Source organism: Ornithorhynchus anatinus, chromosome 6 (genome assembly GCF_004115215.2).
Source record: "Ornithorhynchus anatinus isolate Pmale09 chromosome 6, mOrnAna1.pri.v4, whole genome shotgun sequence".
NCBI classification, from domain to species: Eukaryota; Metazoa; Chordata; class Mammalia; order Monotremata; family Ornithorhynchidae; genus Ornithorhynchus; species Ornithorhynchus anatinus.
Genome location: NC_041733.1, coordinates 14,762,811 through 14,813,865, shown reverse-complemented (window position 1 = coordinate 14,813,865; position 51,055 = coordinate 14,762,811). Strand labels below are relative to the sequence as shown.

General features: G+C 45.8%; 2 protein-coding genes and 1 long non-coding RNA gene across 7 annotated transcripts; 2 read left to right on the top strand and 1 right to left on the bottom strand.

Annotated features, from left to right (window-relative positions):
* The first annotated feature begins 11,153 nt into the window (after window positions 1-11,153).
* Window positions 11,154-17,919, top strand: LOC120638456. Its single transcript, XR_005660128.1, has 4 exons — window positions 11,154-11,683; window positions 13,361-14,046; window positions 15,810-15,851; window positions 17,631-17,919. It is a non-coding gene; the product is annotated as an uncharacterized LOC120638456 (long non-coding RNA).
* Window positions 15,935-23,179, bottom strand: CETN2 (centrin 2). Of its 2 annotated transcripts, none has more exons than XM_029067391.1 (5): window positions 23,155-23,179; window positions 19,510-19,668; window positions 19,108-19,236; window positions 17,494-17,631; window positions 15,935-17,038 (listed from the first exon to the last, which is right to left on the bottom strand). In XM_029067391.1, exons 1-5 carry the CDS (start codon window positions 23,155-23,157, stop codon window positions 16,949-16,951), a joined length of 519 nt encoding a protein of 172 aa, XP_028923224.1. In that variant the 5' UTR covers window positions 23,158-23,179; the 3' UTR covers window positions 15,935-16,948. The 2 variants fall into 2 exon arrangements, with proteins under 2 accessions (XP_028923224.1, XP_028923225.1); XM_029067392.2 differs by lacking the exon at window positions 23,155-23,179 and adding an exon at window positions 22,957-23,059.
* Window positions 23,180-23,438: 259 nt separating this feature from the next.
* On the top strand, window positions 23,439-48,321 carry NSDHL (NAD(P) dependent steroid dehydrogenase-like). Of its 4 annotated transcripts, XM_029068005.2 has the most exons (10): window positions 23,445-23,560; window positions 29,231-29,279; window positions 29,983-30,033; window positions 33,412-33,582; window positions 39,372-39,530; window positions 40,452-40,598; window positions 42,348-42,476; window positions 43,701-43,843; window positions 45,319-45,421; window positions 47,182-48,321. In XM_029068005.2, the coding sequence occupies exons 2-10, from the start codon at window positions 29,259-29,261 to the stop codon at window positions 47,512-47,514; spliced, it is 1,257 nt and encodes a 418-aa protein (XP_028923838.1). In that variant the 5' UTR covers window positions 23,445-23,560; window positions 29,231-29,258; the 3' UTR covers window positions 47,515-48,321. The 4 variants fall into 4 exon arrangements, with proteins under 4 accessions (XP_028923839.1, XP_028923841.1, XP_028923838.1 ...); XM_029068006.1 differs by lacking the exon at window positions 29,231-29,279 and having other exon boundaries at window positions 23,439-23,560; XM_029068007.2 differs by lacking the exons at window positions 23,445-23,560; window positions 29,231-29,279 and adding an exon at window positions 28,674-28,725.
* The last annotated feature ends 2,734 nt before the right edge of the window (window positions 48,322-51,055 follow it).

Here is a 51,055-nt window from a genome sequence, read left to right as displayed (position 1 = left end):
CTGAATTTTGGTTCCCTTAGTTTGCGTGGATTAATCGGGTGATTTTCCAGTAGTTCGAGGTTGCGGCTGGGGTGACCCTGGGTTAAGGAAAACCCTCGTTGTAGTTTTTGCTCTTTAAACAACAACATGTACATGCCTACGATTACTGCTTCCAACACGACACTGGAAGACGATCCCCTCCTTCCCTAGCAGCATTCTACCCAAAACGCATCTTGGAAATACACGTTAGGGGAGAGCTGGCTGCTGTCTCCCCTCTCAGGATCGCACCTGGAGACTTTCCGGGACTCTACCAGTCTCGGCTGTGGGGGAGACGGTCAAGCAGAGGCAGTAGCTGGCAAGTGGAAGGCAGTCTCGCTGTAAATCAAAACCACCTGTGCTGAGGAGCAGCAGCACAGGAGAGAGTCGAAGGTGTAGACTCGGGTGCAGAAAAAGGCAATGGAAAGCCACTTCCGTAATCATTCATTATTATTATCACTATCATTATTATCATTTACCGAGAAAAACTCTATGGATAGACTACCAGAGCAATTGCAGGTGAAGGTGTGACGTTCTGGGAGAGATGCGTCCACGGAGTCGCCATGAGTCGGAAAGGACTGGACAACGTAGGACAGGGCAAGACAAAACTGCTCTCTGGTTACTTTTTATTTTTTAGGGGTATTGGTTAAGTGGTTACTATGTGCCAGACGCCGTACTAAGCCCTGGAGTAGATTCAAGATAGGCTGGTTAGATACAGTCCATATCCCACATCCGGTTCACAGTCTTAATCCCCATTTTACAGATGAGGGAACCGAGGTACCTAGAAGTTAAGTGACTTGTCCAAGCTCACACAGCAGACAAGTGATGGAGCCAGGATTAAAAAAAAAAATGATACTTGTTCAGCGCTTTCTATGTGTCAAGTCCTGTTCTAAGCACTGGGGCGGATACAAGCACTGGGATAGAGAAGCAGCGTGGCTTAGTGGAAAGAGCCTGGGCTTGGGAGTCCGAGGTCATGAGTTCGAATCTCAGCTCTGCCACTTGTCAGCTGTGTGACTGTGGGCAAGTCACTTAACTTCTCTGTGACTCCGTTCCCTCATCTGTAAAATGGGGATTAACTGTGAGCCTCACTTGGGACGACCTGATTACCCTGTAACCACCCCAGCGCTTAGAACAGTGCTCTGCACATAGTAAGTGCTTAACAAATACCAACATTATTATTATATGTTATTCAGATTAGAACCCAGGTTCTTCTGACTCCCAGGCCTGTGCTCTATCTACTAGATCACACTGCTTCTCACTAAGGCACTCTGCTTCTCGTTTCCTAGACCTCGATGCCCATTTGAAAACTCTGCAGGGTTTTTCATTGGATTTAAACATTAAAAGGGGAGGGAAATGGACTAATCAGAGGATTCACCTAAGAAGCAATTTAAAATATTCCATTGAAGAAAAGAAAAGAATGAATAATGAACTTGATTCCCCCACATTTTGAAGGCTGAGGAAATCCATCTCTGTGGCATGGGCTAAGCAGATTCATTCAATAGTATTTATTGAGCGCTTACTATGTGCAGAGCACTGTACTAAGCGCTGGGAATGCACAATTCGGCAACAGATAGAGACAGTCCCTGCCCAATGAAGGGCTCACGGTCTAATCGATGGCTAGAACCCAGACATCACCACTTTAACCTGGCTAACTCCTCTACCCTACCGAGCCTGTTTGCCCCCTCAGTGTCTGAGAAGTTGGGTGGATAATAGTAATAATAATAACAATAATTATGGTACTTGTTAAGCATTTACCATGTACCAAGAATTGTTCTAAGCGCTGGGGTAGATACAAGTCGATCAGGTTGGACACAGTCCCTGTCCTACAGGGAGCTCACACTCTCAATCCCCATTTTACAGACGAGGTAACTGAGACCCAGAGAAGTGAAGTGACCGGCCCAAGGTCACGCAGCAGACGTGTGGAGGAGCCAGGATTAGAAATCAGGTCCTTCTGACTTCCAGGTCCGTGCTCGATCCGTTAGGCCACGCTGCTTCTCAGCGAACCCATCCAAATGCAGAAAACAGGTGGGGCACCTAGAAGGCTTTTCTTCTAGGACTAATACCGGATGTTTTCAGGTTGAGGAATTGCATTCCTGATACGAGTTGTCATTTTCAACGTTTGAATCGTTTAGAAAAATCTCTTGAAAGCCTGCCTGGAGAAGAGAGGAATTGAAAGCAGTCATCCTGCCCTGGCCCTTGAGAAATAGTCTATATAACTATCTTTAATTTCCCCAGGGACCTTCTGGGTAAACACATGCTTCGGTGAGGCTCGGGCCTGGAAGATAACACAATCAATCCAGGCTGCGGTGATTGCTAATTATAGCAGGCCAGTGATGCAGGATGTAGAAATATGAGGGTTGGGATGGAATGAAGTAAATTTTAACGTCGTAAGAGGGAGAGACCCTGGCTCTGGACAAAGCTCTTTGCCCTCCTAACCAACATCCATCTTGCGGTATGGGTAGGTACAGAAAAAAAAGAGAGGCGGAGAAGTCTCCTATGGCCTTTTTTGACAAAACCCTTGGGTCGAACGAGGCTCAAAGATGACTCTTTCTGTGAACTCCGACCACGTTATTTGGGGACATCCTCCGAGATAATCCAGCAAAATTTAGCACGATCCATCTGTGTCAAGTTCCCTGGTAGGGTAATGGGTGGAATGCTGGATTTGATTTTGAAAAAGGGAGAATTTTGGAAACGCATGGGTTCTGCTTTGACTTTCTCCATGACCTTAGGCAAATCACTCAACCGCTCTTTGTCTGTGATTTTCCACCTAGATAATGGCTCTTTACCTACCTCTCAGGGATGTTTTGAGGACAAGATAATGCAGTCTTTATGGGATGTGGAAGAAAAGCTGTAAAAACAAGATGATGATGATGACAGTAATATTTATGGTACTTGTTAAGCTCTTAAAATGTGCCAAGCTCTGTTCTAAGTGCTGGGGTAGATACAAGTTAATCATATAATCTTATTCCCCGTTACAGATGAGGTAACTGAGGCCCAGAGAAGCTAAGTGATTTGCCCAAGGTCATACAGCCATCAAGTGGAAGAGCCGGGATTAGAACCCAGGTCCTTCTGACTCCCAGGCCCATGTTCTATCCACTGGGCCATGCTGTGATGATAGCAGTAATTTATTTAAGGAGACAAAAATCAGTAAAATGTTTAAAACATTCACTGATGGATCAGATTAGTTAACTTGGTCAACTGAAAGTGAATGAGGAGATCAAAACCCAGCCCTGAATGACTCTACTGACTAAATTCTGCCATTGATCGAGTGGAAAGAATGCTGCTCTGGGAACCAGAAGATCTGGTTTCTAGTCCTGCTTTTGCTTGCAGCTGGCTACTCTGGGTGGAGATCATACAAAGCTGCACAGCCTAATGGATAGAACCCAGGCCTGCTAGTCAGAAAGGACCTGCGTTCTAATTCCGGCTCTGTCACTTCTCTGCTGTGCTACCTTGGGCACATCACTTCACTTCTCTAGGCCTCAGTTCCCTCATCTGTAAAATGGGGATTAAGACTGTGAGCCTCACGTGGGACAGGGACTGTGTCCGACCTGATTCCTTCGTATCTACCCCATTGCTCGGAAGAGTGCTTGACACACAGCAAGCGCTTAACGGATATCATTATTACTAGTAGTAGTATCATGATTACTTCACACGGGGTGACGTCCCTATTTGCCAACTCTCTCTTTGCACTCTGTGCCTCAGGGGGATGAGAGATTGGGCAAACCGTGATAATCAATTCCACCGTGCAAGTTCTCCATCCTGAAGTGTCAGGATCAACCTATCGACTCAACAATCGAATGTTTTGAAGGCTTACGGTACACAGAGCACTTGTGAGAGTACAATATGATAGGGTTGGTAGACACGTTTCCCGCCCACAGAGAGCTTACAGTCTAGAGAATGGTCGCTTTACCCTTTGTTCCTGAAAGGGCAGCTCCATCCATCCACTCCAGTGGCACTGAGCTTTTCCCACATCAGCGGTTAGAGATTTTAGTAATTTAACACTCTCAACCTTAATTGATTTATTTCCTCATCTCATCATTTAACCTCAAAAACTTAAAATCGATTTGCATGACAGTTCACGCTCAAATGATTTCAAATCAATAAAATCCCTGGTCGTACCCAGCCCTTATTCATAAGAAATGCGTGAAGTCTGTGACACTTGCATAGCAGGCTATCCATCTACTACAACATTATATGGCCTCAAATCCTACCGTAATTTATACAGCCCTGGGATCTTGTAAAAGGCACCTGATGCAGGCTTCTCATTCAAGTATTAAAGAATCCTCAAGATGTGACTGAGAGAAGGACGGAATCGCTTTAGGATTCATTAGCCATATTCCTTCCTCTCCCCAAAATATTAGCTTAAAAATACCTCTGCAGAATGATCAGTTAAAGAAATCTGTAGGCTCGCAAAATATTTCCCGGCTACAGAATTTTTACCAGAGCTTTCCATCTAGTCAGAGCCACACAGATAATGCATCTAATACATCTATGGCTTTCCCCTACTCCCTATTCCCTCTCCCTTCTATGTTGCCCTTGAATTCGAATTAATATCCTTCATTTACCCCACTCTAAGCCCCACAGCACTTCAGTTCATATCCAAAATGTATTTTAATGTCTGTCTCTCCTTCTAGACTGTTAGCTCCTCGTGGACAGGAAGATGTGCACTAATTATGTTGTATTGTACTCTCCTACGTACTAATACAGTGCTGTGCACATAGTAAATGCTCAGAAATACCACTGATGATGACTCTACTCTCCCAGATGCTCGGAACAGAGTTCTGCACACTGGAAGCACTCAGTAAATAATGATTGGTCTAATGACAAGAGGCAGAAGTACGGGCCGAGGAGTCAGAAGGACCGGCATTCTAATCCCCGCTCTGTCACTTGTCTGTTTTGTTACCTTGCGCAAGTCACTTCTGAGGTTTTGTTTTATCACGTCTTTAAAACACCTCCTTTCAATTTCAGCTTTTCATAGAGTATCTGCTTGAGTAGCCTGTCGTTGTTAATTCTTTTCATATTTCCCACCCATCATAGCTGTGTTAAGGTGAGCCTACCTTCAATGCTAGGAAAATGACTGCATTCCAGAATTTCATGGTTCATGATCTTGTAAAAACAATAATAATAATAATAATAGCATTTGTTAAGCACTTACTAAATGCTAGACGCCGTACTAAGTACAAGATAACCTGGCTGGACACAGCCCCTGCCCCCTTGGGGGCTCACAGTCTTAGTTGAAGGGAGGAGGATTTTATCCCCGTTTTACAAATCTGGTAACTGAGGCACAAAGTGGTTAACTTCTACTTCACTTAATGTCACTTCTCTGGGCCTCAGTTACCTCCTCTGTAAAATGGGGATTGAGACTGATAACCCCAAGGACTGTGTCCACCCCAATTTGCTTGTATCCACCCCAGCGCTTAGTACAGTGCCTGGCCCACAGTAAGTGCTTAATATCACAATTATCATTATTATTATTATTTTTATTAAGTGGGCCATTTTTGTCTCTGTATTTCTAGGGCCTGTAAAGGGAGAAGCAATGTTGCTTGGTGGAAAGAGCCCAGGATTAGGAGTCCGGCGATCTGGGTTCTAATCCCAGCTCCATTATTTGCCTGCTATGTAACCTAGGGCAAGTCACTTTAATTATCTGTTCCTCAGAAAATGGAGGTAAGATGCTCGATTTCCTTTCCCTTGAGATTGTGAACCCCATATGGGAGAAGGATTGGGTCTGATCTGCTTACTGTGCATCTGCCCCAGTGCTTGGTACAGAGAAAGCACAACGCATAGCACAATTATTACTATTATCAGAAGCAATCAACCGACTTGTCACAACTAACCACATTTTGCTAACCGATTCTACTTTGTCCAAGAAAACAGATTCAGTAACCCAACGATTTTTTTTTTTTCATTTTCCGCTACCATCCATAGGTGGCATTCACAAGGCTCATAAATGCCTTCGTGGGAAGCTGATTGAAAGTGAAATGGCAATTTGTCTTTTCGACAGGTTTTCTCTTCCCAGAATGCGGGCTGCTTCTACTGCCCATTCTTGGATAAAGAATGTAGACTGGGCAAATGTGCTTCAGTTGATGAAAAACACTGATTCAGTGCTGATGTGTAAAAATGGCATTTAATGAGCACGATCATTTGTATGGTGTCGTATACCAGCCTGCCATCTGTTCAGCGAGGTTATATTGCTCTAGGTTCCCGGGGCACATTTCATCCGACACGCTTATGGTAATTTCTAGGCAACGAGAGGCCGGTATGAGATTTCATTTTGCAGGGAAGCACAGAAGCATATTCGTATTGTATTTCTTCAAGGGGGTAGTTTTCTTTATTAGTTTCTAGGGCCTCATTATGTGCAGTGTGCGAGGAACTCCGAAGACAGAGCATTACTTCCTTTGGCTAGAAACCTTTGGCCACTGATTTGGAAAAGCCAGTGAGTCTGTAGGGACTCAGCTCTCACAAGTATCATTACTATCATCAGCGTCATCATCATTATTGTTAGAATAATAATGTATTAAGTGCTTACTGTATGTCAAGCAATCACCCCGAAACACTGGGGTAAATCCGAGATCATCAATTCAGACACAGTCCCTGTGCCCCATGGGATTCTCAGGCTAAGCCGGAGGGAGAAAGTGAGGCTCAGAGAAGATAAAGTGACTTGCCCAAAGTCACATAGGTGACAAGCGGCGGAGTCGGGATTAGAACTCATGACCTTTGACTCCCAAGCTCTGTCCACTGAGCTACGCTGTGTTGTATTCTCCCAAGTACTTAGTACACTGCCCTGCGCACAGTAAACCCACAGTAAACATGATGGATTGATTGATTGACCATTGTTATCCAAGCTCAGGAGGCCACCAAATTGATGCAGGCTGGGGAGTCGGAGGTTACGGGTTCGAATCCCGGCTCTGCCCCTTGTCAGCTGTGTGACTGTGGGCAAGTCGCTTCACTTCTCTGGGCCTCAGTGACCTCATCTGCAAAATGGGGATTAACTGTGAGCTTCTCGTGGGACGACCTGATGACCCTGCATCTCCCCCAGCGCTTAGAACAGTGCTCTGCACATAGTAAGCGCTTAACAAATACCAACATTATTATCCAGTCTTCCACCCTCTTCCCTTTCAAGGTGTGTGGAATCACCTGTGGCTTGGAGCCAATTGAAAGAAGACTCCACCCCCTGGGGGGGTGTAGACCTGAACTTTGGTGGGGAGAGAAGAGGAAAACCTAGCTCTTTTACTAAAGGATGAGAAGGAGATTGGAGGTTTTAACTCCTGTCCTGAGAAACCTAAGGCCTAATTCACTGCAGATGGTGAGTTATTGCTCTCTATCCAAGCTGCATTTGGGATAAAAAAAAAAAAGAATGTTAATGTAGGTTAAGTTGGTTATAGATATCACTGTAAACCCAGGTTTTAAAGGAACTCTCCAGCAGCTCAGATTTCCGTCCTCATGGCTGCCTAATTAAGACTGATTTCTTGATGGGTGGTGTAATAATGTCGGTATTTGTTAAGCGCTTACTATGTGCAGAGCTCTGTTCTAAGTGCCGGGGTAGATATAGGGTAATCAGGTTGTCCCACGTGAGGCTCACAGTCTTAATCCCCCTTTTACAGATGAGGGAACTGAGGCACAGAGAAGTCAAGTGACTTGCCTAAGGTCACACAGCTGACAAGTGGCAGAGCTGGGATTCGAACCCATGACCTCTGACTCCAAAGCCCGTGCTCTTTCCACTGAGCCACGCTGCACCACCATATAATTATATTCTGAACCTCTCCTTCAGTATCCTAGGTTGATTTCTCTCTATGTTCAGAATTAAATCCTGTTGGTTCCTCTTTCCCGACTGTGGGTGCTGCTTTGTCACCGTATGTGGAGCTAAGGAAGCTTTCTTAATGAAATCCCAGGTGAAATTTTCAGCTCCTTACCTTTTTAATTTTTTTATGATATTTGTGAAGCGCTTACTGTGTGTCAGGCATTGTACTACCTTGCCTTTGATCCTCCTCAACACAAGATGGCTGGGATTGGTTCTGATTTATGGTTACAGAGCAGTGCGTCCCCAAATTCTGTCCAGAGAAAACCCACACCTTCCTCTGGATTCGGATAAATGTCTGGCTTAGAGTGGACCATCTAGTCACCTTCCGCTGAAGCGAAAAGACCCGTCTTCACGTGCACCTGAGAATGCAGGTCCTGATCCAAAGACCGAAACCTAGGAATCCCTGTCACTTATCGTTCGGTTCCTTTAGTTTTCTTTTTATTTCTCTATTACTCATGTTCCCTTGTGGGTTTGTAAATTTTATTTTAAAAGTGCTTTCTCTAAATTGGAGACTTGCTCTACCCAAAAATGTCGTAGACATTCACAGCGGGTTCACTGGCCAGTGGGGGGAAAGTTCTTTTTAAAGCAGCAGTACAGTTTAGCTGCCCAATAAATAAATCTATTTCATGTCAATTTTTCCACCCTTGCATTTGGATTGGTACCCTTTATTCACCCCTCCCTCAGCCCCACAGCCCTTATGTGGTCTAGGGAGAAGAGAAGCAGAACGTGCTAGTGGAAAGAGCCCGGGCCGGGGGGTCAGAAGGACCTGGGTTCTAATCCCAACTCTGCCACTTGTCTGCCGTGTGACTTTAGGTAAGTCTCTTCACTTCTCTATGCCTCAGTTACCTCATCTGTAAAATGGGGATTAAGATTCTGAACCCCATGTGGGATTGTGTCCAACCTGATTAGCTTGAAGAGTGCCTGGCACATCGTAAGCGCTTAACTTAATAATTTCATTATTTAGGGAAGTGAAGTGCCTCGCCCAAAGTCACACGGCAGAAAAGGGCAGAACTGGGATTAGAACCCATGGCCTTCTGACTCCCAGGCCCGTGCTCTAACCCCTACACCCCATCATTTATATTAATGTCTGTCTCCCCATCTAGACTGTAAGCTCACTGTGGGCAGGAAATGTGTCTACCGATTCTATTCTACTGTACTCTCCCGAACACTTAGTACAGTGCTCTGTGCACAGTGAGCGCTTAATAAATATTACTGTATGATTAGTGCAGGTTTTGGGCCTCTTCTGGAAGACACTGTGAGACCATAAGATGGGAAGTAGCGTGGCTCAGTGGAAAGAGCCCGGGCTTGGGAGTCAGAGGTCATGGATTCTAATCCCCGGCTCTGCCACTTGGCAGCTGTGTGACTGTGGGCAAGTCACTTCACTTCCCTGGGCCTCAGTTACCTCATCTGTAAAATGGGGATTAAGACTGCGAGCCTCGTGTGGGACAACCTGATTCCCCTGTATGTCCCCCAGCGCTTAGAACAGTGCTCTGCCCATAGTAAGCGCTTTACAAATACCAACATTATTATTATTATTATTACTGTTGTACTAGGTTAAACTGAGCACCCACTTATTGCAGTGCACTGTACTGGGATTGACTGGGACCACTTTGATCCGGTACATTTATGGTCAGGTCACTTCATCAGATACATTTAATGAGTGCTTTCTGTGTACAGAACACTGTACTAAGAGCTTAAGAGAGTAAAATATAACAGAGTAGGCGGATACGTTCCCTGCCCACAGTGAGCTTCAGGATTTATCACTTTAGGTCTAGGCCACACTTCCGACTGATTTCGAAAAACTGTCTTTTGGATAGTCTGTATTTTGGATAGTCTCTCTTTTACATCGCTATAGCAGTAGTGTTTACCGCGTGCCCAATGAGTATACTGCACTAACTGAATAAAATGCTGAAGTTATGAGAAAGGGCATAAATAAGTGCAAAAGTACTAGAGTTGACTGCCATTCATTTTAAGACACTGTAAACTAAAGGGTTTGTTGTTGGTTTTTTTTTTTGGAGTCTATCCAAAAGACAGGGTTTAGAAAGAGCCAGGGCTTGGGAGTCAGAGGTCATGGGTTCGAATGCTGGCTCCACCACTTATCAGCTCTGTGACTGTGGGCGAGTCACTTCACTTCTCTGGGCCTCAGTTACCTCATCTGTAAAATGGGGATTTACTGTGAGCCCCACATGGGACAACTTGATTACCCTGTATCTACCCCAGCGCTTAGAACAGTGCTCTGCACATAGTAAGCGCTTAACAAATACCAACATTATTATTAGAAATCAATTGGCGGTGTGGCCTAGACGTAAGACGATAAACCCTGAAGGTCGTTGTGGACAGGGAATGTATGTACCAATTCTATTATATTGTACTCTCTCAAGTTCTTAGTACAGTGCCCTGCACACAGTATGATTATTATTAAGTGCCGTCAAGTTGTTTCTAATTTATAGCGACTCTATGAATACATTTTCCCCTGAACGTCCTGTCCTCTGCCATAATCTGCCACCTTTCTAAGTGTTCTTCTGTTATCGCTGTTACGGAAAGAGCGTGGGCTTTGGAGTCAGAGGTCATGAGTTCGAATGCCAGCTCTGCCACTTGTCAGCTGTGTGACTGTGGGCAAGTCACTTCACTTCTCTGGGCCTCAGTTACCCCATCTGTAAAATGGGGATTAAGACTGTGAGCCCCATGTGGGACAACCTGATTCCCCCGTGTCTCCCCCAGCGCTTAGAACAGTGCTCTGCACATAGTAAGCGCTTAACAGATACCAACATTATTATGGTCTCCATCCACTAGCTGCTGGTCTGCCTCTTCCATGTTTTCCCTGGACTTTTCCTAGAATTAGTGTCTTCTCCAGAGAATTAGTCCTCCTGCTTATGTGTTCAAGATATTCATTCATTCAATAGTATTTATTGAGTGCCTACTATGTGCAGAGCACCGTACTAAGCGCTTGGAATGTACAATTCAGCCACAGATAGAGACAATCCCTGCTCACAGCCTAAATGGGGGAGACAGCAGAGCAGAACAAAACAAAAACAAGATTATGCTCACCTAAGTCTAGTTACTTGGCCTTCCAAAGACTACTTTGGTTTAATTGGCTCTGAAATCCATTTGTTTGTTTTTCGGCCAATCCGTGGCATTTGCAAAAGCCTTCTCCAATACCCCATTTCAAAGGAATCGATGTTCTTTCTATCCTGTTTTTTAACCGCCCGGCTTTCGGATCCACGCATCGTCACCGGCAACGCCATAGCGTTGACTCTTTGTATTTTTGTGGCAATTATTACATCAGCACATTCTGCACACAGTAAGCGCTCATTAATTGTGATCGACGGATTGACTGACCTGACCGTAAATGTATCAGGTCAAAATGGCCCATCGATCCCAGTTGTCCGTCTTCTAAGAGGGCGACATTGTGCTCAGAGGAAGAGAGTGATGGAAGCTTCTCTTAACATCCATCCATATAATGCCTATCCATTGCTTCTCCCCTCTACATTCCTAACTTCCCTCTTCGAACCCATCGTGTAAGGACTGCTCTTCCAAATCCTTTTAGAAGCAGCCACTGTTTGGAAACTGCCCAGCTTCCAGTGATGGTATATTCCGTGCCTATCGATCACTGAGTGAATAAGTGTTTCCTTTGGCTCAGAAGCAACCATCTTCAAGCTCTCAGGGGGAGTCCCCTGGTCCCGGTGGTGTGAGATTTGCTGAACCACAAATCTGGTGATTGAGGTTTACAAGATCATGAAGAGCAGGGGGGCGAGATAAGCACGCTTTAATACATTCATGTTTGTTCTTATGTCATCTTCCCTGGGTCTCCAATAGTTTAAACTAAAGGGAATTATTGCTCATTTTGACATCTGATCCTTTCAAAGTTTGGTAAGTGTACCGAGAGCCAGGTGCCTCCTGAAGTCAATCAATTAATCAATTTTATAATAATGTTGGTATGTAAGCGCTTACGATGTGCAGAGCGCTGTTCTAAGCGCTGGGGTAGATACAGGGTGATCGGGCTGTCCCACGTGGGGCTCACAGTTTTAATCCCCATTTTTACAGATGAGGCAACTGAGGCACAGAGAAGTGAAGTGACTTGCCCACAGTCACACAGCCGACAAGTGGCAGAGCAGGGATTCGAACCCATGATCTCTGACTCCCAAGCCCGGGCTCTTTCCACTGAGCCACGTCACTTCACTTCTCTGGGCCTCAGTTCCCTCATCTGTAAAATGGGGATCAAGACTGTGAGCCCCACGTGGGACAACCTGATTCCCCTGTGTCTACCCCAGCGCTTAGAACAGTGCTCTGCACATAGGAAGCGCTTAACAAATACCAACATTATTATTATTATTATTGAGCTCTTACTATGTGCAGAGTACTGTACTAAGCACTCTGGAGAGTATAATACATCTGAGTCGATAGACTCATTCCCTGCCCACAAGGAGCTTACAGTCTAAAATAAAGTCACCATACTGGCTAGTAATCAAGCACGGAGTCTCCCGTTGCCTCTCCCTTCCGCGTCACCTGGATTTGCTCCCTCAAGACTGTAAGATCATTGTGGGCAGAGAATGTGTCTGTTTATTGTTGAATTTTCCTCTCCCGAGTGCTTAGTACAGCGCTTTGCACACAGTAAGAACTCAGTAAATAATTGGAGAAACCGAACCCTGATTTAGGGGAGGAGTTTGCACAGGGACCCCGATTCTTTCGATTTTTGCAAAGTTTGGCCCTAATTTTGAAAAAAATAGTTCAGTGGGGAAGACATTGTGTTACATTGGGTAAAACTCTAAAAAGCCATACCCCATGGGTAACAAGGTGAGTGGTTTGTTCTTTTCTCTTCCAACTAAATTTTTCCTGAAAAAAACAAGTACACTGCGGTATGGTATGAAAGCTACCTGCTGGCTATTGTCCAACGTCATCCGTGAAATGTTTCACTATCGGCGGTTTTTACTGAGTGCCTACCATCTGCTGGGTGTTTTAGGTGTATTATAGGTTGAAGGTATATAGGAAGCCAATATAGTTGAAGCCAATATAGTGTTATTTTCAATAGAAAAGCAGTTCTAGCAGTTTTTAAAATGCAACATTGAAAATCGCCTGGGCTCTTGTTTACTGTGAGAGCTGGGTAGTTGTGCTTAATAATGGCAGCTCCTTATCTACCCCCCCATAGGTATGGTTTTGACAGCTTAAGAACACTGAAGGTGGAGGATAATCAATATTTATTGAGCACTTACTCTGTGGAGAGCACTGTGTTAAGCGCGTGGGACAATATAAAAATATAAACAAGCTGGTAGACATGTTCCCTGCCCAGGACCTTACAGTCTAGAGGGGGAGACGGATATTAATATAAATAAATGACAGATATGTACCTAAGTGCCTTGGGGGTGAGGGAGGGGTGGATAAAGGAAGCCAATCTGAGTGCAAGGGTGACGCAGAAGGGAGTGGGAGAAGAGGAAATGAAGACTTGGTCGGGAAAGGCCTCTTGGAGATGTGCCTTTAGTGAGGCTTTGAGGGCTACCGCCTGTTATTTAAAAAAAAAAAACCAAAACCCTACCTCCCTTGCCATTTCAGGAAATCCACCGTCCGCCCCAGACAGTCCGATACAAGAACAAAGGCTCGCTGTTTTCAAGGTCATCTACGAAAGCTCTTTTTGCCCCAGAGGTGTGTCAGACATATCCATCCCCTATGAGGCGATGGCTACTCACTGAAGTCAGAAGAGTCTCTTGATTTTTTTGGCAGCTTGTCAAAACCCAGACCGCCACAGAGCACTGGAGGAAGAAACATGAACTGGAACCAGAGGAAATGGCTTCCTATCTGGCAAGTGGTTTAAAGCGCAGATGCTCAGCGAACGGGCTTTCAACCGAAGAGGACGACACAGATGAGAAGGCAGAATAAATGGAAAAGAACAACGGGGCTAGCAAAGACAAATGCATTATAACCCGAGGCTCCGGTCTTTTTGCCCGGAGCACTGAAGAGCTTAACTACCTTAGAGATGACTATTTAATATTGGCTTTAAAGTTAATACTACCTTGGCATCTATTTCATATCAATTTGCCTCCGGTGCTCTTTCCAAAGTGCCTTTAAAAAAGACACACGCTAGACATTTTCTGCATGGCACTGAAAACTCACTGGCATATTCACAGTGGAAAAGAACTCAAACACCACATTGGTTCCCGTCTTTTAATGTGCCCAGAATCTTGGTCTCTATTGAATTCGAAGTGAAGGGCAAACATGGGATGGCTTAGCCAAGAGGGAAGGTAGGATTACTAATTGCCCTCATTCCTGCATTTTACAATTTAGTGTACGGGGGAAGCCGGCATCAGAGCAAAACAACTTCCCCATTTTACCCCATGAAAATCAAAGTTGGACAATATCCCTCAGTCAAATGTCGTCAAACAGAATATAAGTCCAAAAAATGCTACTTGTAAAGTGTTTTCATAAGTGAGTCTTTGAAAGCCCCCTCGAGACTGAGTAAAGCACAGCATCTTACATTTTGGAGACAGTGTTTAGAGGGCTTCCTCAATTGGGAACACTTTACTTATTAGTGTATATACTCTCAATGAATAATATGTAAAAAAATCAGCACTGATGCGACATAATCTGCTCTATATAGCTACTTAGGGGCTTTTGCCAAAGCGAAACAGATGTAGTTGCACATTTTGAGGCAATTAGTAAAATACCTGTATGTTAACGAGGCATGGCCTAGGGGCAAGAGCACTGGCTTGGGCATATTGACGGAGGGGAATTGTCCAACTTTGATTTTCACGGGGTAAAATGGGAAGTTCTTTTGACCTGGCTTGGGCATCAGAGGAGCGTGGGTTCCAATGCCAACTCCGCCGCTTGGCTCTGTGACCTTGAGCAAGTCACTTCTCTGTGCCTCAGTTACCTCATCTGTAAAATGGGGATTAAGACTGGGAGCCCCATGTGGGACTTGGACTGGGTCCAACCTGATTACCTTGTATCTACCCCAGCGCTTAAAAGCGTCTGGCCTACAGTAAATTCTTAACAAATGCCTTTATTATTAATGTATCACCAGCAGCAATCCTCAAGTCTGTTTTAGGGCCGACTCCCTCTCTTGCGTGACTTTCTATTGTTTACACTCAGATAATCCCTACAAGGTTTCTGAATAGCCCATGGATTCCATGGGTGCCAACTGGGACCAGGCTGGATTGATCCAAATCCCAACCTAGTTGGCTCAGACCGTGCCAAGGAGCCTACTGGACTATCTCCTGGACTCCTGGAGAAGCAGCGTGGCTCAGTGGAAGGAGCCTGGGCTTTGGAGTCAGAGGTCATGAGTTCGACTCCCGGCTCTGCCACCTGTCAGCTGTGTGACTGGGGGCAAGTCACTTCACTTCTCTGGGCCTCAGTTCCCTCATCTGGAAAATGGGGATTAAAGGTGTGTGAGCCCCACGTGGGACAACCTGATTCCCCTGTGTCTACCCCAGCGCTTAGAACAGTGCTCGGCACATAGTAAGCGCTTAACAAATACCAACATTATTATTATTATTACTATTTCTAGCCACTTCCATCTTGGCATTCTCAATCAATGGAATTTACTGAGCGCTTACTATGTGCAGGGCACTGTACAAAGTGCTTGGGAGAGTACAACCGAATCAGCAGCCATGTTCCCTGCCCATAATGAGCTTACAGTCTAGAGGAGCGCAATCACTCCTGATCATTACTAGGTGATTCCAGGTTAGGTGGACACTAGCAGTGACCAAAGCCAGGCCGGGTCGGAGAAGCCGGAGGGCTGGTAGGCCCGTTCCCGGTGTTCCCGCCCATTCGAGGCTTCCCGGGAGAGCTGAAGCTCCTTACGGGTAGGAAATGGGGCACTTTTTGGTTCTGCATTTCCCAAACACTTAGTCCAAGCCACTGCGACAAGTGGGAGCTTGATATATTCTACTTCTCCTGTCCAGGGCGCATTCAGTCAACCTTGCAAAAAGTCACTTTCCCCACACAAGTAACCTGGGTCGAGACGGAATGCTGAATTCATTTTTCTCTCCCTCTGTTTACCTTCCAGAAGGAACGGGGAGGGAGGAAGCTGGTAAAATAATTCAGACTGGTAAGTTTTTTAAGCTTATTTTCAAGATGTGTTGAGTATATAGTAGAATTCAGTGCTGAAGAGCTAATCACCAGAGACCAATCTCTAAAACAGTGAAGGCTTTATTCAAGCACACAAAATAAATAGCACCTACACATATTCAAACCACATGGGGAGATCAGTGCAGAAGCCTAAAATAGAGAAAGGAACACTCTTTGGGATGAACCACACACTTGGAAAAAAATATCATGCACCGACAACCTAAATGTGCTCCAAACTCGGAGGGAAATGGAGGAAAAGTGACATAGGAGGAAAAGTAAAATGACTGTTGCTGCCCTATCGCGTGTCTAATAATCATAATAGCTGGGACCTCTAGAAGGGAAACTGATTTTTTTTTTTTATGCAAAGAACTTGAAAATATTTCCTTATATTTTTTATAAAAATGAGTGGGTTTTCCAGATCCAGCGGAAGTCCTAGTTGGCAAACTCAATACTTTGCACTTTTATTTTTGGTTTCCTTCAGAAAAGTGTTCAGAGTGAATAAAAATCACTAGGTAGATCGGTCTGGCAACCTCCGGGCAGGTTAGTATTCCCCTGCCACGTGAAAGACCTGAGTTGGGAAAGGACTTCCGAACTTCCTATGTTGGTAGGAGTTCGCTCGGAACCCCTGAAGCTATGCTGCTCCTTGAAAAATGCCTGTGGCGCTTCCTTCCCTCTCCAAGAAGCAGACCGGTTTTCGGTGCCCTGTGAGCGGGTAGTGCCCACTCACGCTATCCTTCAGGGAGACTAAGGACGTAAGGCAATGCAAGGCAACAGGGTGCGGACTACGGCTTTAAAACGCCTTTTCATCCCCGGTAAGCTTTAGGTCCCTTTTTTGAGCATGAAAACAATCGATATTTTTACTGAGAACGATCACCTTAAAAACCAGTTAGAAATTCTACAGTCCAATTGACCATTTAGGAATAGATAGCTAAGCAGATCAGTGGGAAAGAGTGGCCCCTGCCATACTCTTGCTTCAGGATCCCAGACTCAAAAGGGCAAGAAGTCAGCTTTACCCACCCAACCTATTTACAAGAAAAGAAAAAACGAACAAACAAAAAAAAACCAACAAGGCTGGTCTCAGTAGAGGCTGGTCTTTTTCATGATCCGCAGGAATTCTTGCTCATTTACTTCCCCGTCGCCATCCCGATCCGCTTCGTCGATCATTTCCTGCACGACGGTGAAGAGGATGAAAAGGAGCAGGTTAGGTTTTATCACCAACTTAATGATAAAAGAACATACAGGAAACTAGGTGTTTAGTCTTGCAACTTTCACACTGGGAACAAAAAGGTATTAAGATTGTGTGGTTAAAAAAATGCACTGTTCCCAAGCTGGTCTCGCTCCTGCTTAGACGGTGAGCCCCATGTGGGACAGGGGCTCTTTCTGCTGTACCCCAGCATTTAGTACAGTGTTTGCCACAAGTGCTTAACAAGTATCACTACTCCTCTTCTCTGAAAGAGGTATTTTACAAGACAAACACAGTTCACTACAGATCAAAATTTGGGATATAGGAATTCCAGTCTGGACTCAACCTCTTTTTTGTGTCAAAAAAAATAGAATATGAAATTAACCTTCTGTTTGATAATACCCAGCTGTGTAAATAGGTGAAAAGATGCATTACAAACCTGCAACTCCTCATCGGTGAGATTTTCTCCCAATTCTTTGGCCACACGTTTTAGGTTTTTGAATGATATTTTTCCAGTTTCGTCATCATCAAAGAGCCGGAAAGCTTTCAAGATCTCTTCTTTTGTATCTTTTTCAGCCTCAAGAAAAATACAACCGTACCAGATGTATCAAAGGGGAAATTTCAGTGCCGTACCTCTAAATGACGGCCTTATTATAAAATGATGTGCAGCATTCCTCTCAAGGCTATATGTGCAAAAGAACCAGTAACAATCATTGTTCTCCCAGATTATGAAAGGAAAAGCAAGTACCACGATGTATAAATCAGCGGAGAAACTAGGGAAGGTTTCAGAACTCGTAGTGCAGAATTCAAACGTACAAACTGAAGACGACTCAAGCATGCAGAATTCAAACCTACAAACTCTGAAGACTACTCAAGCTTAGTCTGTTAACTGTAAGGATCAGTACTAGATTCAACTTTGCCCCTATTTGGGGTAAAAAAATGTTATTTCCTGAGCACTTGCTGGGTGCTAGGAACTCTATTAAGGTCTTGGTAGAGTCCCGTGTTCCTTGCCCTATAGGAGTTTATTTAATGAGGGAGACACACAACAATTAGATCATGAAAGAAGGAGGAAGAACAAGGATAAAGTAGGAAGCAATTCACACATGTTCTCTCCCAAGTGCTTGGTCCAGGGCTTTGCACATAGTAAGTGCTCATTAAATACCAGTTTATTGAAACAGCTGAGAGTTACAGACGGACAGAAACGGTATAAGCAAGGGGCCAGAGTGGGCAGAGCGTAGAAGGAGAACACAGATGACCTAGGGAAGAGCCAAGAGCTGTGTGACTGTGGGCAAGTCACTTCACTTCTCTGTGCCTCGGCTCCCTCATCCGTAAAATGGGGATTAAGACTGTGAGCCTCATGTGGGACAATCTGATGACGCTGTATTTACCCCAGCTCTTAGAACAGTGCTCTGCACATAGTAAGCGCTTAACCAATACCAACATTATTATTATTAAGCTAGGAAATAGCAGATGAGAAGTGGCAAAATGTAGGCTAGAGACTCCGGGCACCAGTGGTAGGAAATTTCAAGCGCTTAGTTCAATGCTCTGCACGTAGCACTCAAATACTACTAATTGATGCATAAGGAGGTGGATCACCAGGCTAAATCATCGGACCTGGGTTCCAATCCCGGCTCCACCACTTGTCTGCTGTGTGGGCAAGTCACTTCACTTTTCTGGGCCTCGGTTACCTCATCTGTAAAATGGGGTTTAAAACTGGGAAGCCCCAGGTGGGACAGGGACTGTGTCCAACCTGATTAGCTTCTATCTAGCCCACACTTAGAAAGTGCCTGGCTTAAGAAATACCATAAAAACGAAAAGTTCTCGATTGAAACACTGCTCAATTGGGCAGAGCCTAATGAAGATATTGGTCCTGTAAAGAAAATCCCCAAGAATGAATATTCAAAAAAATCAAGGGATTCCACCTGCCTCCTTCCCCCTCTGCCCCTCCAGTGGCCACGGGGCATGTCCTGGCTTGCGGCCCCTGGCCGACGTGTTCCTGATGGGCGAGGTGCTGTTGAGCCACCATTCTGTTGACCGTCTTTAGCCGACTTACCATTTTCTGAGTCATCACGGCCAAAAAGTCGTTGAAGCTGATCTTCCCGGTCCCTTCCTTGTCGATGTCTGTTATCATTTTCTTAATTTCTTCTTTCTTGGGTTCAAAGCCAAGTGCCCTCATGGCCACCTAGGTTGTGAACACATCTACATCTCAGTGAGTTGAAGTTTAAAGGACAAAACTCCTAGTGAGTCATGAGGGAGCTTGTCAAAATTATCATAAAGGATGAGGGAGGTTAACGGAATACCGTTTTTCTCCATTTGGAATCATAACATCAAACTGTACTTGTACTCTCAAATCATAACTTATCAAAGGATTATTTAATAGAGGTAACTCTATCCTTTTGGTTCTCAGATTTTTTTTTCCTTAAATTAACCTATAATTGACATTTCAAGAACCTGCCTTCAATTCTTTAACGTCGATTGTCCCGGTTCCATCTGTATCAAACAGATCAAATGCCTCTCGAATCTCCTGCTTCTGATCTTCAGTGAGTTCAGGCTTAGGACACATCTTCTTCCTCTGGGCAGCTGATCCCAAGGATGATTTCTTGTAGTTGGAAGCCTTTGAAAGAATCACAGAGGAATAAAAATCACATCAGGTGACAGCCAAAAAATAAAAACAGAACTCCTTACCGGAGTCAACTTTATATTTAAAAGAAGAGGTAATTGTGTTCCGAGGAACCTATTAACATCCCAAGTGTCCTCCTCTTCCGAGTTTAAACTCCACCTTCCTGAAAAACCCTCATTCACAATTTAGAAAAGCAGAGGTCCTGGAACAGATTTGAATCTTGACCAATATTGTGCCTCAGTTACCTCATCTGTAAAAATGGGGATTAACTGTGAGCCTCAAGTGGAACAACCTGATGACCCTGTATCTCCCCCAGCGCTTAGAACAGTGCTCTGCACATAGTAAGCGCTTAACAAATACCAACTTTATATAATAATTCCCAAAAAATATTCTGTATGCAATTTAACTCCCCTCTGAGTTAAACTCACTCATATCTATTTGCCTAACAAAATGCCCCCGTTTAAACGTATTTTACAACTATGCAAAAAAAAAGGGTTTTTAAACTATAGGAAAATCTTCAAACGTGCCCAGATCATAGAAATAGTGGAAAGATCTCAGGATTGGGAGTGAGGAATTCCTTTTTTATTTCTTTTCCTGTGGTACCTGTTAAGTGCTTACTATGTGCCAGGCACTGTTCTAAGTACTGGAATAAATATAAGAAAATCAGGTTGGACAGAGTTCCTGTCCCACATGGGGCTCACAGTCTAAGAGTTCTACGCCTGCTGTGTAACCTTGGGTAAGTCAGTTAACTTCTCTCTGCCTCAGTTTCTTCATCGGAAAAATGGGGGTTAAATACCTGTTCTTCCTTTCCCATGGACTGGGAATCCCATTTGGAGGAGGGGCCCGTGTCTGACCTGATTTCAACCTGTACCTACCCAAGCATTCGGTACAGTGCTTGGTACGTAGTACGTGCTTAACAAACACCACCCAGAGTGGCACGGGCTCACCCAGATTTACCAATCTAAACCGAGATGTAGGTCGGTAACTTTTTGGGCCTTGAACGTGTTAATTTGCATTTACTTATCCTAAAATCAGTAGCCTACTGGTTTACTCAAATTAAAAGTTCCAAAAACGGCAGCTGAAGCCGAAAACTTAACAACACAACTACAGCTACTTCTAAACCTGCTGGGATTTCTGGTCATCTCTGATTTCCTGGAGTGTCTGGAGATTTTGAGAATTAACATTTGCATTTTGCCCATATCATGCACACAAAAGACAAACGCTCCGGATGGGAAAATGTTCGTATGCTATTTTTTTTTTCCAGGCCCTCCTGTTCAGACTGTTTTTCTAGCTATAAAAAATAGATCGTTGCGAACCAATTAAAGCGTGCAAAGAGACCAGAGTGTTGTTGCCTGTTGCTAGGTCTGGAGGAAGAGAGCTAAACTCCGTGATCCCTCGAAGCCTCTCAGCATGGCAACCGACAGGAACACGGAGGAGGCCCAGATGGGTTTGGCTAAGTTTACTGGGCGCAGAGCACTGTACTAAGCGCTTAGGCATCTACGCTCCAGTAGAGTTGGTATAAACACTCCCTGCCCTCCAGTTAACCATTTAGCGGAGGGAAGGCCGATATTAAAATAAATTACAGGCAGGAGAGGCAACCGAATACACGGAAACGTATATTAAGGGCTGTGGGGGTGCGGGACGGGGTCCCTGAAGCCCCCACGAGGACCTGGGAGTCCTAAGGACCTGGGTTCTAATCCTGGCTCCGCCCCTTCTCTGCTGTGTGATCTTGGGCAAGTCACTTCACTGTGCTTCAGTTCCCACATCTGTAAAATGGGGATTGAGACTACGAGCCCCATGTGGGACAGAGATGGTGTCCAAACCTATCCGCTGGTATTCACCCCAGTGCTTAGTTCAGTGCCTGGCACACATTAGGCTCTTAACAAATACCACAATAATCACTATTATCGCCCAGGAAGGCGATAATTATTGACTATTATTGACCAGGAAGGCAGCCCTTGGGGGAAGGAGAGGCTCCTCCTTTAGCCTGGGGAACGGGGGACTGAATAATTGTGGTATTGCGCAGCATCTGAGAAGCAGTGTGGCTCAGTGGCCAGAGCACGGGCCTGGGAGTCAGAAGGTAACGGGTTCTAATCCCAACTCTGCCATGCCTGCTATGTGACACTGGGCAAGTCACTTCACTGGACCTCAGTTCCCTCACCTGTAAAATGGGGATTAAGGGTGTGAGCCCTATGGGGGACGGGGACTGTAATAATAATAATAATAATGTTGGTATTTATTAAGCCCTTACTATGTGCAAGGCACTGTTCTAAGCACTGGGGTAGATACAGGGTAATCTGGTTGTCCCACGTGAGGCTCACAGTCATAATCCCCATTTTCCAGATGAGGTAACTGAGGCACAGAGAAGTGACTTGCCCACAGTCACACAGCCGACAAGTGGCCGAGCGGCATTTGCACCCATGACCTCGGACTCCCAAGCCCGGGCTCTTCCACTGAGCCATGCTCCTTCTCTATCAACCTACCTTATCTCTGTAAAATGGGGATTAAATAAACTGTGGTATTTGTTAAGCGCTTACTATGTGCAAAGCACTGTTCTAAGCTTTGCTGGGGGATACAAGGTGATCAGGTTGTCCCACGTGGGGCTCACGGTTTTTTAATCCCCATTTGACAGATGAGGTCACTGAGGCCCAGAGAAGTGAAGCGACTTGCCCCCAGTCACCCAGCTGACAAGTGACAGAGCCTGGATCCGCACTCATGACCTCCCAAGCCCGCGCTCTTTCCACTGAGCCACGCTGCTGCGAGCCTCATGGGGGACAACCTGATGACCCTGTGTCTACCCTGTGTCTTTCTGGGTGGAAAGCGCCCGGGCTTTGGAGTCAGAGGTCATGGGTTCGAATCCCAGCTCTGCCCCTTGTCAGCTGCGGGACGGTGGGCGAGTCATTTCACTGGGCCTCAGTTCCCTCATCTGGAAAATGGGGATGAAGACTGGGAGCCCCACGTGGGACCACCTGATTCCCCTGGGTCTCCCCCAGCGCTTAGAACAGTGCTCTGCACAGAGTAAGCCCTTAACAAACACCAACATCATTATTATTATTATTATTAAATACCAACAACAACAAAAAACTGGCAGGGGCGGGATTCGATGATGATGTAGGTATTTGTTAAGCGCTTACTCTGTGCAGAGCACTGTTCGAACCCCCGCCCCCTGCCTCCCCAGCCCGGCCTCTTCCCCCTGAGCCCCGTGGCTTCTGCGGGCCTCGGTGGGCTCATCTGTGAAATGGGGGTGAGGCCCGGGAGCCCCAAGGGGGACCAGCTCATCACCTTCGATGGCCCCCAACGCTTCCAACGGGGCTTGGTCGGTTCTTAAGAAATACCAATCTTATGAGGATGAAGCGAAAGGGAAGGGCGCCTGGCCTGAGGGGGGGGAAACTGAGGCTCAGGCTGGGGCCTTGGGGGGGGGGGGGGAGGCCGGACCGGATCAAACCGGCTGGGCGCAGCGGCCCGCGCATGCGCACTCACCATCCCTTCACCTCTCCAGGCCCAACTGGCGGCTCCGGGCGGGGGGGCGGGGCCGCCTCCCCACCGCCTCCGCTCGCGCCCCCGCCCCCCTCACGTCTTCCCCGCTCCCCATTGGCCGTCCGCGCGGCCTCCGAGCTTCCCATTGGCTGCGCGGAATGGGCCGGCCAATCGCGAGCGAGCGGCGGCGGGAGAGGAGGACCGCCCGCCCATTGGCTCCACCGGCCGAGGGGCGGCCGGTCCCCGCCGGGGATTGGCGGGGCGGGAGGAGGGTCGGCCAATGGGCGCGGCCGGAGGAGCTGGGGCCACGGTCAGGCCACGGGGCCGCTTGGAGGCGCGGGGCTCGGCCGGGGCTGCAGCCCGGGAGCTGACCATTGCACCAGCTGGCCGCCTGTGCTTGCAGCGCCCGGTAAGGCTGCCTCCCCGCGCACCGTTGCCATCGGGGGGGGGGGGAAGGAGGGACGGCCGTGCATTCAGCCGCATTTACTGAGCTCCTTACAGTGTGCAGAACACTGTGCTGAGCGCTTGGGAGTCAGAGGTCATGGAAGAGGGGCGGCCGTGCATTCAGTCGCATTTACCGAACTCCTTACTGTGTGCAGAGCACTGTGCTGGGCGCTTGGGAGACCTAGCGGCTTGGGGGTCAGAGGTCAAGAAAGGGGGACGGCCGTGCATTCAGCCGCATTTACTGAGCTCCTTACTGTGTGCAGAGCACTGTGCTGGGCGCTTGGGAGACCTAGCGGCTTGGGGGTCAGAGGTCATGAAAGGGGGACGGCCGTGCATTCAACCGCATTTACCAAACTCCGTACTGTGTGCAGAGCACTGTGCTGAGCGCCTGGGAGACTTGGTGGCCGGAGCACGGGCTTGGGAGTCAGAGGTCATGGGTCAGGTCCCGGCCCAGCGCTTGCCAGCTGTGTGACTTTGGTCTTATCAGCAATAATAATAATAATGAGATGAGCCACTTAATAATAGTGATGATGGGATTGTCTCTATCTGTTGCCCAATTGTCCATTCCAAGCGCTCAGTACAGTGCTCTGCACATAGTAAGCGCTCAATAAATACGACTGAATGAATAGCAAGCACTTAACAAACATCATTCATTCAATGGTATTTACTGAGCGCTTACTATGTGCAGAGCACTGTACTAAGCGCTTGGAAGGGACAAATAGGCAACAGAGACGGTCCCTGCCCATGGACGGGTTTATAGTCTAATCAGTTTGCTATGTGCGAAGTATTGTTCTCAGCGCTGGGGAGGATACAAGGTGATCAGGTCGTCCCACGTGAGGCTCACAGTCTTCATCCCCATTTTACAGATGAGGGAACTGAGGCACAGAGAAGTTTAGAAGCAGCGTGGCTCAGTGGAAAGAGCTCGGGCTTTGGAGTCAGGGGTCATGGGTTCAAATCCTGGCTCGGCCCCCTGTCAGCTGTGTGACTGTGGGCAAGTCACTTAACTTCTCGGTGCCTCAGTTACCTCATCTGTAAAATGGGAATTAAGACCGTGAGCCCCACGGGGGACAACCTGATTATCCTGTATCTAGCCCGGCGCTTAGAACAGTGCTCGGCACATAGTAAGCGCTTAACAAATACCAACATTATTATTTATTATTAAGTGACGTGCCCACAGTCACACAGCTGACGAGTGGCGGAGCCGGGATTCGAACCCATGACCTCTGGTTAAGACTGTGAGCCCCACGTGGGACAACCAGATCACCTTGTATCCTCTCCAGCGCTTAGCACCTAGTAAGCGCTTAACCGATGCCATCGTGGTTCATTATTCCAATGCCGGCTCTGCCACTTGCCTGCTGCGTGATCTTGCGCAAGTCGCTTCGTTTCTCAATAATGGTATTTGTTAAGCGCTTAACTATGTGCCAGGCACTTTACTAAGCGCTGGCGTGAATAGAAGCAGATCGGGTTGGACGCGGTCCCTGTCTCCGGTGGAGCTCCCAGTTTCAATCCCCATTTTACAGATGAGGGAACTGAGGCCAAAAGAATAATAATAATGGTATTTGTTAAGCGCTTACTATGTGCCAAGCCCTCTTTTAAGCAATGGGGTAGGTACAAGGTGATCAGGTTGTCCCATTGGGGGGCTCACGGTCTTAATCCCCATTTTACAGATGAGGTAAACGAGGCACAGAGAATTTAAGTGACTGGCCCAAAGACACACGGCTGACAAGTGGTAGATCCGAGGTTAGAACCCACGACCTCTGACTCCCAAGCCCACGCACTTGCCACTAAGCCACGCTTCGTCTCCAGAGCACAGGCCTGAGAGTCAGAAGGTCATGGATTCTAATCCCGGCTCTGCCACGTGTCTGCTGTAAGCCTGTCAGTGGGCAGGGACTGTCTCTGTTGCCGATTTGTACATTCCAAGTGCTTAGTACAATGCTCTGCACATAGTAAGCGCTCGATAAATACTATTGAATGAATGAATGCTGTGTGACCTTGGGCAAGCCACTTAACTTCTCCGTGCCTCATCTGTAAAATGGGGATTAAGATGGAGAGCCCTACGTGGGACACCCTGATTAGCTGGTATCTACCCTAGCGCTTAGAACAATGCTTGGCGTGTAATAAGCTCTCGACAAATAGCATTATTATTAAGAATCAATAGCGACATTCCCTGCCTACAGTGAGCTAACAGTTTAGAGAAACAGCATGGTCTAGTAGATAGAGCACAGACCCGGGAGTCAGAAGGTCATGGGTTCTAATTTCGGCTCCCCCACTTGTCTGCTGTGGGACCTTGGGCAAGTTACTTCTCTGGGCCTCAGTTCCCCCCGTCTGTAAAATGGGGGTTAAGACTGTGAGCACTATGTGGGACAGGGACTGTGTCCAACCTGATTATCTATCCCAGTTCTTAGAACAGCGCCCGGCACGTACTGAGGGCCTAATAAATACCATAATTATTATTATAATTAGATGGGAGAGACAGGCATCAATATGGATAAATCAAATAACAGACAGGGACATAAGTGCTGGGGGGAAGGGGAGAGCAAAGGGAGCAAGTCAGGGTGACACGGAATGGGAGATGAAGAAAAATGGGGGGTGGGGGGAATGTAGTAGGACCATAGTTGTGAAAGGAAAAAGCAGCAGAACTTTAGTTGTGAAGATGTTATACAGTTTTTAGTTAACACTGTGTGGCTAGATACAGGTGTGGGTCAGGGACCCGGTCTGTTAATTCTTCCCAGGTGCTCAGTTCAGAGCTCAGCACACCACAGAAGTGCTCAGTCAATACTACTGAGTTAGTGATTGATAAGAGATGAGGCCCACTGTCTGGCCCACATTGGCAGGAGGTAGTTCACACCTAGGTGGGGAAGGAAGGGGACACTAGAGGGTCCTAGATGTGAAGGGAAAGATTAGTTGTGATGTTTATTAAGTCCCCACTCTGGGCCAAGCAGTGGAGTAGATTAGAAACAAAACAGACGCGGGGCAGATCCAATTCCGCACAGGGGCCGCAATCTAGGTGGTGAAGGGAGTAAATAGGAGGGCCGGAGGTGTTTTTCAATAGTATTTATTTTATTTAGTATTTATTGAGCGCTTATCATGTGCCGAGCCCTGTACTAAGCGCTTGGAATGTACAAATCGGCAACAGAGACAGTCCCTGCCCTTTGACGGGCTCACGGTCTAATCGGGGGAGACGGACAGAGAAGAACAATGGCGATAAATAGAATCGAGGGGAGGAACATCTCATTAAAACAATAACAAATAAATAGAATCAAGGCGATGTACATCTCATTAACAAATAGGGTAATGAAAATATATACCGTTGAGCGGACGAGTACAGTGCCGAGGGGATGGGAAGGGAGAGGGGGAGGAGCAGAGGGAAATGGGGGGAGAAGAGGGTTTAGCTGCGGAGAGGTGAAGGGGGGCCGTAGAGGGAGAAGGGGAGCTCAGTGTGGGAAGGCCTCTCGGAGGAGGTGAGCTTTAAGTAGGGTTTTGAAGAGGGGAAGAGAATCAGTTTGGCGGAGGTGAGGAGGGAGGGCGTTCCGGGACCGCGGGAGGACGTGGCCCGGGGGGTCGATGGCGGGATAGACGAGAACGGTGGTTTTGTGGGGTTGAGGAGGTCTGCCTGATCCAGCTGGGCTAAGAGCGTATCCTCTAGTGAGCCAAGACGGGGGAATTGGACTTCGTATATGTTGGAAGGAGGGGCACCAGGTGTGGGGTAAATGATGGGGAAAATGGCCTAGTAATAATAATAATTGTGGCATTTAAGTGCTCACTGTATGCTAACTGTACTAAGTGCTTGGGAGAGTACAGTTCAACAATAAAAAGACCTATTCCCCTCCCACAACGAGCTGTTTGCATATTTGTTTCAAGCAGTTTAGCATAGTGGATAGAACAGAGGCCTGGGAGTCAGAGGGTTGCGAGTTCTAGTCCCAGCTCCACCACTTGTCTGCTGTGTGACTTTGGGCAAGTCACTTCACTTCTCTGGCCTCAGTTTCCTCCTCTGTAAAATGGAGATTGAGATCGGGAGCCCCACATGGGACAGGGGCTGGGTCCAACCCGATTTGCTTGCTTCACCCTAGCGCTCAGTACAGTGCCTGGCACTCAGTAAGTGCTTAACAAATACCAGAATTATAATTATTATTATTAGAGGAAAACAGGGTTTAGTTGGGGAAGGTCTCGTGGAGGAGATGTGCTTTTAATCAGGCAGTTCTCTCTTGTTATATGACAAGGCTGGAGAATGTAGGAGGGCCACGGGGTGGGCGGCAGGGAGAAGCAGGGTGCTCGTTAGCACCATCTTTACCCTGGTCGTCATCTTTCCCTCCCACACTATTCCCCTGGATCCAGTTCTCTTCCCCACACACAAACAGCTCATACCGTGAACTCCTCGTATTTTAAGACTTCCCTGATCCTCAGCTAATAAGCATTGGCAATGCGTTGTTATCGCTTCATTGGCTATGAAATGGGCCTCTGAATGACACGGTCCTGAGCTTGAGGGGATTGTTTCATTGTAGTTCCAAATCACTTTACTGTATCGTGCCCCTTGGATGTCGGGCAAAAAAAGAAAGCCCTGTTTCAGTGCAGCTTTGCTAATTTGAGCAGAAATGTCAATACTTTGTGCATTCACAAATGGGGGCCTTGTTTGCTGCTTTTGTGCAGATTATAAAATAATCTGCCAATGGATCTCTGTATTCCTTGTCTGGTCTTGGAATGAAACATCCCACGTAAACAATATTCTACTTTTTTGTACTCTTTAGCAATAGAAATCAGCGTTGTACTTCTCTGTATGAGAGTGCCTCAGAAACTGGTGAAAACAAAGACAATAATGCCTTTGTTTTTATTATAACACTTTTATTCCCCAAGTCCTCTCACATTACTGACCTCGTTTTTGGCCTCAACAAATCCCGTGAGGTAGATAGGAAAGTATCATCTCCATTTTGCGGATGAGGCAACTGAGGTACAGAGAGGTTAAGTGACCTGTCCAAGGTCACACAGCAGGCCAGCGGCAGAGCTCAGACTCACACTTGGCTTCTTTGGCTTCCAGACTGTCACTCTTCTGCTACACCAACCACACTGCCTCCCTGTATGAGAAGAGATCGGCAGAAAACGCAGAAGCCACCTTAGTACAGTGCTCTCCACACAGTAAGCACTCAATAAATCCAACTGACTGTCATTCTAACACGTGACCCCAGTCGAAGAGATTCGTATATAATTTGCTCCTGGGCGTTGCTTACTGAGGGAAACTTTCGGGCGGAAGAAAAAACAGTGCAGAGTTTTTTTGGATAGAGCTTTAGAGCCAACATCCGGCTTTAGAAGTTGGGGTAACCCAGAGAGGTTCGGGACCCAGGTTTCCAAGGAGTCAAGAGCTACCTGGACCCAGAGGTCTGTAGACAACAAGGAAATGCCCTCCAAATGGCCTGAAGAAGGCACCAAACTTGAGAACAGTAGAAGAGAGAATTAGATGACATATAAACAAAAATAGGGAAGAGTTCAAACCGACGGGTAAGGAGTTTGAAAGAAAACTGGTGTCGGTGCCTGGCAAATATTTTGCAGATTCCAACTAATTTAATTTTAATTGCTGATTTTGTTTTTCCTCCTAGTATGATGTCCGAATGCTGAAAAAAAGCCCTTAATTTTGTTTTTACAGGACACCACCGCAGTGATTCCTCAAAGAAATGCACCAGCCACGCAAATCAGTATGTGCAGGAAAATGATAAAACTCACTTCTTTCAGCCTCCTTTCCAGCTGCACTGACTACTAAAGCTGCATATTCTTTTACAGGAGTTTCTCCATAACATTGATAAATCCAAATGATGTAGGGCCCAGAGTATGGCACTGGGTGGGGTGAAATCTGACCTGTCAGGGATTTTTTTCTCCCTTTTAAAGCTTGATTCTTTTTCCATCTCAATCCTTCAACAACTTGTTGAGAAGAAGTCTGATATTTTTCTTCACCTCGGACATTGAAGCTTATCTGGTCCCTTATATTCCTTGGTTCATAAGCCTTAGCTCCAATCTGCTACTGTTAACATTTTTAAAAGAGAGATTGGGGGCATTGCAAGGTAAAGCTCTGTTCATATTTAAAGGAGGAAAAGAGTAGCAATTTGACCTCCTTCCATTTTTATTATTTCTCGATTAAGTATCTTCCAAAGCCGGCCATTGATCTGGCCTCCATCCCTCCCATCGCCACCCTCTGCAGGGTCAGGGTGATGTTCATGGAGAGTTACTGTGAATGGAGTAGATACCAACAAGGAATTAAGGAAAGGGAATCCATAATCCAGCCTGGTAAATGAAAACTAGACCAAGGATTGTTGGTTGAGTGCCCTGGGATGTTGTTCTTCAGGTTAAAATCCACAAAACATTGGAAATCTTGAAAGAGGATATGTCATTTTGTTTCTACAGGAGCCTGGTTTGCTGAGAATTGTCCGGGGACTGACTGAATGTCGCAAATCAGTACGTGTGGGGAATTTACCAACTCTTTTCAACTAGCGTACCCTCTTCCATTTTGACTTCTTTATAAATGATTTTACTGTAGCAGAGGAACAGGTCACCACTGCTTCTGAAACTGTTGGACTAGTAACACATTCCAAGATTAAGAGATCTCCTCCTAAATCAAAGAAAACTTAAACAAATAACTTAAGAGATGTTTAAAATCCGAGTAGATGGGCTCTCTCTTCAGCTCTTTGGCTCATCCATTGGCGAGGCAGAGTGTAACATTTCATGTAGGAGTGCTTAAAGAAAGGGTTTCAGATCCATTGGAAAATAAAGGTGCAACATTTCATGGTGTGGGTATCTTGAAAGAAAAGCATTTTGCCTTTTCCTTTCTGCTTTCAAGAAAGTCAGTCAAGAGACCTCCTGGCCTTTCAAAGAATCGAGGTCAGAGCTGACCCACTGCCCGAGTCAGAAACAGGCAAGCCTGATGTCATTTTGGGGGGTGGAAATAAAAACTTTAGCATCTTAATGGAAAGGAAATGGCCCTAGGAGTCAGGAAACTTGGATTTTGCCTGCTATGTGACCTGGGGCAAGTCACTTAATCCCCATTTCAGAGTGAAGCTGAAGCATCAAGAAATTACTCGTTCTCCCTTTTCCTTCTACTGTGAGTCCAGTGTGGGGTAGGGATGGTGCCCAACCTGCTTATCTTGTTTCTACCCTGTCACTTAGTACAGCGCTTAGCCCATAGTAAGCACTGAACAAATATCGCAAATTATTATTATTGTTGTTGTGTCCCTAACACAATTTTCCTCATTTAGCCACTACTATTTGTAGTTAGCATTTTTATGAGAATGATTTTTTTTTGTATCTTGCAAGACAGATACACCGAAGATACTCTAATCAGCCAAAAAGCCTCCCTCCCCCATTGTGGATGGTGTTGACTCTCTCTTGCGCCTATTTCTTCAACTCTGACAATTTATGTCAAGGTCTTAAGGAAGAGGGAGGGAGTCACAGCTGGAGTGTTGAAATCCCAAAATGCCTGCAGTCAAATCACCTGGAAGCTGACTTCAGGGTCTGTAGAGTAAACACCGAGGCAGGATTAGTTGAATGTGACCTGCATAAGTCAATCGCCTGTAGTGTTGTTAGACTGGGTTGTAATTGCAAATCTGGGCCCAAAAAAAGGAGGGTTTTTTTGGTTTTTTTTTTAAATTAGTAAGGTCCTTTCAAAACTAGGCCTGGCCAGTTTGGTCACTGAAAAATTCAGGGGCTTAAAGTGATGAACAAAATGCATGGACATTGACTTCCCATCCCCTTCTCTAAATCTTATAAAGCTGCCTCCCTCCTTTACCAAATGTTTGGAAAGGAAGCCCTTTTTGAATAAGGGGAAAGATGCAGTGAAATTTTGAGGAAGGCAACTTCCGGTATTCTCTTTGTTGGCTTACATTAATTATGAAATTTGATGTCTTTTGAGGATGTTGTGTGTATTATAATAATAATAATCGTGGTATTAAGAGCTTACTGTGTGCCAGGCACTGAACTAAGTGTTGGCAAGAAAATCAAATTGGATGCAGTCCCTGCCCCACATGGGGTTCACAGTCTGTCTCCATTTTACAGCTGAGGAAATTGAGGCACAGAGAAATGAAGTGACTTGCCCAAGGTCACCCAGCAGCCCAAGGTGTGGTGGAGCCAGAATTAGAACCCATGACCTTCTGATTCCCAGGCCCATGCTCTATCCACTACACCATCCTGCTTCTCATGTAGTGCCCTTAACTCCTAAATGACATTCATATCCTGTGATGGGTTCCTTAGCTTAGTGGGTCCGTGCCATGACCCACTAGACTTATTATTCTCTGCGGGGAACAAAGAGGAACAAATCCTCCTGTGGCCACACAAGCACCTAGGGAAAGGGGAGGATGCGACCAACCCATCACCCAGCTGGGCCGTGGAGTTGTCTGAATGTGCACATTTTCCTAGAGGTGGGGGGAGAAATCCTCTGCTCAGGTGGACGTATCCGGAGATTAAATCCTGGAGAATGAGTGATCCATCCATTTTCCACTCCTGTCTTTTACAGGCCTGGAATGTGGGGAAGTGCGCAAAAGCATAAAACCCATCTAGCAATGGTAGTGCAGTGCCTACCGTGAGTTAAGCTGCACTGTACTTAACGTTTGGGAGAGTACACTACAACAGAGTCAGTGGATATGATCCCTGTCCACAGTGAGCTTACAGTCTAGAGTACCAGTATACACTTCTAGAAATCCATTCTCCACTGCGCGTTTCTCTGGGCCGCGTCTCCTTCCTGGTCTTTACAAAATACCAGGAAGTGACTGAGGGTTTTGGGTCCCACAAAACTCTTCAGGGGAATTTAGTTTTTCTTCCCCTGTCAGTTTTGAGTGATGTACAGCAATCAAACTGTAGCCACTATTTAAATTCTCCCATCTAACTAATCTCTTTCGATTGCCTGCCTGTCCTGTTCCCTTCCATTTTTGTGTGACTTGGATGCTTGGATCGGCTTATGAGCTTGCTTCCCTCAACCGTCTCTCTGATCTGACCCTAAAACGTATATGAACTCAGGGTGGTTATACATAGAATGAAAATTATTTCATTAAAATAGTTATTTCCATAGAATCCTCATCTTTTTTGTCTTTTTCTTTAATACTCAGATTCAAGCAAAACTGTGCTTGAAATTTTCCCCATACTACTGCTGGACTCTCCCAAACACTTAAAAAAGTGCTCTGCACAATCGTAAGCACTCAATAAGTGTGATTGATCATGCAGATAGACATAAAGTAATTGAAACGCCTTGAGCTCCATGAAATAAAAAGAAAAATGGTTTCTGTCATCTTTGTAATAATAAATGTGAGTCAGCTAATTGGCTACAAACCAGACCTATAAAACCAGACCTTGTTTGGGTGGTTCATGTTTGTAGATTTAATCATACCATGGCTCTTTGTGAGGGTTATCTGGAACATTGGAGTATTCAGCCAGTCATTTTGCTGCTTCTGCAAAAGAGACTGGGACTTGAGTATCTCAGTCCTCCATTTTTTTATGGTATTTAAGCGCTTACTATGAGTTAAGCGCTGGGATAGAACCAGCTAATCAGGTTGGACACCTTCCCCGTCCCACATGGGGCTCACAGTCTTAATCCCTGTTTAATAGATGTGGAACCTGAGAAATGGAGAGGTGAAGCGACTTGCCCAAGGTCGCCCAACAGACAAGGGGCGGAGTCGGAATTAGAACCCACATCCCTCTGACTCCCAGACCAAGGCTGTATCCACTAGGCCACACTGCTTCCCAGACTTCTGTGGAGGGTTGGGGGGATTCAAACGGGAAGGAAGCCAGCGCCCTTGGTGGTTTTTGGTGAAATGTTATTGATGTCTATTTCTATCTCTGTCTTTTAAGAAGAGAAAGATTGAACAACAGACACAGACGGGACCCCAGATGGAGCCGGAGGTTGATGAGTCCGTGGGAACCCAGTTTGAGCAGCCACTGGAACCCCAAATCGAACAGACAATAATGACAGAGGACATTCCGAAAGCATTTATTGACCAAAAAGATCTTAGGCAAAAGCAGGTAAGGGGATTCTTGGACAGTTGGAATGTGTTACTAATCAACAGGCCATTAACACATATTCCATTATTTTAATGAAATGATCCAGACCCCCAAAATATAATTTTGGAGAGTGAGAAACTGTGGGAAAATAACTAAAAGGTGGAGAAACTGTAAATTGGTGCCAGTATTGAATAGGAGGAATCCTGGAAATTGCTGTCTCACAAGCTTGAAGTTGAAAACTATTTGTAACATAGTGATGGAAAGAACATTGGAAACTGGGGAAAAATTGTCAAGATGAGGTTGAAAACAAAGAACAGCGTAGCGGTGCAGAAGAACCAGCATGGATTTGTTGTGGTCGTACCGCATAACTCCACCTTTGTCCATCCAGTAGATTGTAGCTCCTTGAGGGCCAGGATCCCGTGTATTAATCTTGGAGATGTAGTCGTCTGGCTTTTCATAAAGATTTCCAGGGAAGTCTTTTTCACTGACCCATCCTGGTTCCACAATCTGGAAGTACTCCTTTCAAAGAAGCCTCCCTTTTGCTAATTTAAGGGAAAGTGGGTTGGTTCTGTACCTCCCTTATGAGGTGACCAATTTAGATGTTGTAAAGTAGGCTATATGACCACATAAGTTTGAATAAACAATTGCATCTTTAACAGGACAGAATATCCCTTTTTTCAAATGGTATTTATTAAGCGCTTTGCTATGTGCCAGGCACTTTAGTAAGCACTAAGTTAAATGCAGACTAATCACTTATACTAATAATGGTGATATTTGTTAAGTGCTTACTATGTGTGGAGCACTGTTCTAAGCACTGGGGTGGATACAGGGTAATCAGGTTGTCCCACAGGCTCACAGTCTTAATCCCCATTTTACAGATGAGGTAACTGAGGCACAGAGAAATTAAGTGACTTGCCCACAGTCACACAGCTGACTGGTGGAGGAGTCGGAATTCGAATCCATGATCTCTGACTCCCAAGCCCGTGCTCGTTCCACTGAGCCACACTGCTTCTGCACAGTCTTAACACCCATTTAACAGATGAGGTAACTGAGGCACAGAGAAGTTAAGTGACTTGCCCACAGTCACACAGCTGACTGGTGGAGTCGGAATTCTAATCCATGATCTCTGACTCCCAAGCCCGTGCTCTTTCCACTGAACCGCAAGACTGCTTCTGCGCAGTCTTAACACCCATTTAACAGATGAGGTAACTGAGGCACAGAGCAATGAAGTGACTTACCCAAGGTCAAACAGCAGACAAATGGCAGAGCTGGGATTAGAACCCAGGTCTTTGACTCCCAGGTCTGTGTTCAATCCACTAGACCACGCTACTTCCCTTCTGAGAGAGTGAAAGACAGTTATGGAACAGTTTGGAAACATTTTGCCCAGATTGGTTATTTTTTCCTAGCAAGAGTTAGGCAAGGGTGCATATGGGAACGGAGAGAAGAGCTGCAAAAGACGACTGAGAGTCCAAGAATGCCAAATGTAGCTATTTACTGAAAATGTAGAGTTTTGTTCAACCTTTGAAAACCCCAAAAGGATAGAAACTTATTTAGCATAGTCAGGGGTTAGGAAGAAGTAACAGGCGAGAAGCATTATGCTTGGCAAGGACAATTTATGGGAGGAAAAACACAGTGAATAAGAGGGAAAATGTAGTGATTATATGGATGAATTTTTAAGACTGATTAAATTATTGAAAAATATAGGGTGGTTATTGATAATACTAGGGTGCCGTCTCCCCTGATTAGACCGTAAGCCCGTCAAAGGGCAGGGACTGTATCTGTTGCCGACTTGTACATTCCAAGCGCTGAGTACAGTGCTCTGCACATGGAGAAGCAATGTGGCTCAGTGAAAAGAGCGTGGGCTTTGGAATCAGAGGTCATGGCTTCGACTCCCGGCTCTGCCACTTGTCACCTGTGTGACTGTGGGCAAGTCACTTAACTTCTCTTTGCCTCAGTTACCTGATCTGTAAAATGGGGATTATCTGTGAGCCTCACATGGGGTGTACTGATTACCCTGTATCTGCCCCAGCGCTTAGAACAGTGCTGTGCACATAGTAAGCGCTTAACAAATACCAACATTATTATAGTAAGCGCTCAATAAATACTATTGAATGAATGAACAGATTATTGATAACTCTAGGGTAGTGATTTTTTTTTTAAGTAGTTTCCTAAAGCTCCCATTGCAGAGAATATTTAAAACATAATGGGATGGAGTGTTGTAGACTGGTATCTGAACTCTTCCCATTGGATGGGTTAAAGGGCACTGATTTCGCTCATCTCTTATTTCAAAAGATTTTTGGCTCTCAGAAGTTTCTCCAGAATCGGGATGAATTGGTTGAAGGCCCCAAGATTTTAAAAAGCTGGGTTTTGAGCAAAAAATTAAATCTGCATTTCACCTCGCTAAGCAGTTTCATGGCAGTGACACTGGGATAAGAAATCTAGTGATTCTTCCATGATGGCATCTGGAGCAGGCTCAAAAAAACAAGCAGACTTTTCTCTGCATGCTCCCCCTGGTCTCAAGCGTGTAAAGATTTTGTGATTGCTTTTTAGCTGGTAGTTTCGGCAGCCAGAAAATAGCCCACAGTAGCGTGGAAATGAGAAAGAGCCGTACTAGTACTTGTAGCTCCTGGCATTGAAGCAAATCCTCCTCATCTCAGCCTTTGAAGGTCAGTAGCTAGAAAATAAGTTGGGTATTGCAGTTTAAAACACATAACTTCTTGAACAGTGTAGTTTAAGTGACTTGCCCAAAGCCACACAGCCAATGACTGTAGGAATTCCACTAAAAAGAGTCTGGAATTCCAGTCCACCTCAGCAACCTAGGCCCCGCGGCCTCCTTTCTCATATTTTTTTAGTGTAGACATTTTCGTTCAAAAGGCACCGGGCGAGCTCTTTGAAGCAAGAAGGGGATCCTTCCATCTTGTCCTGTTATTTCTAATCATTAATAGAATTCTTTCCAACATTGCATTCCCACTCCACGTACTTTTGCCAGGTTAAGTACATAGTTTATTTTGAAATCCACTTCTAGTGAATCTGATGAATTATGCGCAATCTGAAATATGTCCCCACCCTGACTGTATCTGCTCTTGATCGGAATCTGTCACTACAGTGATGAGAAATCAGATCAGGGCAAGGCATTCTCTTGACATCCAATTTCTGCTGCAGTGGGATTAAATGACTTTTCAGGGTGACCCAAAATCAAGAAGCCGCAAATGTTTTTAATGGTATTTGTTAAGCACTTACTGTGTGCCGGCCCTTGTAGTCAGCACTGAGATAGAAGCTGATTAGGTTGGACCCGGTCCACGTCCCACATGAGGCTCACGGTCTTGATTCCCATTTTACAGATGAGGGAACTGAGGCACACAAAAGTTAACCTGCCCAAGGTCACACAGCAGACAAGTAGTGGAGCTGGGATTAGAACCCAAGTCCCTCTGACACCTGGGTCCGTGCTGTTTCTCTCCAGTCGGAGAGGTGTTTTTTTTCTTTGGAGATCTTGTTCTTAAGCATGCTGAATTACACGTTTAATCAATCAGAGTCAATTTGAACAAGTCAAGACAGATAGTGCGGTTGTCTTGTGTCATACATTTATTTTGTAATGGAAACCTGTGCTGTTTGTAAGCTAGAAGCTAGATCGAAAACTATTCTCTTGGATTGTAAGCACTTTGAAGACAGGGATCATGTGTATTCATCTTTATTGTGCTCTCTGAAGTTCTCAGAGAGTGCGGTTCTCTGCGCAGGATCGGCCCTCAAACACTACAGATTGATTCAGAGAAAAATCCAAACAGGACTCTTTGCCTTGTCCACGTTGATGGGAAGGACACACCACTATAGACAAAACCACAAGCCCGTAACCTTGGCACTGTAACCTTCATCACCTCTTGTGTTTTATTCAGCCCACGTATTCAGCGTGCCACCAGATCCTGTCGGTTCTACCATTGCCAGAATCTCCCCTCTCCTTTCTATCCAAACAGCTTCCACGCTGATGCAAACATTTATCCTATCCCACCTTGCCGGCTGCATCTACCTCCTTGCCGATTTCTCTGCCTCCTGTCTCTCCCCACTTCACCTCTTCAGTCTGCTGTCGGGATCGTTCTTTTTTTTAAAAAAAAAAAAGAAAAGAAAAAGCTCAGCCCACATCTCCCCACTCCTCAAGAATGTAAGATAATTTACCTAAGGAATTGAAAACACTTTGTAAAATATACCACCCTTTAGTCCACAGGTTCTATTTCTGAAGGTCACCAAACTATTTCAACCTTTCAAATCCCGTCTCCGCCACTTGTCTGCTGTGTGACCCTGGGCAAGTCACGTAACTTCTCTGTGCCTCACTTCATCTATAGAATGAGAATTAAGAATGAGAGTCCCACCATGTGTGCCAGGTGGTGGTTGCCTGTCTACTTCTGTATTAAACAGAAAATCCTTGCCATTGGCTTTAAAGCTCTCCCCCGCCTATCCTACCTCACTCATTTCCTGCTTTAGTCCCAGCCCAAACACTCTGCTTCTCTAATGCCAGCCTCTACCCGGAACTCCCGCCCCCCTCCACATTTGACAGACCACACTCATCCCCACCTTCAAAGGCTTATCCTTCAAGGAGCTTTCCCTTACTATGCCCTCATTATCCCTACTCCCTCTGCCTTCTGCCTTCCCCACGCACTGGATCTGAACGCTTCAATCACTCGGCATTCACCCCATCCTCAGCCCAACGCCCCTCATCTATAACTGATTTTAATGTCTGTACCTCCCCGTAGGTTGTAAACTCTTTGTGGGCAGGGGATATGCCACGAACTCGGTTGTACCGTACTTTCCCGAGTGTTTAGTACAGTGTCCTGCACCCACTAAGCGCTAAATAAATAGAATTGATGATGGCAGGTAGTGAGCTCTTTCAGGGCAGGAAATGTGTCTGCCAACTCAGTTGTATTGTAGTTTCCCAAGCCCTCAGTAGTAATAATAATTATGACGGTATCTGTTAAGCTGCTTATGATGAGAAGCAGCGTGGCTCAGTGGAAAGAGCACGGGCTTTGGAGTCAGAGGTCATGAGTTCGAACCCCAGCTCTGCCACCTGTTTGTCAGCTGTGTGACTGTGGGCAAGTCACTTAACTTCTCCGTGCCTGTTACCTCATCTGTAAAATGGGGATTAAGATTGTGAGCCCCACGTGGGACAACCCGATTCCCCTGTGTCTACCCCAGCGCTTAGAACAGTGCTCTGCACATAGTAAGCGCTTAACAAATACCAACATTATTATTATTATTATTATTATGTGTCAAGCACTGTGCTAAGCTCTGGGGTAGATACAAGCTGATAAGGTCGGACACGCCACACGGGGCTCACGGTCTTAATCCCCATTTTACAGATGTGGTAACCGAGGCCCAGAGAAGTGAAGTGACTTGCCCTAGGTCACACAGCAGACAAGTGGCAGAGCTGGGATTAGAACCCAGGTCCTTCTGGCTCCCAGGCCCAGGCTTTCTCCACTGGGCCATGTTGCTCCGCACCCAGTGAACTCAGTAAATACCACTGATTGATTTACCTTGGATCCCCCTGCAGTTCATTGATCTTCTTTGGTAGTTGCTCTGTATACTGTGACGTGGATAGTTTTCCTTTTAGTTTGCATTCATTCCATCGTATTTCTGGAGCACGGACCGTGTGCAAAGCACTGTACTCAGAGCTTGGGAGAGGAGAATAGAACAATAAACAGACACACTCCCGCCCACAACGAGCTCACAGTCTAGAGGGGGAGGCAGACATTAATACGCTTACAGAAATAACCGAAACTGCCCGTGTCCTCGCGCTCCTTTTCCAACTGCTCTTTCCTCCACAGGCCAAGAAATGCACCGTGATAGGGGGCTCTGGGTTTCTGGGCCAGCACATGGTGGAGCAGCTCCTTGCCAGAGGCTACGCAGTCAACGTCTTCGATATCCGACAAGGATTCGATAACCCTCAGGTGCAGTTCTTCGTGGGAGACCTCTGCAGCAAGCAGGTATCGCGATGGCAAAAAGCTCAGTGATCTTGCTAACTCAAACTGATGGCTTTCAATACGTTCTGTCCTTGTTTTGTTGCTGCTTTAATGATATTTGTTAAGCACTTTGTGCTAGGCACTGAACTAAGCGATGGGGTAGATACAAGATCATCGTGTCCCGCATGGTACTCATACTTAGTCCCCATTTTAAAAATGGTGGTATTCGTTAAGCGCTTACTATGTGCAAAGCAGTGTTCTAAGCGCTGGGGGAAACAAGGTGACCAGGTTGTCCCACGTGGGGCTCCCAGTTTTAATCCCCATTTTCCAGATGAGGTAACTGAGGCACAGAGAAGTTAAGTGACTTGCCCAAAGTCACACAGCTGGCACAGATGAATACTCTGCTTAGCACTTGGGGGAGGACAGGATGGCAATAAACAGACACATTCCAGTTCAGTGAGCTTCAGAAATAGAACCTTGATGTACTCTCCCAAATACTTAGTACAGTGCTCTGCACACAGTAATCACTCAATACGATTCACTGAGTCAGAGGACCTGAGTTCCAGTCCCAGCTCTGCCACTTGCCGGGTGTGTGACCTTGGATAAGTCACTTAAATCCTCCATAGCTCAGTTCCCTCAACTGTCAAATGGGGATTCAGTACCTGTTCTCCCTCCTACTCCGCCACTAAGCCCCAAGTGGGACAGGGACTAGTGTCCAACCTGATTTACTTGTATCTAGCCCACCCCCCTGGAACAGTGCTTGACACATAGTAAGCGCTTAAAATTTCATTTTACAGAAAGGAGTTCTCTCTTCTCCGTTGTCCCTAATCAGTCTGTCTCAGCCATATCAAGGGCTTGAGTCTCAGACCGGGTGATAAAAAGCCACTTCTCTGCCTAAAATCTGTGCCGCCGCTTTCCCTGTCTCATTTGTCTTGTCTTTTGTAGGACCTGTACCCAGCCCTGCAAGGGGTGAACATAGTTTTTCATTGTGCATCTCCAGCCCCGTCCAGTGACAACAGAGAACTGTTTTACAGAGTGAACTGTACCGGAACCAAAACCGTCATTGACGCTTGCAAAGAGGCTGGAGTTCAGGTAAAGGGGCCATGGTGAGAAATGCAGGGAGTTGGTTCAATCAGTGAATCGTATTATCAACCATTTATTGTGTGCAGGACGTGGGAGAGAACAGTACAACGGTTAGCAGACCCTGGTGATGGTGATGACTGCAGTATTTGTGAAGCGCTCATTATGTTCCAGGCACCGTACTAAGCACTGGGGTAGATACAGGGTAATCGGTTTGGCCCACATGAGACTCACAGTCTTAATCCCCATTTTAGGGAGGAGGTAACTGAAGCCCAGAGAAGTGAAGGGACTTGCTCAAGGTAACACAGCAGCCAAGTGGTGAAGTCGGAATTAGAATCCAGATCCTTCTGACTCCATGCTCTATTCACTAGGTCACGCTGCTTCCCTGCACAGCCTCTTCTTTTATGATAGTTGTTAAGCAGGTACTGTGTACCAAGCACTGTACTAAGCTCTGGGATAGATACAAGATGAGGAGGATGGACACAGTCCCTGTCTCACAAGGGGCTCACAGTCTAAGTAGGAGGGAGTCAGATTTAATCACTGTTTTACAGATGAGGAAACAAAGGAAATCAAGGAAAGTAATGGCTCTCCCAGATCACATCTTATTGCCATTGTTCTCGTCTGTCCGTCTCCCCCGATAAGACCGTGCGCCCGTCAGACGGCAGGGACTGTCTCTATCTGTTGCCGAGTTGTTCATTCCAAGCGCTTAGTACAGTGCTCTGCACATAGTAAGTGCTCAATAAATACTATTGAATGAATGAATCGTATAGCAGACAGGCGGTGGAGTCAGGATTAGAACTCAGGTCCTCCGACTATCAGCTGTGTGCTCATTTCATTAGGCCATGCTGCTTCCTTTCATCTCGCTTCTCCTTTTCTCCCTACTCCAGAAAGAGTGGGCAGAAATGACGAAACCAAACAAAAACCGAGAAGCAGTGTGGGATAGTGGATAGTGGGCCTAAACTGTAAAATGAGGATTCAGTTCCACATCCTCCTCCTTACACTGTGAGCCTCAGTGGTGCTAATATCCTTATGTCTACCCCAGCACTTAGAATAGTACTTGAAACGTAGTAAGTGCTAAACTAATCCTATTAATAAAATTAAAAAGACCCAGGAAACTCAGCTCCTGAGAATTGTCAGGCCAGCGTACCCATCCTTCAGCATTTCCTAATCAATTACCTCAGAGTATTAAGCGGCAGATATCTTTTGTGTGTGTGATTTGCCGGACAGTATTTTGTTGGGGTGGAAAGAGAGGAAAACGGAAGCATCGGTCAGTATTTATTGAGTGCTTGCTGAGTGCTGAGCACTGTTCTAAGCGCTTGGGAGAGCGCAATATAGTTGAGTAGGTAGACATGATCCTTTCCCTCAAAGAGCTTACAGCCTAAAAATGAAGGTGTCTGTGCCCCATTTAGTGGAAAGAGCACAAGCCTGGGATTCGGCAGACCTGGATTCTAATCGCAGGTGTGCCACTTCTCTGCTCCGTCACCTTGGACAAGTCCCTTAGCTTCTGTGTGCCTCGGTTATCTCATCTGTAAAGAGGGCATCCCAAGACCGTAAGCCCCATGTGGGACAGGGACTGGATCCGGCCTGGTGGTCCTGTATCTGCCCCAGCATTTAGTATAGTGCCAGGGACGTAGTAAGCACTTAACAAATACCATTTAAGAAAAAAAAGGTATTCTTTGATTTAACTGGACATGTGTTGTTTAGCAGTGACTGTTCTGGCTTCTAGTATAATTGCCTGTTTTCCTCTTCTCCCTTTGCCAGAAACTTATTTTAACGAGCAGCGCCAGTGTCGTCTTTGAAGGCACTGACATCAAGAATGGAACTGAAGACCTCCCTTATGCAATGAAGCCCATTGACTATTATACTGAGACTAAAATCTTGCAAGAGCGGGTTTGTACCACTAAACTCTGTGGAAGGTTAAGGGAAGAACTTCTGTTTGAAGTATCTCTGGTATTACAGGCCCAAGTTTTAACATGTCCAAATTGAAAGCACGTTAACCGTCGGGTACTCTGAAGCCAAAATACCCAATTTGACCATAAAACAAATGGTTTTGATTCATGAAATGTAAACTGTTCGGTAATTAAGAAGGAACGGCAATATTTTGGCTCTTCTACAGATGAGCCTGGAATCAGTAGCAACCCATGTTGTTAAAAGAATGCCATAAGAAAAAAGGGATTTAATGATAATTATCCTGAGCTAAGCTTCTTGTTTCTCAAGATCTTGGATTCTGAGAAAAAAGATTTTCTTTTAAAAATGCCTTCAAACCTTCTGCCCCAGAAGGGGCAAATACTGTCAGTCAGTGGTATTTATTGAATGCTTAGTCTGTGCTGAACACTGTACTAAATGCTTGGGGCAGAAAAAGGTTTTTTTCTGTGTGTGCGGTATTAAGTGCTTACCATTTGTCAGGCACTTTACTAAGTGCTGGGGTACTTACAAGCAAATTGGGTTCATTCATTCATTCAGTTGTATTTATTGAGCACTTACTGTGTGCAAAGCACTGTACCAAGCACTTGGGAGAGTACAATATAGCAACACACAGACACATTTCTGCCCGCAGTCTAGAGATTGGACACAATCCCTGTCCCACGTGGGGCTCCCAGTCTCAGTCCCCACAGACCTCACAGCAAGGTCACCTAACTTCGCCTAACTTCTCAGGGCCTCAGCTTTCTTATGTGTTTGAAAAGTCCCAGAAACTCCAGCAGTCAATCAATCAATGGAATTTATTGAGGACTTACTATGTCTAGGACACTGTACTGAGCATTTGGGAGGGTACAGTACAACAGAATTAAGACACGTCCCCCCCATAATGAATTTAGAGTCTAAAGGAAAGCTTCAGCAGGCGTGAAGGTTCCGGGACTCTTTCAGGTCTCTCCCAGAGTTGGTGATTTTCGAAGGTCCGTTAATGAATTTTGCCAAGTTTAGCTCACCAGAAACAAAGTATCAAAAATCTAAAATTATAGTCCTCGTTAAAACCAAATCTCAAATCAGGTGACTTTAATAACTAAATATGAAGCATTTCCTTAAACCACCAAACCAGTAACCAACATGGTCGTCTGTATGTGCATGTGGCATTGGAGTTTGGCATTTTTGACTTCCTTGGCTGATCTCTTACAGGTAGTGCTGGCTGCTAATGAACCAAGAAGGAATTTCTTAACCACGGCAATTCGTCCTCATGGAATATTTGGTCCAAGGGACCCCCAGCTGGTACCCATACTTATTGATGCAGCGAAGAAGGGCAAAATGAAATTTGTGATTGGGTGAGCTTAATTGCTACTCCTTTCTGTCCCACAGAATTTCCAGTGTCCAGGGAAGAGGGAGAAAAGGCACATTGTTTTATCTTCATCTAAATCCCTGTGTATTATTAATGATCTAATAGCATGTGGTCTAGTGCTGGGCTTTTAGGAGCATCCAACATCATACCATTTCCAGCATCCTCCTCTGCAGTTCTTATATCGGAAATAACTCCTCTTGACCAAGAAGATAACTCTCTCAGAATTGTTCTGAGAACAACATCAAAACAGTGAACAGAACAGTGCTTGGCACATAGCAAGCGCTTAACAAGTGCCATTATTCTAAAAAAAAAATTGCTAGGTTGAACCATCTTTCAATCATCCGCAGATGGACCTGGGAACTCTGTTTAGTCAAATCTGTTGTGAGTTAGCTTTGCCTTTTATCCTTTTAGGAATGGATAGAATTTAGTGGATTTCACCTTTGTGGAACGCTATATCCTATATCGTTTGATTTTGCTCTCCGGAGCAACATATTAGAGTCAAATTTGCAACATTTTAACACTTTTCAATTTGACTTATAAGTCAAATTGAAGAGTGGTAAAATAGGCACTGCCCATTCCATGGCCCTAGGGACACTTGTTCAGGAGCTTGTAGTCTCATTTTTTTAGAGTGGGGAAGGAAAATTAGGGGGGTTGGAGTCCTGGGGAGATGTGTGCAAAGGGGATTCCATTTATCCCTTACTTGGACCGACTCCTCTCTTCCATCCTGCACGCACTAAACAGATCTGACTGAAAAGATTGCTCTGACATTAATCCTAAAGCCAAGAACTGTGACTTGTGTTTTTGGCCTTGGAAGGTGACTTTAAATCTAGAGGCGTGAGTCTTCCGTGGGAAAATTCCTGATCCGATCCCTAACGTGGGATCAACCAAACGGCCTTTACTGATCTCGGCTTCTGGGAAAGCGCGTGGTACAAGAGGTGATCTTGACAGTAATAACTGTAAGCTTTTTGGGACTTCATTAAAATTGTCACAGGTTTCCTCGTTGTGCTCTAGCACCACGGTGATGTATTAAAAAATTTAACCAGAAATTTATCCTAAATAGTTTTAATATTTTTCCCCTAAGGTTTGACATGTGAGGATATGATATTGATAATTGAGAAGGGCCAGTACACTGTTCTGTTATATTGAAATGTTGTTGACACTATACTGTATTTTTTAATGACGTTGAAACTTCACTGAGAGCCGCAAATACAGTGTGGCTGAGGGCACATAAATATCGATATACACATACTAGATTAAGACATGGATTAGAACACGGCTCTCCACTCAGTGCTTACCACCATTCTTGCAGCTGCTGGGAGTTTCGTCCTGCAACGGTGTGAACATCAAAAAAAAAATTGTTCGTTTGAGGTGTCTTTCAGTCATCTGCGGATGGACGTGGGAATTCTGCTTAGTCGAATCTGTTTTGCGTTCTGAGTTAAGCTTTGCCTTTTATCCTTTTAGGAATGGAAAGAATTTAGTGGATTTCACCTTTGTGGAAAATGTGGTCCATGGACACATACTGGCTGCGGAGCGCCTTTCCAGAGATTCCGCCCTGTGTGGGAAGGTAAATCTTCTTGTGAGACTGGAGCTTGGTCTGCCGTTACCCCAACCTTAACACATTTTCCTTTTGCTGTAGTCTCATTGGCAAGTCATTTATTCACTGATTGCCATTGTCTCCGACTACCTCTTTGTGGACTTCAGTGATGCATGCTTTATTTCCTGGGCTAAATTAAGATCTGTCGGGCCATAAGCTCGCCGTAAAGTTCAGTGTGTGCACTTAAGGTGCTGGCAGAGAGGAGATTCCTTTATCCAGTGCAACTACAGATAGAGGAATTGGCCCGTAAAGCGAGAATATCCAGTGCTGAAGAGTGGTTTCGATAAGCTGATAAATATTTTAGGAGCCCTGCATTCTTCTTAAGATCACCTGTCTCTCTGGTTTGTCACAATATTAACATTGTACTAAGTAGTATTTACTGAACGCCTACTGGTATGATGCCCCGTATCAAGTATTTGCAAAGTACAAAGCAAATGAGAAGCAGCATGGCCTAGTGGAAAGGGCACAGGCCTGGAGTCAGGATCTGGATTCTCATCCCAGTTCCGCCACTTGTCTGCTGTGCAACCTTGGGTAGGTCATTTATCTTCTTTGTGCCTCAGTTCCCTCATCTGTAAAAGGGGGATTATTATTAATAATAATAAAAACCGTGAATCCCATATGGGACGTGGACTGTATCCAACCTGATTAGCATGTATCTACCTCAGCACTTAGTACGGCGCCTGGCACATAGCAGATACTATTAGAAGAATAAATGGCATATTTCCGGCCCACGTGGAGTTACAAACTGAGGGAGACAGACATAAAAGTATTCAAAGAGTAATCAGAAGAAATAATGAAATGTACAATTGAATAAATGTACCTAAGAGTGCTGTGGATGAGTACATAAGAGCTAGAGGTCGTTGACTAAAGCTTCAGAATGTATTTCACTATATGGTCTTGTTCTGCGTCATGATCTAGTTTGAAACTTGGCCTCCCAACTGTACTATGACTCTGTACTGCCCAGGTTAGAATCCCAAAGGACGTTTTGCCTTCAGTCATTGCTGGGATGTATTAACTGCTTCGAATTACCTTAGCATCTTTAACACAGATGGTAGGAACCTGTGTGTAGACGCACATATTATCATTCTCCTCTGTATGAGAAGACACCGGTAACAGTGAAAGTTACTTACAAGTACTTGCTAGAGCTGCAAAAGCCAGTACAAGACCCAGAGTCCCAAATCAGTCACTTGTATTGTCATGCGCAATGTTTGCAGCACCTGATACTATTTTGTCTTCTGCCCCCAAGCCGCTCATTCCTGACAAAGCTCTGCTTTAAAAAGAGCTACTTCTTTCTTGGTAATAATAATAATGTTGGCATTTGTTAAGCGCTTACTATGTGCCGAACACTGTTCTAAGCGCTGGGGTAGATACAGGGTAATCAGGTTGGCCCATGTGAGGCTCACAGTTAATCCCCATTTTACAGATGAGGTAACTGAGGCACAGAGAAGTTAAGTGACTTGCCCACAGTCACACAGCTGACAAGTGGCAGAGCTGGGATTCGAACTCATGACCTCTGACTCCCAAGCCCGTGCTCTTTCCACTGAGCCATGCTGCTTCTCATCCGTTTTACTTTTGCCATTGTACTTAATCCCCGTTTTAAAAGCTTACGCCCCACCTACAATTACAGAGTGACGATCTAGTCTGAAAGCAGTAAATGTGGGTTTCTTTACCGGTTTTAGTTCCAAACTGTGTTGACTCTTTCTTCCCCTTTCTTGCTGTCTCTCTCTCAGGCATTTCACATCACCAATGATGAACCGGTCCCGTTTTGGGTCTTCCTGTCCCGCATTTTGACTGGTTTGAACTACCAAGCCCCGAAATACCACATCCCTTATTGGCTGGCCTACTACCTGGCCTTCTTCCTCTCCCTGGTGGTGATGGTGCTCAGCCCCGTCATCCGGATCAGGCCAACTTTCACCCCGATGCGGGTCGCTCTTGCTGGCACCTCCCACTACTACAGCTGTGAGCGAGCCAAAAAGCTCATGGGTTATCGGCCAGTCGTCAACCTGGATCTCGCGGTGGAAAGGACGGTGCAGAGCTTTTACCATCTACGCAAGGTCAAGTGAGGCACCTCACCTCCCCGCCCCAAAAATCACAGCCCCTGAGGAAATGGTAAATTCTCTCTCCACATCATCTCCTCAAATGAATTTCTAACACTGATTGCTTGGTTAAGGTTCTCCTAGGCAAAACCAGTATCCTCAATGTGACTGGTGACTTCTTAAAGTGGTTTTGGGAAACGGTATCTTACTTTGAAGGCTGGTCACCTCTTGAATTTGCTTCGGGAATTACCCGGACAACTTCAGATTCTGTCCCTGTATTCAGCCACCTGCCATTTTGTTGTCCCGCGGCTTTGGAGATCCCCGTCACGACCACTTTGAACTAAGCCACCGATTAGTTCCGGTGACCTTTGGCTGGAACTAGAACAAAGAGAAAGTGCATTGTCTAATTTCCATTTTAAGAAAAGCACATGAAAACCCCCAGAGCTCCTGTTAAGGGCCCGGTTTCTTGCTAGAGAAGTGGAAGATGGTAAGCGGGATTCATCCCCACAAATTTGTAGGCAACGTCTGATAGGGAAATTATCAATGGCAACTTGGAAAGGAGTTTTACGAGAATATTAAATAAGCAAACACTTCTGTGAACCTGTGGGTGGCACTGCAGGCCAACGACAATTGAACGATAGCTCTTTTTATTTGGAAATTTGAAAATCCGGTTTTCTCCCCCGATATTAGCCACCCACCTAAAAGTAAAAAAGGAAACTTGTCTGCTTATAGGATACTTAAAGCCAGAGGCACTGGAGGGACATTTATGGTGATTCAGATCCTTTGTTCATGGTCTATCTGCAAGGATAAATTAAAATGTAATTGAATATTCTACTAAGGGTATTTTCTCCTTCATTCATCCTTCTGAAGGGAAAATCGTGGTCCGTCGTGGATGTTCCGCACGTAGTCTGTTGGTCCAGAGCCGGATTCAGACTTTGGAGGAGTGAAACGGCTGCCTCACGGCACACCTCAGAGAACGCTTAAAAATTTGAAAGTGGCAAGGCTCTCTCTGCCTGATTGGGAAGGTGGCCCGGGAGAGGAAAGCAGTAACTCTGGGAAGGGGTTGGAGAGTCAGAACATCCCCCGTCCCTCGGAAAAACTCTTAAATGCAGGGGTTGTGGGTGGACTTCTGATTGATATCATTACCCCACAGAGTGGGTAATTTTTTACCCAATTTTTTTTTTTCCCCACCTCAGCTCAATCAGTGGAGTAAAGCTGGCCTTGCATGAAGTTGAGGCTTCTTAAGTTACTTAAGATTTCCCACGTGGAATCCAAGCTTACTTGGAAACCGTCAAGCTTGGCTGTAGGGCTACCATGATGTGTAAAGGAAGGGGGATTTTTGTGACCTGGAAGTGAAAGCTAACATATGACACGTAGGGTAAGGCAGCATCAGCTTCCAGTCGAGGTCTTGGCCGTCCAAGGTCACCATGATAGTCTGCCACCATGTTCTTTAAACTGTGAGCTACATATGGGACAAGGACTTTGTCCAACCTGATTATCTCGTTTCCACCCCGATGCTTAGAACAGTGCTCGGCACATAGTAAGCCCTCAAGTATCTTCGAGCCCAAGATAAGAGTTCGGAGCCCTAATTCTTACCACCGCCTCGCCTCTGATGTGGTGAGGGCCACTGGCAAGTTCCTCTGGATCTCAGGCTCCCTATCTGTAAAATGGGAATAATAATATTTACCTTCCTCACAACCGTGTTTTTTCGGCATCAACTAATTAGTGATTGCAGGGAACAGTACAAAGGTGTAGTGCGATTACTGTTTTGGTTTAGTGGGTGCTGGAGAATGTGGGTGTTGCCTGCAGCTATTTCACACTGTTGCTCTATGTCGCAAACCCCTTGGAGGAATGAAAGGACAGACAACCCTGCCGGTAGACCAAGTGGGAACTCATGATTGCTGCCTCCAGTGGCATTGGTAGCTGAGGTGTTTTCAAGGAGCATTCGGAATAAAACGCCGCCGGTCGACAGGAGGGCAGGCAGCGTAGAACCTGAGCTCCGTGGAGCGGTCAGATTTCAAACAGGAAATGAATTAGAGCGAGCCCGAGGTAGGTACGAGGATACGAGCTGATGAGGTAGGATAGATTTCGTGTCCCTCCTGGGGCTCACGGTCTTAATCCCCATTTTACAGATGAGGTAGCTGAGGTGCAGAGAAGTGAAGTGACTTACCCGAGGTCACACGGCAGACAAGTGGTGGAGCCGGGATTAGAGAGGATAACGGTGTAGTCTACAGTGATAGAAAAGTCAGGGGAAAGGACCGGGTTTGGGCGGAAAGATGAGGGGCAGTGTTTTGGTTCTGTTAAATTTGAGGTGTTGGTTGAATATCCAAAGAAATGTTCTGAAAGCGGGAGGAAGTGTGAGATTGCAGAGGGGAGAGGTCAAGCCCGGAGTTGTAGATTTGGGAATCATCCACATAAAGAGGGTAGTTGAAGCCATGGGAGTGAATGAGTTCTCCAAGGAACCAGCCTGAGAAACGACACGGCCTAATGGCTGGAGCATGGGTCTTGGAGTCAGAAGGCCCTGGGTTCTAATTCTGGATCTGCCCCTTGTCTGCTGTGTGACCTCGGGCAAATCGCTTCACTTTTCTGTGCCTCAGTTACCTCATCCGTAAAATAGGGATTAAGACCGTGATTCCCACCTGGGTAGATCTTGAATCTACCCCAGCGCTTAGTACAGTGCCCGGCACTGAGTGAGTGCTTAACAAATACCATTTATCTTTTGCTCTCCTCTCACCTCTTTCCCTCACACCTACCCTCTTGATGCTTCATCCCTGACTTCAGACATTCAAGTTTACTTCACACTGAAAGAGTTGGCACCTGAAAGGAAATACTTATATCCATCCTGCCTTTGGAATTCTTACTCTCTCTGGTCCTCAGGGCCTGCCCCCAATCAATCAACCAGTGGTATTTACCTAGTGCTTACTAGGTCCAGAGCACTGTATTAAGCACTTGGGAGAGTACAATATAACAGAGTTGGTAGACAAGTTCCCTGCCCACAGCGAGCTTACGGGCTAGAGGACAGACATTAATCCATCATATTTAGTGAGCGCTAACTATACTAAGCACTGAAAACAGTACTAGTAGACCCGTTCCCTGCCCCTAACGAGCATACAGGCTAGAGGGCTTTAAATAAATAAAACTGGATATGGACGTAATGTTGGTATTTGTTAAGCGCTTACTATGTGCAGAGCACTGTTCTAAGCGCTGGAGTAGACACAGGGGAATCACGTTGTCCCACGTGGGGCTCACAGTCTCAATCCCCATTTTACAGATGAGGTAACTGAGGCACAGAGAAGTGAAGTGACTCGCCCGCAGTCACACAGCTGACAAGAGGCAGAGCCGGGATTCGAACTCATGACCCCTGACTCCAAAGCCCGTGCTCTTTCCACTGAGCCGCGCTGCTTCTCTAAGCAGCGTAAGCGCTGTGGGCTGAGGGAAGGGTGAATCAAGGGTGCAAATTCAAGGGCAGAAGTGATGCAGAAAGGAGTGGGACAAGAGGAGACAAAGGCCAAGTCGGGGAAGACCTCTTGGAGGAGATGTGCCTTCGTTAAGGCTCTGAAGAGGGGGA

What these genes read in the sequence shown, in the direction of transcription:
- CETN2 (XM_029067391.1), bottom strand. An exon ending in TCGACGTTAAAGAATTGAAG is followed by an intron (nt 19,237 to 19,509) that starts GCAGGTTCTTGA and finishes TTCACAACCTAG; the next exon opens with GTGGCCATGAGGGCACTTGG. An exon ending in CCGTGATGACTCAGAAAATG is followed by an intron (nt 17,632 to 19,107) that starts GTAAGTCGGCTA and finishes ATTTTTCTTGAG; the next exon opens with GCTGAAAAAGATACAAAAGA.
- NSDHL (XM_029068005.2), top strand. Translation starts at nt 29,259, where the DNA reads ATGCACCAGCCACGCAAATCA. An exon ending in GAGACCTCTGCAGCAAGCAG is followed by an intron (nt 39,531 to 40,451) that starts GTATCGCGATGG and finishes TGTCTTTTGTAG; the next exon opens with GACCTGTACCCAGCCCTGCA. An exon ending in CTAAAATCTTGCAAGAGCGG is followed by an intron (nt 42,477 to 43,700) that starts GTTTGTACCACT and finishes GATCTCTTACAG; the next exon opens with GTAGTGCTGGCTGCTAATGA.